Raw genomic sequence first — 71,376 nt, forward strand, 5'->3', positions numbered from 1 at the left:
GTTCTCGTTTCTTTTCTCTCACCTCAGTTTCCTTTCTTTTTCCTCGCACAAGTACCATTCGGTCAAGTATGTGTGCGTATTAATTATTATTCATTGCTCTTTTTTCTTTTTTTTTTTTTTGGTGTGATTAAGGTTTCAAGTGCTATAACGGGAAATTTTTTGCAGTGAGTCCCTGTTAATAATAGGATTTTATTCATAAAGGCCCTCAAGACACTTATTTCCCAGTCATATAAGGATAACTTGTAGCTTATAGTTTATTTTTTCTCATGTCATGGTCACGGGTAGCTAAGGTTTTGAAAATTGAATTATTTCTTATTCTGTATGGAATAGAATTAGGTATACAGAAGATGTGGCTGCTAAAGAGATAAGACGAGGAGGTTGAAGAGTCAGAGTATTCACACATCGCAGAACCATCCAGAAGAAAAAAGAACGTGGTTCCTTTTTTTCTTTTTTTTTTTGTCATATCTTTTATCTTGGGGGTGTGAAAGCAACGTTGGAAGCTGGTTTTTGATGACTAAAATAATAACTACAAAAAATCGAAAATACAACACTGTAACCTTGTTCGCGTGGTGGGCTAATACCTAGCAATTTGATGAGAGAACGGTAATAATTCGAACAATATCGAATCAACGCAGCGGAATAAAATAATCTCTCATCTTGTGTAAACCTAATAGGAATCGATATAGTAGAGTAAAATAAATACCAAGCACGCGAACACAAGACAATTTTTTTACGTGGAAAACCTCCTCGATGTGAGGAGATAAAAAACCACGGGACCGGAGTCCACCTGAAAATCTTCACTATCAATAAAATCATTCTTCTCTAGCAAATACTAGAGGTACATAGCAACAAACACCTCAAGAACATAATTCTTGGCAATACACATGAACTTCACAAGAGATCAAGGATAAATCTAACCAAAAACGCAGGTTTTGATCAATCCATGAAAAACCTGATGAATTGAGCTTCAAACGAAAATCAAACCATTTAGATTCGATAAAATTGCGCCACGAACATGCTGAAAAAATTTCAGCTCAATCGAACCACGAATCGATCTCTGACGCCAGCTTGATGTAAATCAGATATTGCCCCAAACCCCAGATTTCTGCTTTCTCTTTTTCTCTTGTTAATGTTTCCTTTTCTGCTGCTACCTCTTTATATAGATAATGAGAAACCCTATTTCCTCATATAACTTATTATATGGGCTCAAGCCTTTTTTGGGCTTGCAACTCATTGGGCCTCCTCCACATAGGAGTGAACCCAGCTAACAAATCTCCCCCTCACGACAATGTGGAGGGATTCACCATTCCTGCTATCAAACGGCAATGTTCAAGCTTCTCTCTTGGTAGAGTCTTCGTCATCATATCGGAGCTATTATGATCCGCATGAATTTTCTCAAGTTCCAACAACTTTTCATCTAGAATATCCCTTATCCAATGATATCTAACATCAATATGTTTCGATCTAGAATGAAAAGATGAATTCTTACCAAGATGAATTGTGCTTTGATTATCACAAAATAGCACATACCTCTTTTGCTTGAACTCAAGTTCTTCTAAGAACTTTTTCATCCATAGCATCTCTTTACTAGCTTCATCTTGCAATAAATTCAGCTTCGGTTGTAGAAAGTGCAACACACTTCTACAATCTTGACTTCTATGACACGGCTCCACCCGCAAAAGAAATCAAATAACCAGTAGATTTACGAGTATCAATATCTCCCGCCAAGTCGGAATCTGTGTATCCAACTAACTCAAGTTTCGATCCCGAAACTGAGTTTCAAATTTGAAGTTCCCGAAGATACCTCATAATCCACTTCACCGCATTCCAAAGTGCTCTCTACCTGGATTTGACAAATAGCGACTAACAATGCCAACTGCATGCGCCAAGTCTGGGCGTGTACATATCATCGCATACATTAAGCTTCCTAGAGCTGAAGCATATGGAACACTTTCCATATCTTTATTTTCTTTATCGGTCGTAGGACTTTGCATCATATTTAACTTAAAGTGAGCAGCAAGAGAAGTACTAACCACTTTAGCCTTGTCCATGTAAAATTTCTGAAGGATCTCTCGATATATTTCTCTTGCGACAAAAATAACTTCTTAGCATCTCTGTCTCGGGTAATTCTAATGCCAAGAATCTGCTTCGCCGAGCCCAAGTCTTTCATGGCAAAAGACTTGCTCAATCTGTTTCTTCAATAACTCAATTCTTGAAGCATTCCTGCCAATAATCACCATATCATCAACATAAAGCAAGAGAATAATAAAGTCACCATTAGAAAAATTTTGGACAAACACACAGTTATCCGAGGAAATCTTCTTATAGCCCAGTTCTATCATAACTGACACAAATTTCTTATACCACTATCTCAGTGCTTGTTTTAGGCCATAGAGACTTTTCTTCAATTTGCACACATAATCCTCTTTCCCTTTCACTTTGAAACCCTCAGGTTGTTCCATGTATATCTCTTCCTCCAAGTCACCATGTAGGAAGGCCGTTTTAACATCTATTTGCTCAATTTCTAAATCTAGGCTAGCTGCCAAGCCTAGTACCACACGGATTGAAGACATTTTCACTACAGGAAAAAATATATCATCAAAATCAATACCCTTTCTCTAACCGAATCCCTTAACAACCAATCTAGCTTTGTACCGTGGTTGTAAAGTATGTTTATCTTGCTTCAACCTATATACCCACTTGTTCTTCAAAGCTCTTTTACCTTTAGGTAACTTCACAAACTCAAAAGTATGATTATTATAAAGTGACTGCATCTCATCTTGCATAGCATCGAACCAATTGCTTTTGTACTCATCTTCTATTGCTTCTGCATAGCACTCTGGTTCACCTCCATCAGTCAATAATACATACTCATCTTCAGAATACCTGGTGGAAGGTCGTCGGCCTCTAATGGATCTCCGGACTGGAACATCCAGTGGAACATCTAATTGAGCCTCTGGTTCAGGAATAATATTATCTATCTCAACATGTTCGTTATTTGGAACATTGACTTCCTGCTGCTCTTCATCAACCTGTGTAGGAATATTTGTAAGAGGAACTAGATCTAAATCAACTAGATTATCACTAACTTGTGGTGCTGAAATCATCTTCGATTTCTCAATATCCTCTATTGTTTAATCTTCCATAAACACAACGTCTTTGCTTCTTACAATTTTCTTTTCAAGTGGATCATAAAATTTGTAGCCAAGCATATCTTGTCCATAACCAATATATATGCACTGTCGTGTTTTCACATCAAGTTTAGACCTCTCATCTTTGGGAACATGCACAAATACTTTGCACCCAAATACACGCAAATAATCATAAGAAACTTCTTTGCCTGTCCAAACTCTATTAGGAACATCAAACTCTAAAGGAACGCATGGAGTAAGATTTAATATATGCACAACTGTACTTAAAGCCTCACCCCAAAAGGATACAGGTAGCTTTGAGTGTGAAAGTAAGCATCTTACCCTTTCAACCAATGTTCTGTTCATTCTCTCAGCTAAGCCATTTAACTGAGGCGTCTTGGGAGGTATCTTTTGATGTCGAATACCTTGTTGTCTGCAGTATTCATCAAAAGGTCCAATATACTCTCCCCCGTTATCAGTTCTAATGCATTTTAATTTCTTTCCAGTCTGTCTCTCAACTAAAGCTTGAAATTGTTTAAAAGCATCTAACACTTGATTTTTAGTTTTCAAGGTATAAATCCAAATTTTCCTTGAAAAATCATCTATAAAAGTAACAAAATAAAGAGAGCCACCAAGTGATTTTGTTTTCATAGGACCGCAAACATCATAATGCACTAAATCCAAAAGTATACCCGACTTTCTTAAAGGAGGGGAGCTTTTAAATGCAACTCGTTCTGTTTTCTGCTAAACGGTGAGCACACTTCTTTAGCGCTGAACTTTTCAATCGAAAGGAGCTTCTTCTTGGCCAATATTGACAAACCCTTCTCACCGATGTGACCGAGCCTCTTATGCCATAACTCTGTTGCATCTTCGCTATATACTTTGCATTAATTTTGTCTCGTGGACAACTTTGCTCGCATAATGTATAACGAAGAATATTTTTCACCTCTAGCCACAACAAGAGAACCTTTGGTGAGCTTCCATTGACCATTCTTTGAAGGTGCTTTGCAATACCCCTCATCATCCAACTTGCCTGTAGAAATCAAATTCAAGCGGGTATCAGGTATATGTTTAACATTATTCAATACTAACCTTGTGCCATTGCTGGTTTCTAAGCACACATCACCGATGCCTACAACTTGAGCTAGTCCATTGTTTCCCATCTTCACAGATTCGAAGTCACCTGACCTGTATGATGTAAAGAATCCCTACGAGATGTAGCATGAACGGATGCACCACTATCAATTACCCAACTGGTCTCATGAGAAACAAAATGCACCACATCACCATCAAAAATAGTGAGAAAGTCTTCTTTAAGTGTAGCGACACGATTGTCATCACTGTCATTATCACTTATCTTCTCTTTACCTTTCTCCTTTTGTTTGTCCATTTTTAAGCGGCGACAAAACCTCGAATATGTCCCTTCTGATGACAATAATGGCACTCAACATTAGCAAATTTATTATATTTACCTCTACTTTTGTCTCGACTTTTATCTCTATTTCTCGGACCTCGAGACTCACTTCTCCCCCTTTTCTCAACAACCAAGGCATCATAATGTGAAGAGGACGATCCCTGTGTCTTCCTTCTCATCTCTTCATTCAAAATACTACTCTTGGCCAAATCCATGGTAATTGTACCATCCGGGGCAGAATTAGACAAAGATGTTCGGAACGTCTCCCATGAGTCTGGCAAAGTACCAAGCAACCATAGTGCTTGTATCTCATCATCAAACTTGATTCCCATCGCAGCCAACTGATTTATAATTCCTTGAAAAGAATTTAAATGATCAGTCAAACGAGTACCATCATGATATCTCAAAGCCATCATCTGTTTTATCAAAAATAACTTATTATTCCCAGTCTTTCAAGCATATAATTGTTCAAGCTTATCCCATAAACTGCGTGCATGTGTTTCCTCAATAATATGGTTCAAAACATTATCATCTATCCACTGCCCGATATAACCACACACTTGACGATGAAATATAGACCATTCAACATAAGTTTTATTCTCGGTTTCTCCTCGGCAAATACAGGCAAATAAAAATATTTCACATATAAAAGATCTTCCATCTTCCCTTTCCAAATATGATAATTTGAACCATTCAGTGTAACCATTCTACTCATATTCGTTTCCATTATTTAACACAAGGCAGAAAAATCAAGCAATAACTCGATGCTTTGATACCACTCTGATGGGAGAACGGTAATAATTTGAACAATATCGAATCAACGCAGCGGAATAAAAGAATCTCCCATCTTGTGTAAACCTAATAGGAATCGATATAGTAGAGTAAAATAAATACCAAGCACGCGAACACAAGACGATTTTTTTACGTGGAAAACCTCATCGATGTGAGGAGATAAAAAACCACGGGACCGGAGTCCACCTGAAAATCTTCACTATCAATAAAATCATTATTCTCTAGCAAATACTAGAGGTACATAGCAGTAAACACCTCAAGAACATAATTCTTGGCAATACACATGAACTTCACAAGAGATCAATGATAAATTTGACCAAAAACGCAAGTTTTGATCAATCCACGAAAAACCTGATGTATGTAGCTTCAAACGAAAATCAAACCGTTCAGATTCGATAAAATTACGCCACGAACATGCTGACGAAATTTTCAGCTCAATCGGACCATGAATCGAGCTCTGACGCTAGCTTGATGTAAATCGATATTGCCCCAAACCCCGCATTTTCGCTTTCTCTTTTCTCTTGTTCTTGTTTTCCTTTTATCTTTCTTCGCTACCTCTTTATATAGATAGTGAGAAACCATATTTCCTCATATAACTTATTATATGGGCTTAAGCCCTTTTTGGGCTTGCAACTCATTGGGCCTCCTCCATGTAGGAGTGAACCCAGCTAACACAATTGTGCGTTAATTTCTCTATGGTTGATTCCGATGCCGTGGAGAGACAAAGATGAATGGAAAAAAATTCCTAGTTCAAACGGAGTAATAAGATTTTGAACCGGGGAAGCGTTCGAAGAGGAGAGCAAGCAAGCGAAGGCAATGGTCAAGGTCTACCTACTCCTCTGAGCGACAAAGTGCTGGAACCCACTGAGCATGATCCGCCGATTGAATCTTTTAAGAGTGCGTTTGATATTTTTTTCTCAAAATTAATTTCTATTCAAAAAATAATTTTTTTTTAATTTATGTTCCAAAGAATAAATAAGTAGATTTATTTATATTTTTTATTTTTATTGCAAATTTATTCCCGAGTACTTTTTATTTCGGAGAAATTAACTAACGTTACAAAACGGATTTATATTCTTTTTATATTCTGAATAATAAAAAAAATAGAAAAATACAAAAATATAATAATGACCGAACATGCCATAAAATTCCGTATGTTCTTTGACTCGAAGCCACGCAGTCCGCTTGCACGGATCCTGACCGTACCAACCTTCACCATTTCAGGTAAGGTAAAAACACTGAAAAGGTCATGAAGTGAGTTTACTGACTTAGCTACACAATTTAACTGATTTATTAAAAGTAAAAGAACAATTCATTTTGTTATATAAGGAAGAGGCTGCCTAATTGCTTCAAAAGAAAAAAGAAATTGGTGAAAATTAGAATATTGTCCATTATATTGCTAAAGCCTATTAATAATATCCAGTTCAAATTTGGTAAGCAACTAACAATGACGGATACTATTCATGGTGAAACAACCATTTAATTCCACTTCTACGCTAAAGTTGTGGACATATTTAGTGCTTAAATATGTAGCACCCATTTTACAATATCATCAAATGAGCCTTTAGAGGCTAAGATCGATTATTAAGAGATGAGATAAATTTTATTGGAGATTACATGTGATCGACTTATTCAAAAGTTCAATGATAATTTGCCTCATCATCGATTTAATAGCTTTTGGAAAACATTATTCTTTAGTCGTTAGATGAGAACAATTTATGTATATTGCTATATTAATGAATAGTACATGTTTTATTAGATGATTAAGATAAAGATAATATTTATTGTAATCGATTAAAGATATGTACAATTTAGATATACAACCTTGAAAGAAATGGAAAATAAAAAGAATAAGGTATGAAATCACACCACACCATTTATCCAATGTGAGACTTATTCTAATAGTATACTCATATGTGTATCTTAACCAACGATGGTTTGGGACACCAGCAAGGGTTGTTGGACCAGCATGGGTGGATGGACGGACGATGCCGCCAACGCCATGGCATGCCTAGCCACCAGAATATCCCTCTGTTTTGGCTTTTATAGGGTCTGTTCGTTTCGCGGAAAATAGACCATTTCCGAAAATATTTTCCTTAAGTTATTTTCTAGGAAAATGACAATATTTTTGGTGTTCGGCTAAAACCTGAAAATGTTTAGAAAATATTTTCCGGTGTTCGGTAAGGAAGATATTTTCCGCTCCCCAGATTAGCGAGAGCGAGCATCAAGCTCGAGGCTCGCTAGATCAACGAGCTTGAAGTTCACCTCATTCGACGACTAGCCAAGAGAAGAAGATAGAAAACAAAGAAAAGAAAAAGGAAATTAAAAATAATTTGAATTAAAAAAGAAAAAAAGAAAAAAATAATTCGAATAAAAAAAGAAAAAAAGAAGAAGAAACGGGAGGAGGAAATGTAGATTTGTAGATGTGTGAAATAAGAGAGATCAAGTGAGGAAAATGTTTTGCATTTTCAAAAGTAAAAAACATTTTCCCATACTTTAGAAGACTTTTTTCATTTAATGGAAAACATTTTCTCCAATGAATTCATTTTTCGTGAAACGAACGCCGGAAAATCCGGAAAACGTTTTCTCAGAAAATATTTTCTATGAAACGAACGGGGCCTTAATTGTTAAAAAATTTATTCCATGTCGTTGATGTATTAGAAGAGCGAGTCTACGTGTCGGGCTGCCATGTAAGCATTTCCTTCATAAATTTAACGGAAGGAATCGTACGGTTCAGGATGCATCTGGATAAAAGAAAAGTTCAACGGCGTGATCGAATACATTTAAAAAGAGTTCAACAACTACGGCCTACTTTATTCTTTTATTTATTTGATTTTTCCATAACCATCAGCCATCACCATTGATGAATTTTAAATATTTTCTGGCATTGGTAGTCCTAGATTGCCTTCCTCGTGTTTAATTGTCGACCCTGCTTCATACACGGTCCAAGAACATCAAGAAGACTTTAATATTATAGACTCCAATCTTTTATCAATCACAATTCGAGATTAAAATGCGGAAGGTTTTTAGTATCACAAAATCAATAGACGTAAAAGGAAGGAAAAAAAGACATTATGATAACATTGTTAGTGACACTTGAATAATTGGGGGATGGTCCACAATAATAGGAAAGGGTCCTCATCAGCCGCGGCTGGAGGAAGGAGGAGAAGAAAAAAAGAAAAATTCAAAAAAATTCAAAATTAAAATTCAAAAATTCAAAAATGTTAAAATATTATTAAAAGTTGTCCACGTCAGCGTCGAGCAGGCTCCGTCAGTCGGCCGGTGTTCAGTCAGAAAAATCAAGCCAAAATTGGCCGAAAATGACTGAATTGGCACAACGTAAAAATGTTTAGGACTTAATTGGCACAAAAAAAGTTTAGGACTAAATTGGTACAAATGCAAAAGATTTAGGACTTTTTTTTAACACTTTTCCCATTATTAGTGCATACGTGGGTAAAGTACATCACAAGACTTAAATGTTAAAAGTTCCAAAATATACACTTAAATATCATTTTTTTGAAAATTGGGATACTTAAGTGCCAACTCCAACGAGGTTGTCAGAAATCCGACGTGATATTATTTTAATAACAAAACTAGCTTGTGTGACTTGTCAGAATATTTCCGCAATCCTTATCTAAAATGACATCGTCTTCAATATTCACTTAAGTACTAGTCGTGGTTAAAAAAGAAATCACTTAATTGTCAAATTATGGTGTAAGAAATCCCTTAAGTGCCACTCGTAATTAAAAGTGAATACTTATGTAGAAAGTATTACTTAAGTGCCAAAAACAATGTCGCTTAGCGTACTCTTGGTGTCTAAATGGATAATTTTTTTTTTTAAGTGTCAAAAATTTTCTCCAATTTTGGCACTTACTTAAGTGTACCTTTAAAAAGTTTTGACACTTAAATATTCATTCATGCCAAGTTTTGATACTTGAAATGTCCGGCACTCGTTCGTATGCATATGACTAAAAAATAAATAAAACTCCCTTCCTCGGGTTGTTTTTACTCCCAAGTGCCCAAAAACCATCCTTTTTCTTATTTTTCGCCATTTACGAAAGTAGGTAAAACTCCCAAAATAATAATATCCCGAAATAATTTCTTGTATTATAGCATTAAGGGGGCGATATATGGTATTTGACGTAACTTTTAGGGAGGAAAAAGAATCAGGAAATAAACAAAGCAGAAACAGATAGATGAAAATGGCCTCGTAAAGCTAATCGGCAGTAAAAGGAAAGGGGACGAAAGTTGGCGCACCCGGCAAGCAACTGGCGTGTTGACGAAAATCAAGTACATTGAAAAATTATATGCTTGTTTTGTTAGAGCGTTTTTAATTTGAGAACTATCGTCTTCCCCCGCACCCAAAAGATATTACATGCTTGTTTTGTTAGAGCCTTTTAATTTGAGAACACATATTATCATACTCAAAAGTTCTACAAACAAAAGATAATATATGCTTGTTTTGTTTGAGGGTTTTTTATTTGAGAACACATACTATCATACCCAAAAGTCAATATTAAAAGTGACTAGTGACTAACCATGGTTACCCAAACAAAATATGGTTCCTCGAGAGGATGAAAACACATAGGGTGAGAACACATAAGTCAAGATGGAAAGGTCTTTCCCCCCCAGGCGAGTCACCAATGGCTGACCAATACGTTGGTCAGCCATTGGTGACTCGCCTGGCGGGGGAAAGACCTTTCCATCTTGACTTATGTGTTCTCATCCTATGTGTTCTCTATCCCATGATTGCCTATATATATAGATCACCCCTCCACTCCCCTCTCCGCAAAAACTTCAACGGTGCAACCCAAAAATTCAAGCGTAGAACGATCACTTTCTCTCCGATCTCTCTCAAGCTCCTGAAGGTGTGCCCGTAGTTTCCCTCCTCATTTTTTGATAGTACTGCTTTTCTGGATATTTTCTATCAGGGTTTATTGCTTTGATTTTTGAGCTAGACAAGTCGTTTCCGCTATACATCAGTGGATGAATTCATTTATCCAGGTTTAGCTCCTAGGTGCCATCCCACCAGTCAGATACAAAGTCCATCGGTGCATCATCAGCCTTGAGGCAAGGCATGGCTGAAAATAACGATAGTGGGATCGGGCAGATTCCAATGCTCGATGGGTTTGAGAATTCATATGGAGGATTCACTGTGGAGGTGAAGGAGCGTATGGATGCTGATGTGTTTGCCCCCTTGTTCCGAGCTTCAACATCAAGCTGGAAACTACAGGTAAATGAAATTGTATTTCATCGGTCTTGTCAATTTAGTTATTTTTTTTTTCCGATTTGTAAGAATACCGCTCTGTTCTACTCCATTTCTTCTTATTGGGTATCATTTGGTTGCAGGGGAAGAAGGGTGTCTGGCTCAAATTGCCCCGGGAATATTCACATCTTGCTGACATTATAGTGAAGGTACATATTAGAGGTGTCAAAATAAATCCAAAACCAATTCTTTAACAATTTTTTATAGGCCAGATCGTAAATAAGTTGGCTAAAATATTAGAAATGGATTTAAATGGATCCAAAAAAAAAAAAAAAAAAAGAGAGAAAATTTTAAATAAGAATCTAAAGTACTATTATCTTCTCAAATAAGAACCCAAGTGAATATTGTGTCAAATAATGATTTAAAGTGGTCATGATTATTTTAAACAAATGCCTGAATGAGCTATGATTGTTTCAAGTAAATGTTTGACTTCATTGGTTGTCCACCGGTTAAATATTCCAATCGATCAAAGGGCATTTCTACCCATTATAATACTAATTTTAAATTATTTTTTACTCTTTTCTTTTCTTATATCTTTTTGTTTTTTCTCTTTCCGACGAGGGCCAACGGCCTTTCCTTAAGGTGAGGGTCACCTCGCCGGCCAACAACGAGAGCGGCCCTCACTAGATGCGATAAGAAGTTGACACATTAAATATTTATTTGAAAAAATAAATGTATTTCAGGTGAAATTTTCTCAAAAAATAAATATCTAAATATATGGGTCTGCTGGGAATACATCCATTTAAAACCCGTTTCCATTTTACGGTCCATTCCTCTTATAACCCTACAAACTAAACCCCGAAAGGTCAAAATCTCCTTCCTCCTCCCCCTTCTCTCTCTCGCGCTCTCTCTGTCTCTCTCTTCATAGCCAAATACCACCGTTAACATCCCAGCCCAAGGAAAATATGGACGACTCCTTGAACGCTCTTCTTGGATGCATCGACCCCGACCCCTCCGACTTCGGTTGCTCCTTCGCCCTCAACGGGATCCCATCGGCGACATCTTCGAGGCCTCTCCCGCCGGCGACATCGACCTCCTCGAGACTGGCGCCGACGTCAACGCCCGGGGCCGGTGGGCTTGAGCCTCATCAACGGCGTTCGCAGAGACCGGCCTCGTTCCAGGCCACGGGATTTAAATAAATGGGTGGATTTAGGTGGAAATAACCCGTCCACTTGCCGCTTCTGCATTTATATATATTTGTCCCTGGCTAACAAGTAGCTCTGTTCCCCGAGAGATTTACTTCAACTCGACAGGCCATAGTTGTTAAATCTCTTTCTAGCAGAAAGATTGGCAGATTTAGGTATGATAGACGGTTCTAATTTGGCAGGAAGGATTCAAGTACCATCATGCTGAACCAAGTCACTTTATTCTTGTCTGCTGGCTTCCCTTGACCCCTGATACCGTTGCTGTGAATGCTTCACGTAGGATCGGCGTCGGTGCTTTCGTCTTGAATAATAAAAGAGAGGTAACTTCCTGCCTTGCCATTGTCCCATTTCTTGCGCTCGCCCTTTTGAGATTATCTGATAGGAAGATGCAAAGAGATAGAAATGTATCATGTGATCTGTTCATTCGGTAGTTCTTAGAAATTCGGAGTCATAAAAGGATAGATGGGATCAGCAGTAATCTTGCCTGGGAAGAAAACCTCCGCATTCGATGTCCACTGGATTCGTATGCGTGTATGTTGCCATTTTGGATAAGCATAGATGTTGGATTTGTTCACTCTTTCCTTAACAGAACCAGCCTTTGGTGTCAATGCCTTGCTATAATCTTCTGGTTTTACTAGGTTAGCTCTATGACAAGCTGTTTAGTAATGTGACTTCCCATATTAGCGTTTGGACTACGATTACTCTTCTCATTTTGGCAACAATCACATCATTTTCTCTCGGTTTTCTTCTCTGAAGTGATTTAGCCTGTGGGTAACAGCCTTACTCTGTGAAGAGATACGATGCGGTGAAGTTTTATACTCAGTTTTGTTCGGCGTGTGCTTTTGCTCTGCTTTATCTTGTTTTCAGCGTGATTCTACTGCAACTAGACGCACAATGCTTTAAAGAATTTAAAAACATTTCCCCCTTTCTAGGTGCTTGTAGTCCAAGAGCGTAATGGAATGTTCCAAGATACGGGTGTGTGGAAACTCCCCACTGGAGTTCTGAATGAGGTGAGTAGGTTAAAGATATCGGGTGCTACATAAGAAGTATCAATGTGTATTGCAATGGTTTGACTGTGACTCTATCCTCGTAGGGTGACAGTATATGTCATGCAGTTGTCAAGGAAGTTAAGGAAGAGATGGGAGTAAGTGATGAGTTTTATGTCGTGTATAAAACTTAAGTCTCTAAGGCATTTCACTAGAGAATTCCAAGTAAAGCCTTATTCTTTTACGTTGTACAGGTAGACACTAAATTCGTGGAAGTCCTCTGTTTCAGGTAAAGAAAATCCTCAATCTTTAGTATGTTTTGGTCTTCATTTAGATTTCTGCGTTTAGCCTTCTGATGTTCGAATTTGCTTTCGCTTTTCTCACATTCTGTCTCCTATGTTCTATCACAGACAAAGCCATAAATCATTCTTCACCAAATCAGATCTGTTCTTCCTGTGTGTGCTTCAGGCAGAATCTGCTACAACTGAGGAACAGGATGTAGAGATCAAGGCAGCAAAGGTAAATTGCACACTTGCATATTTTCTTGATTTTGCTTGAAGTATGAGGACTTTTTACTAATTAAATCTTTGCTTGGGCTGTCTTGTACGATGCTGGGCATTGTGCTTTAATCTTGCATTCTTGCTCATGTGTGCTAAACAATGAATGTAGTAAAATTTAATGTATAATTTATTAAGCACATCAACGATGAGACTGCACTGGATATCTGTTCAGATCTACCCATTTAGTAGTGGTGTTCAAAGATTGGTTCTTTCCTTGGCGAAATTTATGAACTGAACTGGATATATTTTATTTTGATTATAGTGGATGCCAATTGAGGAGTACGCAGCACAACCTTTTGTCGTTGAAAACAAGCAATTCAATTTCATGGCGAATATATGCTTGGCAAAGGCTGATAATTGCTACCCGGGTTCTGCTGTTTTGGCCACAACTGCTGGGGTGGCAGAAGGACTTCCATCTACTGCAATAACCCCGAAATTGAGGATAACTTGGCAAGTTGTGTGTAATTCCTGGATTGTGATGCGGAATTTCTTCCTTGGACCCAGGCCTACTGGGCCGTGTTGATCCCAACTGCTGATCATGTGGGCCTCTATGTAGGTCCCACAAATTCAGAGGTTAGGGGCTCACTGTTTTTCTCATCTTCAATTCGTAGACTAAAATCTTGTGTTTTGCCTGTGTTGCCAATGTCTGGCCTTTTTCAGCCCTTGGAATAATGTAAAATGATGGTTGGTCTATAGCTCGCCATCAGATATTTGACTCTGGTAAGAATGTTCTCTTGATAGTTCGGCACTAAGAAATGTGACTCTGCTTTTGAGGGGGGTGTCTTATCTTTTTGTGTTTCAAGCACGCGCCTGGGGCACGTGTGCATGTCAAGCAAGTGCCCGCACGGAAGGAACGGGACTCGTTCTGATTCTGTAAGTGCACCGGTTGGGCCACCCAGCGTGGCAGCATCGGAAGCATTATTCACGGGAAAGGCTGGAGATGAGATTGCAGACAAGTTGTTTATGATGATGAGGAAGGAGAGATGGTACAAATGGCGGTGGTAACTAATGGTTTATTTTGCCTGAGCAAAGGGCACTTTCTTGCCTAATCTCTGGCACGGCCTGAATGAAATATCTTAGGTCCACTAGTGATAAATCATCTAGTTGCCTTCAGATCAATTATGACCATTATCTCATTCTTTGAATAGGTCTATGATCTTCTTATTGCACAATTAACGATGACGTTGACTAATTAATTCAGGAGTACCCTTTAGATATATTTACTGTCAGATGAGCCAATACTTGCCATGGCCTCACGTGGCAAGCCATAAGCGCACGGAAGCCAACTTTTCCCAGGATCAACTCCTGGACGGCGTTAAGCGCAGTTTGAACTTTGGAGTGTTGGGGGAGGGGAAAATGTGGGAGAGCGAGTAGGGTGTTTGGATTGGGATATGAAGAGGTTTCTCTTTACCCTAGTATTCAATTATAAGGCAATTTTAAGATAGAACGCGAAGCAAGTTAGTTCACTATTCAGAGGATATAGCACCTTGCAGCATCATGTTACTATAGCTAAATTTGGTCTTCAGGCCCCTCAAAAGCTCCTCTTGATTTCCTAATAAATTTTTAAAAAGAAACTATTAGGACAATTTTGAAGTGACACAATTTAAAGATTTTCGGTGAGCATAGTATCAAAGGAATAATTTAAATACTAAAAGTTAAACCGAAACAACAAAAGCAAAAGTCGCTCTTATTGCATATTTACTGAAAGCAGGGAAGTTTGGAAGTGCGTGCAAGTTACCCGAGCCGCCTCAATCTCTCCATCCTGTTTCGGGATGCAAGGCAAACACAGGCAACGGCATGCAGGTGAAGAGCAACTCGGATTTCATAAAGAATGACTTGTAGCTTCGCCTGTGCTCAAACAAAGGACGTTCAATCTGGTTTTTCCACAGGAAAAAGAAAAAATGAGGATGAAATAGTCTTGACAAGGCCAAAGCATCCATCAGTGAAACGCGAGGCCAAATTATAGCGGTGCAACATTGTTAAACCAGGCTTTTAAGAAAGATAACAGAATAATTGCATTAATTTTAAACTTTTGAGGGACATCATCTTTACCTGAATGCCAGGACGTCATTGAATTCAGTGTCTATCTGAATTGAAAAAAAAAAAAAAACAATCGCTCTATCTGGTATTCCCATGCGAAGGAACCGAGATACTAGCATGTTTGCTTTATTGAGACGGTGCCCAACATATGAAAAAAAATCACTTATTCCTGTTGCTTCTTTTATTCTCTGACAGCTATAGCAAAAACATCCTCGCCCAATACATAGTCAAATTATAAAATTCGTAAAACTATAATTACGGAAATTAAAGACCGTGAAAACATCTTATGCAACATTAATTATCGAAGGTACTCACCTCATCAATAGGTCCGGTCAGGATCTTCCAGATGCCCGTGCGTTCAAATTTCCTGCCTTTCTCAATAACCACAAGCACCTGGAAAGAGAAGAAAACGTCTCGACTTCGAAACTGCCAAGTCATACTGTAATCTTACCAGAAACTAGGCATCTGGAAAGAACGAACTTGCACTTATATGTTTTGGCTTATGAGTTATGAAGGTCTAAGTGAGGCCTCTGTCCATTCCTTCCTCTAATTTGAATGTCTAAGAGTAGCCGAAAGAAACAATCCAACGAATGACATTGAGGGTTCACAGTTATCTCTCCTTTTTCATTCAGACCAAAAGCAGCAATCGCCACCTTAAGCAAAGCAGCAATCGCCACCTTAAGCAAAGCACCTGCCTGTACCTAAAGCCTAAATCCCTCCTGCCCAGTTCTCACGAAAACAAAAATCATGAGAACACTTGATACATTATGAAATTGCTAGCTAATGCTGCATAGGAAGCATGTCCAGGGAATAGATCTATCATCAGGCAAGCTACCCGAATATGTTTTGTTCCATGACGAACCGTATGTGCCTTAACTTGACTTGACAAGGCCACTTTGATCCACACGCTTCTCCTCTTCTGTGACTCATGATAACTAACAAGGCATAAGACTCATAGATCAACAATGACATCTAAACGAAAACAATGAAGAGAGGATCAAATTTGTTACCAATTCTCTCCATTTGGAAATTGAAGCTCTGAGCTTATCGATGAAGTCCCAAGTATCCATAAGCTCCTGGATTTCAACTTCAACTCCATCATAGCCAGCATCTTCCCAGCTAAGTAATTCTTGATCCTCACTACTTGCAGTCTTATCTTGCTTGTCTACTGACTTGGCATGCTTATGATATCAAAATCGATATCCTAAGAGATAAAAACAGAATACACTGAGAATCGCAATTCACCGGCTAAAATTATAGCAGAAGACTAACCATAAGCACCAAATACAACGGTGAAGACTTGGACCAAACATTCACCGCAAGAGGTGGCATTGGCAATTCTGGAACAAAGTGATAAAGAGACCACGTATAATGGACCAAAAAGGACTATTCTCTTAACTTTACCAAGCGAAGTATTAATACATCTAAACTTTTTGGTAATCTAGGAGTCACTATTGTTTTGGCTTCTGTTTTTCCTTCCATCCCTGTTTCGATAGGATCATGTGTTCGGACGTAGTCCACAGTACAATAGGTTAGATCGTAAATGAATTGAATAAAATATTAGAAAAAGGTTATATGAGTCCAAAAAGACGAACTATCTAAAGATATGGGTCTAAATGGGTTGGGAGTACATCCTTTTCAAGCCCGTTTCCATCTTACAGCCCATTCCTATTACAAACCTCCTACCGAACCCTACGTTTGGTTGTCCAGATTTCTAATTGGAATAGGACTGGATATGATAGGATATAAAATACTGGGATTTTTTTATATCATGTCAATTGTTTGGTGAATTACAGTATTAAAGTCAAATATGTTCACGTCATATCATGTACATTTTTTTTTTTATATAAACGGTATATCATTTAAATGAACCTAAATGTTCATAAATGGAGATAGTGAAAATCTCTCGTAAAAACTATTCCTTAATTTATTTTATTTTATTTTTCCTTTTTAGTATTATTTTCTTTATTATTTCTTTTTTTCCCCTTTCATCATTTTTAATAAAATTTTATCAAATAGTAATCTGTACTAACATACCTAAAATACAAAAATACCTAAAATATATAATAAATATAAATATTTAATTTATAGATTGAATGTTTATTATAAGATAGAATTAAAGTTGAATATATAAATTAAAATAATATTAATTAAAAATAAATTTCTATTTTTTTTATTTTAAATTTCTTAAATTAGAATTCAAATAATATTTATATTAAAATATATTTTCAATTTTTTTTATTTAATAAGTTTGTTATTCGAGAAAAATAACTTTCTTATTATGAACATTAGAAATCCTATCCACTTTTATCCCACCTTCTCCATGAGATAATTTTATCTTGTTTATATCCACATTATATCCAACTTTATCTTATCCTGAGTAAGCACCAAACATAGGATAGAATAAATCATATAATTTTATCTTGATTGCCAAACATGGCCCAAAAGATCAAGACTCTTTCGCCTCCGCCTCTTCCCCCACCACTCTCTCTCTCTCTCTCTCTCTCTCTTCATAGCCAAATACCCCTGTTAACATCCGCTCGAGGAAAGAAGGAGCAACTCCTCGAACGCTCTTCTTGGATGCTCAACCACGACATGGACGGCATCAACCCCTACCCCGACGACTTTGGTTGCTCCGTCTCCCTCAACAGCATCTCTTCGGCTACATCTTCGAGGCCTCTCGCCCTGGCGACATCAACCGTCTCAAATACCTCCTCAAGACTAGCGCCAATGTCAGCGCTCGGGACCGGTCGGCTTGAGCCTCACCAACATTCAATATGTTTTTCCTTAACTAAGAATTAGCCTTGTTCCCTGAGAGATTTAGTTCAACTCGACGGTCCATGCTTGTTAAATCTCTTTCTAGCAGAAAGTTTGGTAGGTTTAGGTATGATAGACATTCCTAATTTGGCAGGAATGATTCAAGTACCATCATGCTGAACCAAGTCACTTGATCCTTGTATGCTGGCTTCCTGAGACCCCTAATACCGTTGTTGTGAATGCTTCACATAGGGTCGGCGTTGGTGCTTTCGTCTTGAATGATAAAAAGAGAGATAACTTTCTGCCTTGCCATTGTCCCATTTCTTGCACTCGCTCTTTTAAGATTATCTTATAGGAAGATGCAAAAAGATAGAAATGCAACATATGATCTATTCATTCGGTAGTTCTTAGAAGTTTGGAGTCATACTCTAGCACCGGACACTACGGTTGTGCATGGCAATGTTTCTATTTCGATGAATTACTTCTTTTCAGAAAGAGTTTTTTTCTATTTCTAATCCGGGAACGATTTCTGAATAAAATAAGGTATCTAGTAATTATACAAAATTTATATTCTTGAAATTAAAAAAAAAAATAGAAATGTGTTTGGTAAAAATTTATAAATTTTTATTTATTTATTTATTTTTCTTCTTACTCACGGACCGTCAATTGCCACCCGCCCCTTTGCACAACCCCGCACGACGGCCGCCCGTCGCCGCATGACCGCTGCACGACCACAGCACGACCGTCACATGACGGTCACACAACCGTCACACAACCACTGCACGACCGCCAACCATAGGTCGCTATCTTGCTAATGCAAAGCTATTGTTTTTGGACTCCAAAAGCTAATTTAGGGCAAAACTCCAAAAGCACAGGTCGCTATCTTGCAAATGCAAAGTTATTGTTTTTGGACTCTAAAAACTAATAGGAAAATGTCATAAATGGTCCTTGTACTTTTACTTAATGTGCAATCCCGTCATTGAACTTTCAATTTGATCAATTTGATCCCGAATTATTGATAAATGTCCGATTTACTCCCTGAACTTTGATTTACTCAATTTAGTCCCCGAACCATTTGATAAATGTCCGATTTAATCTTTCCGTTACTGTTTTTCCTTTTTTTTTTTTTTTTTTTTGCTTCTTCTCTCTTCCCTCCGCCGGCCATGGCGGAGCTAGTGGAGGGAAGCTAGTGTTCGGCAATGGTCGCCCTCACCAGCATCAAGCGAGGGGCTCCCTCGCAGATTTGGCGAGGGAGCACCCCGGCGTCGGGCGAGCCCTCGCCTACGTCCGACAAGGATGGCCCTCCCCAAATTTGGTGAGGACGCCCCTCACCCGACATTGGCGGGGCGGCCCTCGCGACACGGGGGAGGGGCTCCTCGCTCGACATAGGGGGGAGGGGCTCCCTCGCCGGATCTACGAGGGAGCCCCTCGCCCGACGCTAGCAAAGGCCGCCCTCACCTACATCCGGCAAGGATGGGCCTCGCCAAATCTGGCAAGGACGCTCCTTGCCTGACGTCGGCAGGGGTAGCCCTCGCCCAACACCGACGAGGGCAACCCTCGTCGGACATTGGCTTTCCTCGCCATGGCGGAGGAGGGGAAGAGAAGAAGCAAAAAAAAAAAAAAAAAAAGAGGAAAAAGGAAAAACAATATCGGAAGGACTAAATCGAACATTTATCAAATAATTCATGGACCAAATTGAGCAAATAGAAAGTTCATGGACTAAATCAGACATTTATCAATAGTTCATGAACCAAATTGAAAGTTCAAGGATGAGATTGCATATTAAATAAAAATACAGAGACCATTTATAACATTTTCCCAAACTAATTTAGGTTGTTATCTTGTAAATGCACAGCTATTGCTCTTCTGCAACACGCTTTCGTCTTTACTCATGTGGTCATCTTGACCTCGTTTTTACTCATTTGGTCATCCTGACCACCAGTGATTGTGTATAAATAGATTGCAACGATAGTTCAAAGTATCAAACGATCTCTCTCTCTCTCTCTCTCCCTCTCAAGCTCCTAAAAGTGTGCTCATAGTTTCCCTCCTTAGCTTTGAGGCAAGGCATGGTTGAGGATAACGATAGTGGGATTCAGCAGATTCAACTGCTTAATGGATTTGAGGATTTATATGGTGGAGTCATTCTGGAGATCAAGGAGGATATGGATGCTGATGTGTTTGGCCCCTTGCTCCGAGCTTCAACATCAAGCTGGAAACTACAGGTGATGAAACTTCTATTTTATCGATCTTGTCAATTTATTTATTTTTTCCAATTTGTGCCGGTCTGGCCACTCGGGAGGATCCTGGACCTTTCATTGGGGGTTTACCAGCCTAGTATGCTAAGATAAGGTAGTGACCTCCCTTCAGGTGGGATCCCAGCGTTAGAAGCACTGTGGCTAGAGAGCCTAGTGAGGCCTTTATCCCGTGTTCCTTCCCCTCATTTGCCTGTAAATGGCTTGTGGGAGGAAGGCACTTTGGAATGGCCTGTTCAGGGTGAAGCAATTTAAAGACCTGCTCAGGTCTAAGAATACCACTATTTTGCACTGTATTTCTTATCGGGTATCTTTTGGTTGCAGGGGAAGAAGGATGTCTGGCTCAAATTGCCCTGGGAGTATTCACATCTTGTCGACATTATAGTAAAGGTACATATTAGAGGTGTCAAAATAAATCTAAAACCCATTCTTTAACTATTTTTAATAGGCTAGATTGTAAATTTCTTTTTTTATTTTTGGGTCTGAGGTTAGATCGTAAATGAATTGGCTAAAATATTAGAAACGGGGTGAAATGGGTCCAAAAAAACAGGCCCTTTAGCAGGATTGGGAGTACGTCCATTTCAAACCCTTGACTACCTAACCCAAAAAGATCAAAATCCCCCTTCTCCTTCGGCCTTCTTAAAAACATCCTTGGAGTTGAACGCTCTTCTTGGATGCTCGACCCCGGCATGGACGGCATCGACCCCGACCCCTCCGACTTCGGTTGCTCCGTCGCCCTCAACATGATCCCATCGGCGACATCTTCGACGCCTCTCCCGCCGGCGACATCGACCGGCGCCAACGTGCGGTCGCAGAGTCCTCGGCCTCCCCCACTTCGCCGCCGCAGAGACCGGCCTCGTTCCAGGCGACGGGAGTTCAATAAATGGGTGGATTTAGGTCGAAATAACCCGTCCACTATATATGTCCCCGAGAGATTTAGTTCGCTTGTTAAATCCGTTTCTAGCAGAAATTTTTGCAGATTTAGGTATGATTGAAGGTTCTAATTTGGCAGGAAGGATTCAAGCGCCACCATGCCGAAGCAAGTCGCTTGATGCTTGTCTGCTGGCTTCCTGAGATCCCTCATACTGTTGCCATGGATGCTTCACGGATGGTCGGCGTTGCTGCTTTTGTGTTGAATGATAGAAGAGAGGTATCTGTTCACTCTGCTTTATCTTGTTTTCAGCGTGATTCTACTGCAACTAGACGCACAATGCTTTAAAGAATTTAAAAACTTTGTCCCCCTTTCTAGGTGCTTGTAGTCCAAGAGCGTAATGGAATGTTCCAAGATACGGGTGTGTGGAAACTCCCCACTGGAGTTCTGAATGAGGTGAGTATGTTAAAGATATCGGGTGCTGCATAAGAAGTATCGATGCATATTGCAATGGTTTGACTGTGACTCTATCCTCGTAGGGTGAGTATATATGTCATGCGGTTGTCAAGGAAGTTAAGGAAGAGATGGGAGTAAGTAATGAGTTTTATGTCGTGTATAAAACTTAATTCTCTAAGGCATTTCACTTGAGAATTCCAAGTAAAGCCTTATTCTTTTACGCTCTACAGGTAGACACTAAATTCGTGGAAGTCCTCTGTTTCAGGTAGAGAAAATCCTCAATCTTTAGTATGTTTTGGTCTTCATTTAGATTTCTGCTTTTAGCCTTCTGATGTTCAAATTTGCTTTCGCTTTTCTCACATTCTATCTCTTATGTTCTGTCACAGACAAAGCCACAAATCATTCTTCACGAAGTCAGATTTGTTCTTCCTTTGTGTGCTTCAGCCAGAATCTGCTGCAATTGAGTTACAGAATGTAGAGACCGAGGCAGCAAAGGTAAATTGCACACTTGCATATCTTCTTGATTTTAGAGACTTCGCTGGATATCTGTTGGTTCTTTCTTTGGCCAAATTTATGAACTGAACTGGATATATTTTATTTTGATTATAGTGGATGCCAATTGAGGAGTACGCAGCACAACCTTTCATCGTTGAAAACAAGCAATTCAATTTTATGGCGAACATATGCTTGGCAAAGGCTGATCATTGCTACCCGGGTTCTGCTGTTTTGGCCACAACTGCTGGGGTGGCAGAAGGACTTCCATCTAATGCAATAACCCCGAAATTGAGGAGAACTTGGCAAGTTGCGTGTAATTCCTGGATTGTGATGCGGAACTTCTTCCTTGGACCCAGGCCTACTGGGCCGTGTTGATCCCCACCGCCGATTTTGTGGGCCGCACATGTAGGCTAGGCAAGAATTTTCCGGTTGCGATGTCGCATGGTCTTTTGCTTCTTGTTTTTTGGAGATATAGGGGCTCATTGTTTTTCCCATCTTCAATTCGTAGACTGAAATCTTGTGTTTGCCTGTGTTGCCGATGTCTGGGCTTTTTCAGCCCTTGGAATGGTGTAAATGATGGTTTGTCTATAGTTTCCCAACAGATTTTTACTGTGCTAAGGCTGTTCTCTTGTGTTTGCCTGTGTTGCCGATGTCTGGGCTTTTAGTCTCCTTTTGTGTTTCAAGCTCGCGCCTGGGGCACGTGTGCATGTCGAGCAAGTGTGCCCGCCCGTGAGCACGGAAGGAACGGGACTCGTTTTGAGTTTGTAAGGGCACTGGTTGGGCCACCCAGCGCGGCAGTATCGGAAGCATTATTCATGGGGAAGGTTGGAGATGAGATTGGGGACGAGTTGTTTATGATGATGAGTAAGGAGAGATGGTTCAAATGGCGGTGGTAACTAATAGTTGTAGATATCTTAGGTCCACTAGTAATAAATCATCTAAGTTGCCTTCAGATCAATTATGACCATTATCTCATTCTTTGAATAGGTCTATGATCCTCTTATTGCACAATTAACGATGACCTTGACTAATTAATTCAGGAGTATCCTTTAGATATATTTATTTTTAGATGATCCAATATTTGCCATGGCCCACACACGTGGCAAACCATAAGTGCATGGAAGCCGACTTTTCCCAGGATCAACTCCTGGACGGCGTTAAGGACGGTTTGAACTTTGAAGCGTCGGGGGAGAGGAAAATGTGGGAGAGAAACAAGAGTGTTTGGATGGGGATATAAAAAGGTTTCTCTTTACCCTGGTATTCATTTATAAGGCAATTTTAAGATAGAACGCGAAGCAAGTTAGTTCCCTATTCAGAGGATATAGCACCTTGCAGCATCATGTTACTATTAGCTAAATTTGGTCTTCAGGCCTCAAAAGCTCCTCTTGATTTCCTAATAATTTTTTAAAAGAAACTATTAGGACAAAAGTTCCCCTTGATTTCCTAATAAATTTTAGCATGTTTGCTTTATTTAGACGGGTGCCCAACATGCAGATGAAAAAATCACTTATTCCCGTTGGTTTTCAGGAAAAGAAAAATTTTATTCTCTGACGCGAGCTAGCGGTGCAACAAAACCAGGCTTTTAAGAAATATAACAGAATAATTGCATTAATTTTAAACTTTTGAGGGACATCATCTTTACCTGAATGCTAGGACTTCATTGAATTCAGTGTCTATCTGAATTGAAAAAAAGAAGAAGAAAACAATACATCTGATGCAACATTAATTATCGGTGAAGAAAAAAATCACTTATTTTCTCATCCCTCATCAACAGGTACTCACCTCATCCAGTCAGGAGCTTCCAGATGCCCGTGCGTTCAAATTTCCTGCCTTTCTCAATAACCACAAGCACCTGGAAAGAGAAGAAAACGTCTCGACTTCGAAACTGCCAAGTCATGCTGTAATCTTACCAGAAACCAGGCATCTGGAAAGAACGAACTTGCACTCATATGTTTTGGCTTATGAGTTATGAAGGTCTAAGTAAGGCCTTTGTCCATTCCTTCCTCTAATTTGACTGTCTAAGAGTAGCCGAAAGAAACAATCCAACGAATGACATTGAGGGTTCACAGTTATCTCTCCTTTTTCATACAGACCAAAAGCAGCAATAGCCACCTTAAGCAAAGCACCTGCCTGTACCTAAATCCCTCCTGCCCAGTTCTCACAAAAACAAAAATCATGAGAACACTTGATACATTATGAAATTGCTAGCTAATGCTGCATAGGAAGCATGTCCAGGGAATAGATCTATCATAAGGCAAGCTACCCGAATATGTTTTGTTCCATGAAGAACCGTATGTGCCTTAACTACTGACTTGACAAGGCCACTTTGATCCACACGCCTCTCCTCTTCTGTGACTCATGATAACTAACAAGGCATAAGACACACATAGATCAACAAATGACATCTGAACGAAAACAATGAAGAGAGGATCAAATTTGTTACCAATTCTCTCCATTTGGAAATTGAAGCTCTGAGCTTATCGATGAAGTCACAAGTATCCATAGGCTCCTGGATTTCAACTTCAACTCCATCATAGCCAGCATCTTCCCAGCTAAGTAATTCTTGATCCTCACTACTTGCAGTCTTATCTTGCTTGTCTGCTGACTTGACATGCTTATGATATCAAAATTGATATTCTAAGAGATAAAAACAGAATACACTGAGAATCACAATTCACCAGCTAAAATTATAGCAAAAGACTAACCATAAGCACCAAATACAACGGTGAAGACTTGGACCAAACATTCACCGCAAGAGGTGGCATTGGCAATTCTGGAACAAAGTGATAAAGAGACCATGTATAATGGACCAAAAAGGACTATTCTCTTAACTTTACCAAGCGAAGTATTAATACATCTAAACTTTTTGGTAATCTAGGAGTCACTTCTGTTTTGGCTTCTGTTTTTCCTTCCCTCCCTACCCCGACATGGATGGCATCGACCCCTACCCCGACGACTTCGGTTGCTCCGTCTCCCTCAGCAGCATCTCTTCGGCTACATCTTCGAGGCCTCTCACCCCAGCGACATCAACCGTCTCAAGTACCTCCTCGAGACCGGCGCCAACGTCAAGGCCCGGGACCGGTGGGCTTGAGCCTCACCAACGTTCAATATGTTTTCCTTGGCTAAGAATTAGCTCTGTTCCCTGAGAGATTTAGTTCAACTCGATGGTCCATGCTTGTTAAATCTCTTTCTAGCAGAAAGTTTGGTAGGATTATGTATGATAGACGTTCCTAATTTGGCAGGAAGGATTCAAGTACCATCATGCCGAACCAAGTCACTTGATTCTTGTCTGCTGGCTTCTTGAGACCCCCGATACCGTTGCTGTGAATGCTTCACGTAGGGTCAGCGTTGGTGCTTTCGTCTTGAATGATAAAGAGAGGTAACTTTCTGCCTTGCCATTGTCCTATTTCTTGCACTCGCTCTTTTAAGATTATCTAATAAGAAGATGCAAAGAGATAGAAATGCAACATGTGATCTGTTCATTCGGTAGTTCTTAGAAGTTCGGAGTCATACTCTAGCACCAGCATTATGGGTGCACATGACAACATTTCTATTTCAAATAACTATTTCTTTTTAGAAAGAGTTTTTTTTTCTATTTCTACTCTGGGAACAATTTTGACTAAAATAAGGTGTTTAGTAATTATACAAAATTTATATTTTTGAAATAAAAAAAATAAAAATACGTTTGGTAAAAATTTATAATTTTTTGTATTTATTTGTTTTTTTCTTCTTACTCACGGATTGTCGACCATCGCCCACCGCCGAACAACTGCTGCACGATGGCTGCCCGCCACCGCATGATGCCGCACGACCGCCGCACGACCGCCGACCGTCACCACCGACCGCCAATGAGTGTGGGCGCGATCTTGCGCCGCCGGTTGGCGACGATAGCCAGCAGTCATGTATCGAGGCGGCGGTCGTGCGGCAGTTGGCGACAACAGGCTGCCTGTCCATGCGGTAGTTCTTGATTTTGCTTGAAGTATGAGGACTTTTTACCAATTAAATCTTTGCTTGGGCTGTCTTGTACGATGCTGGGCATTGTGCTTTAATCTTGCGTTCTTGCTCATGCGTGCTAAACAATGAATGGAGTAAAATTTAATGTATAATTTATTAAGCACATCAACGATGAGAGACTGCACTAGATATCTGTTTGGATCTACCCATTTAGTAGCGGTGTTCAAAGATCGGTTCTTTCTTTGGCCAAATTAATGACTTGAACTGGATATATTTTATTTTGATTAAAGTGGATGCCAATTGAGGAGTACGCATCACAACCTTTCGTTGTTGAAAACAAGCAATTCAATTTCATGGCAAATATATGCTTGGCAAAGACTCATCATTACTACCCGCGTTCTACTGTTTTGGCCACAACTGCTCGGGTGGCAGAAGGACTTCCGTCTACTGCAATAACACCCCGAAATTGAGGAGAACTTGACAAGTTGTGTGTAATTCCTAGATTGTGATGCGGAATTTCTTTCTTGGACCTAGAGGTGTCAAAATGAGTCTTAGACCCATTTATGGCCCATTTAAATCATAAATGGGTCATATATGGGTCACTTATTTTTGACAAAAAATAGTTAAATGGGTTTACTTTGATAGGTGAGTTTTAAGTGGGTCTTAAGAGAGAAACTCTCTTCTCTTTTTAACTTTACAAAAATAATTTTTATAAATACTGAAATTATAATTATTTTTTTATTTTAATTTTCTTTTCTTTTTTTCTTTTTTTTTCTTGTTCTTTTCTTTTCTTTCTTCCTTTTTTTTTTTCTTTCTTCTTCCTCTTGTTGTCGGCACGACAATGGTCGGCCGACGCCGGCGAGCCTCGAACTCGGTGATGTCGGGCCGGCTCGAGCTCGCCGGATCTAGCGAGGCGAGGCCTCGCGGCAATCGCGCAGGCTCGAACCTTGCCGTGCCCGGCGAGGCTTGAACCTCACCAATCCGGTGAGACTCGAACTCACCGGTGTCGGGCGGGTTCGAGCCTCACAGTCCGGCGAGGCGAGCTCGAGCCTCGCCCAACGCCGGTGAGCCTCGCAGATCGGTGAGGCGAGCTCGAGCTTGCCCTGACGCTGGCGAGGCTTGAGCTCGCCAAATCTAGTGAGGCGGAGGCCTCGCCGATGTCTAGCGAGGCTCGAGCCTCGCCACATCCGACAGAGGCGAGCTCGAGCTTGCCCGTTAGGGGCGAGACTCAAGCTCGTTGGATCTAGCAAGGCTCGAAGAACCAAAAAAGAAAAAAAGAAAATTATATTTTAAAAATTAATTTTAAAAAATAAAATAATTAATATTTGATTTTTTTAAAATAATTATTTTAAAAATTATAAAAATTGTCCATTAAATTTATGTTGTATAAAACTATTTTAGAAATTCAATTTTAAAAATAATATATATATATATATATATATATATATATATATATATAAGAAGTAAGCTTGGAAGTTTTTAGTAATATAATCTTTAAAAAAAAACATAAGAATAAGTTTTCCTAAATTTGGTTAAATATGAAAGTATTTTATTACTATGGTTGGAGTCGGTATTGGTCGGGTATGGGTCGAAAAATTTACATTAAGCTTAAATTGGTGTAAATGGGTTAATGGAGTGATTTTCAGTCGACCCATTAATGACCCGACCCAAATCCACCCAAAGCCCACCTGCTGATTTTGTGGACCCCATATGGAGGTCCGACAAACTTAGAGGTTAGGACTTTGCAATCATGAGTCACTTTTGTGTCATTTTGTAGTAGTTTTGTCGAATTCTGTTCACATAGTCTGGTTTCAAATTATGGTTTTTGGACGCAGAATCATTTCTAATATTGTGATTTCTAAAGGTTTAAATGCATCCTGTGTAAAAAATATTTTTTGTGGCTGTGCGTATGAAAAAGTCCCTGGTAGTTTTAATCCAGTATAGCTGGGATTTAGCATTCTAATGTATGAACAATCACTTCATTTCCATCACATAGCCATGTTTAGAATTGGCACTCCCCTTTTTGTCTGGTGTGGTGTTTTGGAAGGGCATTAAAGCACAAAATGAGTGGACACAGGACTGCATCAGTGAGCAAAATAATCTTGTAGGTTAGTTGCCTTTGAAATGACGATATGTTGACCATGCTCCTTGAAGAATAAGCCACACGGAGTGATGGAAATGGAGAGAAACTCCCTCAGAGGCAATTACCTTTCGTAATACACTGAGAAAGGACACAATGTCTTATACCCTGAATACACTCCGACCACTCACTAGGCGACAGTACGCCCACCATGCTGTTTGTTTCTTGTGCACTTTTTTGCAGCAGATGACCGAACCTTTCTTTTGTCTATCGTCCGGGTTATTGTCAAAAGTGGTCCTTCTTGCATTTTCCGTCTCCATTCTACCGTTGATTACGTTCGGACAACTTATCAAATTGAAATGGAAAGGGGAGGACTCCTGGATTGCGAAAAAGTTAGATGTATCCACGCTCCGCTCAGTAAAGTTAAGAGAAATAGTCCTTTTCGTTCCATCATAGTAGGTCTCCTCTGTGTCACTTTGCTCCGGAACTCTCTGATTATGCCACCTCTTACACTGGATGTTTGGTCCAAGTCTTCTCAGTTAAAAGTCAGTTCTGACACTTGGTCTTCTGCTATAAATTAAGCGGGTGATTTTAATATTCCGTATACACTGCTTTATCTCTTAAGATACGCTTTTGATATCATTAACATGTCCAGTGGTCTGTCATCAGCTTCGGATCTATAGAACAGTCGTACCGTTGGAGATTTGCTATCCGAAAGTCACGGGTTGTTATAGAGGAGAGTATAAGTGGCATAAAGAAATTCAATCTTCTAATGATTATTGCAGGACTTCTCCTACTTGGTTATTAAGCAGTAAATTCCATGAAATTATAGTCATTAAACGGAATGGCTCCTTGTGAATAGGAAATAATATTTACTGGATGGTATAAAACATATAGATGGATTCAAATTAAATTCCCACTCCCCTCTTCCTGCATGTCTCATGAGATTAATGTACTTATCAATAGTAATCCTTGTTCAAGTTATAAAGGAAACTGTTCGCTTCAGACTAGAGCTTGAACATCCTCTTGCGTTGGCCACCTGTAAATCAAATGATCTTTGTCAAACCAAATTCTCGTAAAGAGAATGAGAGAGAATGAGAGAGTGAGAGAGAGTAGACGTTGTAGTTAGTGCCCAAGTCTCTCATGGAGTTTGGTGAACACTGATGACAGAGGCTGGTTGACGAAAGCAAGTCAAAGTTTAAGTAGATACACATGATGTATGTGTATACCTCATTAATGGCTGTTGTGATTTCCTTGAAATCGACAGTGTAAATGATTGCTTCTGTCTCATAATCCCACAAAACGGAAAAAAGGAATTTAAAGCTTCGGTCCTTTTTAGTTTCTGCCGATTTTCTACATGGCTTTACGTTTTCGTCCCTGTTCTCCTTCTTCAGCTGCCTTTTCTTGCTCTTCGTTCGATCACGAGACATGACCATCAAGTACGGTGGGGTGGTTCTCATATGAGGGGATCGACAACTTTTGGGTCGGTAGTTATCAAAGAAAAACGCTATAACAAAGAAATAATTTATGTGTATTTCTATATTAATGAATAGTACATGTTTCATTAGATGATTAAGATAAAGATTATATCAATTATAATCAATTAAGATATGCAAGAATCACCGGGGGAATTGAGGATAAAAAAGGCGTCCTAATTATCATATCTTCTGATTATGTGGGACGCATTCTCGCGGCACATAGGGGAGAAGGACCAATCCCCAATCTACACCCCAACGAAGAAAAGCCCAAGACAGATGACGACGACCCACGAAATGGGCGAATCCTCTCTTTTTATCCGTCCCTGCCAACAGCAGTGTGTCCCCACTGCCCGGTGGCATCCTGCATCTTCTTCGGTTCCGTGTCCGTGGAGGTGTGCAGCCGAGGGAACGTTCGCCGCAAATCTTCGAAGACCACCAGATCACGCGACGTTCCTTCTCCCCAGATTTTTCAAATTCGCAGACCCAGAAGCCTTTATATAGTTTGCCGTTGCTGCCTCTATCTTTCACTTCGCTTTAGCCGTTGGAGCGATAGCAGTACATTGGAAACGACTTAATCTCCATCCGTTTGATGTTCGTGCTGAGGCTCAAAAGAAACGAGCTTTCAACCCACTCCTTCTCGCCACCAGTCGTCCGAGGCCACTTTTTGAGTGGTTTTACGACTTTCAAGCAAAAGGCTTTAGAGGGTACACGTGAATTGGTGCATTGGTTTTCTCCCGCTTTCATTATTTAATCCATCGTCTGTGTCTGTGACGACGGTAATGCCTACCCAAGTGCCCACCTTCAGTGTTTCTTCATTTGTTTGATTCATGGACATTCCCAATTTAGTTAGTTTTTCTGTTTGGTTCCTTTTCTTTTCAGAAAGTTCCTATTTTTCTTCGTTGCTGTCTTGATGCTCTTGAGCATTGCGTATCCATCGGATGAGTGATTGGTCAGGTTCTTGGCTGCACCTGGACATATATACAATGACAAAAATTACAGGAGGTTCAACGAGCATCCCCACCAAAGAAATTGTTTGCGAGGGGAGTTTTCACTTTTCTTTTAGTAAACCAGAGACCGCTGAAGTCTACCTCATCATTTTTTAGTAGTAGCGTTCTGGGTATTTTCTACCAGGGTTTATTTCTTTCCTTTTGAGCTAGACAAGTTGTTTCTGATCTCTATCAGTGGATGAATTGTCTATTCATTTGTCCAGGTGTAGCTCCTAGAGTGCCATCTCCCTAGTCAGGTACAAAGTCCAGCGGTGCATCATCAGTTGAGGCAAGGCATTTCACTTGAGAATTTCAAGTAAAGCCTTAGTAGTGGATGTGGCACTCTAGGCATGGCTCCCAGATCTGAAGCAGCCTTCAGGTTTGGCCATGACTGCTCGTCCACGACCGTGATGGGCAAGGTCGAGATCCCAACGGCCATGGACGGAGCTCACATATCAAGAAGAAAAGTAGAGGAAGTAGGCGTCCATGGCCGTCGGGCGATGGACGGAGCTCACATATCCCGACGGCCATGGACGCCTGAACGCGTTCGACCATGGATGGACCAGCGCCGATGATTTCGGCCATGAACAGGCCAAATTCGAGATCTAGAGAACACGAGACTAAGATCAGATTCGAGACCTAGAGAACGACGAGACGGAGAAAACAGGCTCGGCTTGAACGCAGTGGTGGTCGGCCTGTTCATGGTGCCGATGACTTCGCCGCTGGTGGCAACGGTGGAGGAGGCGGAGGTCGGCGGCTATGGATGGAGGAGGAAGAGAGGAGAGGTGAAGGAGAGAGAAGATTTTCTCGTGGTCGGCCTGTCCACGTCAATCGCTGACATGGGTACGTGAACACCATGTCAAAATATCATTACTTACTGGGTGTGAGTGAAAAAATATGTCATGTAGCATGTTGACGTGGCGGAACTAAATCACTGAATATTTTCTCGTGGCCCGACAATAATTTAATATTTTTTTAATCGAGCATCAAAGTGTGACTACCTTGTCACACACACGTTGAGATTCCAGCCGATGCCCTCCTTTTTGGCCCTGGGAGTTATTTGGCTGATGCCTAGACCGTATTAATTCAATATTTTTATTCGGGCATCCGGGTCGTCTACATTTGCCCTGCGATGATGGGCAACTCAACCATTGGTGCGTTCGCGTATGACTAAAAGTAAATAAAATTCCCTTCCTCCGATTGTTTTTACTCCATCCGAAAAGCACCCATTCCTATTTTCGCCATTTACGAAAATGGATAAAACTCCCTAAATAATAATATCCGGAAATAATTTCTATAATGTAGAATTAAAGCGGTAATGTATGATATTTGAGTTAATTTTTAGGGAGAGAAAAAAGAATAAGGAAATAAGCAAAGTAGAAACAGATAGATGAAAATGGCCTCGTAAAGCTAATCGGCAGTGAAAAGAAAGGGCATGAAAGCAGGTGCACCTGGAAAGCAATGGGCGTGTTGACGAAAAATAAGTGCATTGGGATATTGTGTGCTTGTTTTGTTAGAGCGTCTTTAATTTGACAACTATTTTCTTCTTCTACGACCAAAAGATATTATATGCTCATTTTGTTAAAGCTTTTCAATTTGACAACACTTACTATCCGACCCAAAAGTCATGAATGGAGGGTATCAAATAGTTAAATTACCGATGTTGTGCCTCCAGGTTGAGGGGATATCGCTGTCAGTTAAATTACTGATGTGTGCCTCCAGGTTGAGGAGAATAAAAGTGAATAGACATTGCTATCAGAGAATAACAGTGAATAGACATCGCTATCAAAAACATCCGTGGGATGTCAAGACCCGTGGGATGTCAAGACACATTCCCATTTCATCATCCACGGATGTTTTTGATAGCGATGTTTTTGATAGTGATGTGGGATGTCAAGACACATTCCCATTTCATCATGGGGGGTCTTGACATCCCACGGATGTTTTGATAGCGATGTCTATTCACTGTTATTCTCTTCAAACTGGGTATATATAGAGACCACTCTTCAATCCCTGTCTGCAGGAACTTCAAGCGTCGAAAGATCTCTTTCTCTTTGATCTCTCTCAAGCTCTCCTGAAGGTGCGCTCATTGTCTCCCTCATTTGTTTGATAGTACTGTTGTTCTGGGTGTTTTCTATCAGGGTCTATCACTTCGCTTTTGAGCTAGTCAAGTTGTTTCCGCTATACATCAGTGGATAATTCATTTGTCCAGGTTTAGCTCCTAGAGTGCCATCTCCCCAGTTAGATACGAAGTCCATCGGTGCAACATCAGCTTTGAGGCAAGGCATGGCTGGGAATAACAATAGTGGGATCCAGCAGATTCAACTGCTCAATTGGCATGAGGATTCAACTGGAGGAGTCACTGTGGTGATGAAGGAGCGTATGGATGCTGGGTGTCTTTGCCCGTTGGCTTCTGAGCTTCAATATCAACCTGGAAACAACAGGTACTGAACTTGTAGTTTGTCGGTCCTGTCGATTTTTTTGTCCTTCGATTTCTAAGAATACCGCTTTGTTCTACTGTATTTGTTCTTATTGGGTATCTTTTGGATGCAGGGGAAGAAGGTTGTGTGCATCAAATTGCTCGCTCAATGTTCAAATCTCGTTGGTATTATAGAGGAGGTACATTTATATCTTTCTTCTTGGCTAAGGATTAGCAGTGGCCACTGCGATATTTAGTTCAACTCATTGTCCATACTTGTTAAATCTCTTTCCAGCAGAAAGTTTGATAGGTTTAGGTATGAAGTAGACGGTTGATTGCAGTATTGTCTGGTAATTTGGCAGGAAGGATTTAGGTACCACCATTCTGAAGCGAGTTACTCAGTGTTTGTCCCCTGGCTTCCTTTGACCCCCAATCTTATTCCTGTGAATGCTTCCCATGGGGTGCGTTATTGCTTTCGTCTTGAATGATAAAGGAGAGGTAACTTTCTGGCTTGTCACTGTCTCATTTCTTGCGTTTGCCCTTTTAGGACTATCTAATAGGAAGATGCAGAGCGATGAAATGTAACATTCAATTTGCTCATTCAGTAATTCTTAGCAGTTCAAGGTCGGACTCTAGCACTGGACAATTCTCCCTGAGGCAATAAGTAAAACTAGAGATATGCAGTGTGTGAAATCCCCACTTGATAGGCATTGAAACCTTTAAAAGGATAGATAGGATCGCCAGTAATTTTGCTTGGGAAGAAATCATTAACATTCATGTTCAATGGATTCGTGTTTGTGTATGTTACCATCGTTGATAAGCAGAGATGTTGGATTTTTTAACCTTTTACCTAACAGAACCAGCCTTTGGTGCCAATGCCTTCCTATAATCTTTTGGTTTGACTAGGATATCTAAACGGCGAGCTGTTTAGTTATGTGATTAAGTACAATGAACCTTCTCATCTTTAGCATCGATCTATAATTTTCTGTCTGTTTTTCCTATCTTAAGTGATTCAATCCGTCAATCACAGCCTTACTTAAAGAATAGATAAAATGCAGCAAAATTTTATATTTGCTTTCCTTCGGTGCATGCTTTCACTCTGTTTTATCAGGTTTTCGATGTGATTTTAATACAACCACACACTCAACACTTCAAAGAACTTAAAACCTTCAACCCCTTCTCTTTCTAGGTGCTTGTTGTCCCAGAGAATAGTGGAAGGTTTAAAGGCATGGAAACTTCCTACTGGAGTTGTTATGAGGTGAGTACGTTCAAGATATCAAGTGCTGCATCAGAATTATCAATATGTATTGCAATTGTTTGACCGTGACTCTATCCCTGTAGGATGAAGATATATGCCATGCAGTTGCTAGAGTAGCGAAGGAAGAGACAGGAGTAAGTAATGAGTTTTATGTTGTGTTGAAAAGCTAATTCTCTAAAGCATTTTACTTGAGAATTCCAACTGAAGCCATATTTTTTTTTTCGTTCTATAGGTAGACACTAAATTCGTTGAAGTCCTCTATTTCAGGTAAAGAAAATCCTCTACTTCAGATTGCGGTGCATTAATATGTTTTGGTCTTCATTTAGAGCCTTTTTCCATGTTTAGCCTTCTGATGTTCAAATTTGCATTCTCTTTTTCTAAAATACTCTCTTATGTGCTATTGCAGGCAAGACCACAAATCATTCTTCCCAAAATCAGATTTGTCCTTCCTTTGTGTGCTTCAGCCACAATCATCTTCTATCGAGGAACAGAATCTAGAGGTCAGGGCGGCCCAGGTAAATTGCCCACTTGCAAATCTTATTGATTTTGGTAGAAGTAGGGCGACCTTTACTAATTAAATCTTTGCTTGGGCTGTCTTGCACAATACTGGCTGCATGCTTTAGTCTTGCATTCTTGCTCATTTGTGCTGAACAATGAGTCTAGCAAAATCTGATGTATAATTTTCTTAAGCCACAACGAGTCACTTCACTGAATGACTATTAAGATTCCACCCATTTACTAGGGGTGTTTAAAGGATGATCATTCATTAGATCTTTCTTTGGCCAAATCTATGAATCGAAGTAGACCATTTTATTTTTTGATTCTAGTGGATGCCAATTGAGGAGTACGCAGCACAACCTTTCATTGTCAAAGACAAGCAATTCAATTCTATGGCGAAGATTTGCTTGGCAAGGGCAAATTATGGCTACCCTGGTTTCACTCCTTTGGCAACAACGACTCGGGGTGGCAAAAGGTCTCACATCTACTGCAATAATTACCTTGGTGTTCAGGAGGACTTTGCAAGTTTTGCATAATTCCTAGGTTGTGGTGGGGAATTTCTTCCCTAGACCTAGGCCTACTGGATCACATTGATCCCCACTGTTGATTTCGTCACAGTTAGAATGGAGTCAGTCCAATGGACCTGGAACTGGGAAAAAGGTTCTCGGGTGTGATGTTGCATGAACTTTTGCTTCTTGTGTTGTGGATGCACTGAATAAATAGCACGAAACAGCTGCATCTTCTGTCCTGCTATAGTAGTTTATACAGAGTTCTGATAACATAGCCTGGTTTGGACTAGTATTGTCTTCGGGAGGCTATCCAGGGAAGCTGAGTCACTTTTCTTAGTCTAATTTCTAAAGGTTGCTTTCTAAGCAACCTGCGTAATTGATATATGGCCATGCGTATGAAAAATCACAGGAAGATTTAATCCATTCAAACTGTGATTTTGCATTCTGAAGTTCAAACAGTTACTGCACTTTCATGGCATACTGATGTTTAGAATTGGCGCTTCCCTTTTTGTTTGATGTTCTCCTTTGGAAGGGCAAAAAGCATGAAATGTAGAGAGACAGAACTGCATCTGTGAGCAAAATAATGTTGCAGCTTAGTCATCTTCATAGTGATTATAAATTGACCATGATCCGTTGAAGAATGAGCTGCAAGAAGTGATGGAAATGGAGAATACCATCCAAAGAGGCAATTACCTGGTGTAATACACTGAGAAAGGACTCAATTGTCTTTCATCACTCTGAATTCACTATGGCTACTTACAAACACACAGCAAAAATGCTGATGACTATACAATACAAGCACACCATCTGTTTAAATATTCATGGAACAACAACGATGGGGAAAAAAAGGAAAAAATAAAACTAAGGGACAGTACATAAGCCATTTTCTTTGTTTTGTGTGCACTTTTTTGTGGCAGATGGCCATATCTTGCTTTTATTTGTTGTTCTGGTTAGGGCCAACTGTCGTCCTTATTGTATTTCTGTCTCTATATACTATATCTGCTCTTTACCATAACCATTCAACTGTTGAATACATCTGAACATATGATCCTATTGAAATAGGGAGGGAAGGAAAAACAGAAGCCAAAACAGAAGTAACTCCTAGATTACCAAAAGTTTAGATGTATTGAGACTCCGCTCGGTAAAGTTCAAATAATTGTCCTTTTTGGTCCATCATACTTGGTCTCTTTTTGTCACTTTGTTCCAGTATTTGTCCTCTCATATTTTGCCACCTCTTATGCTGAATGTTTGGTCTAGTGTTCACAGTTACAGTCAGTGCTGATAGTTGGTCTTCTGCTGTAACTTAAGCTGGTGAATTGTGAATACTGAGTATATTCTGTTTTGTCTCTTAGGATGCCGATTTTGATATGATAAACATGTCAAGTCAGTAGACGAGCAAGATAGGACTGCAAATAGTGAGGATCAAGAAATCCTTGGTGGGAAGATGCTGGCTGTGATGGAGTTGAAGTTGAAATCCCAGAGCTTACGGATACTCAGAACTTCATCAATAAGCTCAGGGCTTCAATTTCCAAATGAGAGAATTGGTAATGAATTTGATTCTCTCTTCATTGTTTTCTTTAGATGTAACTTCTTGATCTATATGTCTTATGCCTTGATAGTTATCATTAGTCAGAAGAGGAGAGGCGTGTGGATTAAAGTGCCCATTGAGCATGCACACCTTGTCGAGTCACCAGTTACGGTAAATACAGTTCTTCGTGGAACGGAACATATTCTGGTAGCTTGGCTTATAATGGATCTATTCCTCGGACATGCTTCTTGTTCAGCAATAGCAAGCAATCTCATGATGTATCAAGCATTCTAATTATTTTTGTTTTCATGCGAACTGGGCAGGAAGAATTTAGGTACAGGCAGATGCTTTGTTTAAGGTGGCTGTTTCTTGCTTTTCGGTCTGAATGAAAAAGGATGGATAACTGTGAACCCTTAATCTCATTCATTAGATTCTTCCTTCTGGCTACTCTTAGGCAGTCAAATTAGAGGAAGGAACGGACAAAGGGCCCCTTCTTAGACCATCATAACTGATAATCCAAACCATGTCCATGCAAGTTCATTCTCAGATGCCTGGTTTCGGTGAAATTACATCAAGACTTGGCAGTTTCGTAGTCGAAACATTTTCTTCTCTTTCCAGGTGCTTGTGGTTACGGAGAAAAGGCGGGAAATTCAAAGGCACAGGCATCTGGAACCTCCTGACTGGACTTGTCAATGAGGTGAGTATATTTGATAATTAACGCTAGGTCAGGTGTTTTCGGCTTCTTTGATGTTGGTTAGTGGCTCTTGATGGTTTCACGGGGATTTTATAATTCGACCATGTACAGGGTGAGGATGTATTTGCTACAGCTATCAGATACGTAAAAGAAGAGAGAGGAATAATTGATCCATGCATACGTTGGGCATCGTTTTAATAAAGCAAACACGTGCTAATATCTCGATTCCTTTGCATGGGAATGTCAGCTAAAGCGATTGTCTTCATTTCATTTGGATAGACACTGAATTCGATGAAGTCCTGGCATCCAGAGAAGTGAAACAAGAGGCGGGAGTAAGTGACCATCTGCTGTAGAAAAGCGCACGCAGAACAGAGAAAATGGTTTTTGTACTGCCCCTTAGATTTTCTTTTTCTTTTTTCTTTTTCTTTTTTCTTTTTTGTCATTGTTGTTCCATATATATTTAAACAGATGGTGTGCTTGTATTGTATAGTCATCAGCATTTTGCTGTGTGTTTGTAAGTGGCCATAGTGAACTCGAGAGTGATGAAAGACATTGAGTCCTTTCTCAGTGTATGACACCAGGTAATTGCCTCTCTGGGAGGTCTTCTCCATTTCCATCACTTCTTGCAGCTTCTTCTTCAATGGATAGTCATTTTGAAGGTAGCTAAGCCATGAGAATATATTGCTCACAGTTGCAGTTCGTGTCTCTACTCATTTTGCGCTTTATTGCCCTTCCCAAGCAGAGCACCAAGCAAAAGGGAAGTGTGAATTCCAACATAGCTATACTATGAAAGTGCAGTAATTATTCAACTTTAGAATACAAAATCACAGTTTTGACGAATTAAAACTCCACCGAATACACGGCCACATAACATATCATTTAAATAGGTTTAAAAGACAACCTTAGAAATTATAATATTAAAAGTGATTCTGGTTCAGAAACAATTGCAGAAACAATATTAATCAAACGAGACTCTGTAAACAGGACTCTACAAAAACTACTATGGCAGCACTGAAAGTGAATCCGTTTCATGCTATTTACTCAGTGCATCCATAACAGGAAGCAAAAGTTCATGCAACATCCCACCAAAACATTCTCGCCTAGTCCTGGGTCCACTGGACTGAGTCCATTCTAACCATTACAGAAAACTTGCATTATTCTCCCAGATATTCATGGTAATAGCAGTAGATCTAACTTCTTTGCCACTCCCAAGTTGTGGCCAAAGGACCAAAACTGTGGTAGCCACAAACAGCCCCCGCCTGAGCAGATCATCATCATGTAATAGAATTGCTCGTTTTTGAAAATGAAAGATTGTGCTGCGTGCTCCTCAATGGGCATCCACTGGAAACCAAAATAAAGTTCATCTAGTTCAGTTCATAAATTTGGCCAAAGAAAGAACTAATGAATGATTAGCTTTTTTAATACCTCTATTAAATGGGTAGATCTGAACAGACATTGAAAGTCACTCGTTGTTGATGTTCTTAAGAAACTATACTTACGATTTTACTAGATCATTGTCTAGCATAAATGAGCAAGAATGCAAGATCAAAGCATGCAGTGCAGATTGTACAAGACAGCCCCGGCAAAGATTTAATGAGTTTAGAGTCATCATACTTCATACTAAAATCAAGAAGATTAGCAAAAGGTGCAATTTACCTGGGCTACCTTGATCTCTACATCCTGTTTCTTATGGTTCTGACTTTTGCTTAAGCTTGCAAAAGAAAGACCAACGCTGGTTTTCGGAAGTCTGCTTTGTGGCTTTGCCTGCGATCGAACATAAGAAATAGCATTGCAAACAGGAACATCAGAAGGCTAATTACAGAAAAAGGCTCTAAATGAAGACCAAAACGTATTAATGCACCACAGTCTGAGATAATAGGATTTTATTGTAAAGGCTAATTCGATGAAGTCCTGGCATCCAGAGAAGTAAAAGAAGAGACGGGTAAGTGATCATCTGCTATAGAAAAGCGCACGCAAAACAAAGAAAATGGCTTATGTACTGCCCATTGGTTTTCTTTTTTCTTTTTCTTTCTCTTTTTCTTCATTGTTGTTCCATACATATTTAAACAGAAGGTGTGCTTGTATTGTATTGTCATCACCATTTTGCTGTGTGTTTGTAAGTGGCCATAGTGAATTCAGAGTGATGAAAGACAATCGAGTCCTTTCTCAGTGTATTACACAAGATAATTGCCTCTCTGGGAGGTCTTCTTTATTTCCATCACTTCTTGCAGCATATTCTTCAATGTATAGTCATTTTGAAGGTAGCTAAGCCATGAGATTATTTTGCTAACAGTTACAGTTCTGTGTCTCTGCTCGTTTCGTGCTTTATTGCCCTTCCTAAGCAGAGCCCCAAGCAAAAAGGGAGGTGTGAATTCCAACATCACTATACGATGAAAGTGCAGTAATTATTCAACCTTAGAATGCAAAATCACAGTTTTGATGAATTAAACTCACTGAATACACGGCCACATAACATATCATTTAAAATTGGTTTAAAGACAACCTTTAGAAATTATAAAAGTAAAAGTGATTCTGGTTTCAGAAACAGCCTCGCAGAAACAATATTAATCCAAACCAGACTATGTAAACAGAACTTTACATGAAGTACCACAGCATCACAAAAAGTGAATCCATTTCATGCTGTTTACTCAGTGCATCCATAACAGGAGGTAAAAGTTTGTGAGACTGCCCAACATATGAAAAAATCACTTATTCCTGTTGCTTTTTTATTCTCTGACAGCTATAGCAAAAACATCCTCGCCCAATACATAGTCAAATTATAAAATTCGTAAAACTATAATTACGGAAATTAAAGACCGTGAAAACATCTTATGCAACATTAATTATCGAAGGTACTCACCTCATCAATAGGTCCGGTCAGGATCTTCCAGATGCCCGTGCGTTCAAATTTCCTGCCTTTCTCAATAACCACAAGCACCTGGAAAGAGAAGAAAACGTCTCGACTTCGAAACTGCCAAGTCATACTGTAATCTTACCAGAAACTAGGCATCTGGAAAGAACGAACTTGCACTTATATGTTTTGGCTTATGAGTTATGAAGGTCTAAGTGAGGCCTCTGTCCATTCCTTCCTCTAATTTGAATGTTCAAGAGTAGCCGAAAGAAACAATCCAACGAATGACATTGAGGGTTCACAGTTATCTCTCCTTTTTCATTCAGACCAAAAGCAGCAATCGCCACCTTAAGCAAAGCAGCAATCGCCACCTTAAGCAAAGCACCTGCCTGTACCTAAAGCCTAAATCCCTCCTGCCCAGTTCTCACGAAAACAAAAATCATGAGAACACTTGATACATTATGAAATTGCTAGCTAATGCTGCATAGGAAGCATGTCCAGGGAATAGATCTATCATCAGGCAAGCTACCCGAATATGTTTTGTTCCATGACGAACCGTATGTGCCTTAACTACTGACTTGACAAGGCCACTTTGATCCACACGCTTCTCCTCTTCTGTGACTCATGATAACTAACAAGGCATAAGACTCATAGATCAACAATGACATCTAAACGAAAACAATGAAGAGAGGATCAAATTTGTTACCAATTCTTCCATTTGGAAATTGAAGCTCTGAGCTTATCGATGAAGTCCCAAGTATCCATAAGCTCCTGGATTTCAACTTCAACTCCATCATAGCCAGCATCTTCCCAGCTAAGTAATTCTTGATCCTCACTACTTGCAGTCTTATCTTGCTTGTCTGCTGACTTGGCATGCTTATGATATCAAAATCGATATCCTAAGAGATAAAAACAGAATACACTGAGAATCGCAATTCACCGGCTAAAATTATAGCAGAAGACTAACCATAAGCACCAAATACAACGGTGAAGACTTGGACCAAACATTCACCGCAAGAGGTGGCATTGGCAATTCTGGAACAAAGTGATAAAGAGACCACGTATAATGGACCAAAAGGACTATTCTCTTAACTTTACCAAGCGAAGTATTAATACATCTAAACTTTTTGGTAATCTAGAGTCACTATTGTTTTGGCTTCTGTTTTTCCTTCCATCCTGTTTCGATAGGATCATGTGTTCGGACGTAGTCCACAGGTACAATAGGTTAGATCGTAAATGAATTGAATAAATATTAGAAAAAGGTTATATGAGTCCAAAAGACGAACTATCTAAAGATATGGGTCTAAATGGGTTGGGGAGTACATCCTTTTCAAGCCCGTTTCCATCTTACGCCCATTCCTATTACAAACCTCCTACCGAACCTCCTCGGTTTCTGCATTTTAATCCCAGTGGAATAGACTGGATATGATAGGATATAAAATACCTGGATTTTTTTTATATCATGTCAATTGTTTGGTGAATTACAAAGATTAAAGTCAAATATGTTCACGTCATATCATGTACATTTTTTTTTTTTTTATATAAACGGTATATCATTTAAATGAACCTAAATGTTCATAAATGGAGATAGTGAAAATCTCTCGTAAAAACTATTCCTTAATTTATTTTATTTTATTTTTCCTTTTAGTATTATTTTCTTTATTATTTCTTTTTCCCCTTTCATCATTTTTTAATAAAATTTTATCAAATAGTAATCTACTAACATACCTAAAATACAAAAATACCTAAAATATATAATAAATATAAATATTTAATTTATAGATTGAATGTTTATTATAAGATAGAATTAAAGTTGAATATATAAATTAAATAATATTAATTAAAAATAAATTTCTATTTTTTTTATTTTAAATTTCTTAAATTAGAATTCAAATAATATTTATATTAAAATATATTTTCAATTTTTTTTTATTTAATAAGTTTGTTATTCGAGAAAAATAACTTTCTTATTATGAACATTAGAAATCCTATCCACTTTATCCCACTTCTCCATGAGATAATTTTATCTTGTTTATATCCACATTATATCCAACTTTATCTTATCCCGAGTAAGCACCAAACATAGGATAGAATAAATCATATAATTTTATCTGATTGCCAAACATGGCCCAAAAAGATCAAGACTCTTTCGCCCGCCTCTTCCCCACCACCTCTCTCTCTCTCTTCATAGCCAAATACCCTCGTTAACATCCGCCGAGGAAAGAAGGAGCAACTCCTAACGCTTCTTCTTGGATGCTCAACCACGACATGGACGGCATCAACCCTACCCCGACGACTTCAAGGTTGCTCAGTCTCCCTCCTCAACAAAGATCTCTTCGGCTACATCTTCGAGGCTCGCCCGGCGACATCAACCGTCCAAATACCTCCTCAAGACTAGCGCCAATGTCGCCGGGGACCGGTCGGCTTGAGCCTCACCAACATTCAATATGTTTTTCCTTAACTAAGAATTAGCCTTGTTCCCTGAGAGATTTAGTTCAACTCGACGGTCCATGCTTGTTAAATCTCTTTCTAGCAGAAAGTTTGGTAGGTTTAGGTATGATAGACGTTCCTAATTTGGCGTGAATGATTCAAGTACCATCATGCTGAACCAAGTCACTTGATCCTTGTATGTTGGCTTCGAGACCCCTATACCGTTGTTGTGAATGCTTCACATAGGTCGGCGCGTTGGTGCTTTCGTCTTGAATGATAAAAAGAGAGATAACTTTCTTGCCATTGTCCCATTTCTTGCACTCGCTCTTTTAAGATTATCTTATAGGAAGATGCAAAGAGATAGAAATGCAACATGTGATCTATTCATTCGTAGTTCTTAGAAGTTTGAGTCATACTCTAGCACCGACACTACGGTTGTGCATGGCAAATGTTTCTATTCCGATGAATTACTTCTTTTCAGAAAGAGTTTTTTTCTATTTCTAATCCGGGAACGATTTCTGAATAAAATAAGGTATCTAGTAATTATAAAAATTTATATTCTTGAAATTAAAAAAAAAAATAGAAATGTGTTTGGTAAAAATTTATAAATTTTTGTATTTATTTATTTTTTCTTCTTACTCACGGATCGTCAACTGCCACCAGCCACCGCACAACCACGCACGACGGCCGCCCGTCGCGCATGACCTGCTGCACGATCACAAGATTTATCACCGTCATGACGCCGTCACACAAATCACACAACCACTGCACGACCGCCAACCATAGGTCGCTATCTTGCTAATGCAAAGCTATTGTTTTTGGACTCCAAAAAGCTAATTTAGGCAAAACTCCAAAAGCACAGTCGCTATCTTGCAAATGCAAAGTTATTGTTTTTGGACTCTAAAACTAATAGGAAAAATGTCATAAATGGTCCTTGTACTTTTACTTAATGTGCAATCCCGTCATTGAACTTTCAATTTGATCAATTTGATCCCGATTATTGATAAATGTCCGATCTACTCCCTGAACTTTCGATTTACTCAATTTAGTCCCGAACCATTTGATAAATGTCCGATTTAATCTTTCCGTTAATGTTTTCCTTTTTTTTTTTTTTTTTTGCTTCTTTCTCTTCCCTCCGCCGGCCATGGCGGAGCTAGTGAGGGAAGCTAGTGTTCGGCAATGGTCGCCCTCACCAAAGATCAAGCGAGGGGCTCCCTCGCAGATTTGGCGAGGAGCACCCGCGCCGGGCGAGCCCGCCACGTCCGACAAGGATGGCCCTCCCAAATTTGGTGAGGACGCCCTCACCCGACATTGGTGTGGGCGGCCTCGCCCGACACGGGAGGGGCTCCTCGCTCGACATAGGGGAGGGGGCCTCGCCGCATCTACGAGGGAGCCTCGCCCGACGCCGCAAAGGCCGCCCTCACCTACATCCCAAGGATGGGCCTCACAACTCGGCAAGGACGCTCCTTGCCCGTCGTCGGCAGGCCCTCGCCCAACACCGACGAGGGCAACCCTCGTCTGACTTGGCTTTCCGCTGCCATGGGAGGAGAGAGAAGAGAAGAAAAAAAAAAAAAAAGAGGAAAAAGGAAAACAATATCGGAAGGACTAAATCGAACATTTATTAAATAATTCATGGACCAAATTGAGCAAATAGAAAGTTCATGGACTAAATCAAACATTTATCAATAGTTCATGAACCAAATTGAAAGTTCAAGGATGAGATTGCATATTAAATAAAAATACAGAGACCATTTATAACATTTTCCCAAACTAATTTAGGTTGTTATCTTGCAAATGCACAGCTATTGCTCTTCTGCAACACGCTTCGTCTTTACTCATGTGGTCATCTTGACCTCGTTTTTTACTCATTTGGTCATCCCGACCACCAGTGATTGTGTATAAATAGATTGCAACGATAGTTCAAAGTATCAAACGATCTCTCTCTCTCTCTCTCTCTCTCTCTCTCTCCTCTCAAGCTCCTAAAAGTGTGCTCATAGTTTCCCTCCTTAGCTTTGAGGCAAGGCATGGCTGAAGATAAACGATAGTGGGATTTAGCAGATTCAACTACTTAATGGATTTGAGGATTTATATGGTGGAGTCATTCTGGAGATCAAGGAGGATATGGATGCTGATGTGTTTGGCCCCTTGCTCCGAGCTTCAACATCAAGCTGGAAACTACAAGTGATGAAACTTCTATTTTATCGGTCTTGTCAATTTATTTATTTTTTCCAATTTGTGCCGGTCCGGCCACCCGAGAGGATCCTGGACCTTTCATTGGGGATTTACCAACCTAGTATGCTAGGATAAGGTAGTGACCTCCCTTCAGGTGGGATCCAGCAAATAGGAAGCACTGTGGCTAGAGAGCCTAGTGAGGCCTTTATCCGTGTTCCTTCCCCTCATTTGCCCGTAAATGGCTTGTGGGAGGAAGGCACTTTGGAATGGCCTGTTCAGGTGAAGCAATTTAAAGACCTGCTCGGGTCTAAGAATACCACTATTTTGCACTGTATTTCTTATCTAGTATCTTTTGGTTGCAGGGGAAGAAGGATGTCTGGCTCAAATTGCCCTGGGAGTATTCACATCTTGTCGACATTATAGTAAAGGTACATATTAGAGGTGTCAAAATAAATCTAAAACCCATTCTTTAACTATTTTTAATAGGCTAGATTGTAAATTTCTTTTTTTATTTTTGGGTCTGAGGTTAGATCGTAAATGAATTGGCTAAAATATTAGAAACGGGGTGAAATGGGTCCAAAAACAGGCCCTTAGCAGGATTGGGAGTACGTCCATTTCAAACCCTTGACTACCCAACCCAAAAAGATCAAAATCCCCCTTCTCCTTCAGCCTTCTTAAAAACATCCTTGAAGTTGAACACTCTTCTTGGATGCTCGACCCCGGCATGGACGGCATCGACCCCGACCCCGACGACTTCGGTTGCTCCGTCGCCCTCAACATGATCCCATCGGCGACATCTTCGACGCCTCTCCCGCCGGCGACATCGACCGGCGCCAACGTGCGGTCGCAGAGTCCTCGGCCTCCCCACTTCGCCGCCGCAGAGACCGGCCTCGTTCCAGGCGACGGGAGTTCAATAAATGGGTGGATTTAGGTCGAAATAACCCGTCCACTATATATGTCCCGGAGAGATTTAGTTCGCTTGTTAAATCCGTTTCTAGCAGAAATTTTGGCAGATTTAGGTATGATTGAAGGTTCTAATTTGGCAGGAAGGATTCAAGCGCCACCATACCGAAGGAAGTGGCTTGATGCTTGTCTGCTGGCTTCCTGAGATCCCTCATACTGTTGCCGTGGATGCTTCACGGATGGTCGGCGTTGCTGCTTTTGTCCTGAATGATAGACGAGAGGTATCTGTTCACTCTGCTTTATCTTGTTTTTCAGCGTGATTCTACTGCAACTAGACGCACAATGCTTTAAAGAATTTAAAAACTTTGTCCCCTTTCTAGGTGCTTGTAGTCCAAGAGCGTAATGGAATGTTCCAAGATACGGGTGTGGAAACTCCCCACTGGAGTTCTGAATGAGGTGAGTATGTTAAAGATATCGGGTGCTGCATAAGAAGTATCGATGCATATTGCAATGGTTTGACTGTGACTCTATCCTCGTAGGGTGAGTATATATGTCATGCGGTTGTCAAGGAAGTTAAGGAAGAGATGGGAGTAAGTGATGAGTTTTATGTCGTGTATAAACTTAATTCTCTAAGGCATTTCACTTGAGAATTCCAAGTAAAGCCTATTCTTTTATGCTCTACAGGTAGACACTAAATTCGTGGAAGTCCTCTGTTTCAGGTAGAGAAAATCCTCAATCTTTAGTATGTTTTGATCTTCATTTAGATTTCTGATTTTAGCCTTCTGATGTTCAAATTTGCTTTCGCTTTTCTCACATTCTATCTCTTATGTTCTGTCACAGACAAAGCCACAGATCATTCTTCACGAAGTCAGATTTGTTCTTCCTTTGTGTGCTTCAGCCAGAATCTGCTGCAATTGAGTTACAGAATGTAGAGACTGAGGCAGCAAAGGTAAAATTGCACACTTGCATATCTTCTTGATTTTAGAGACTTCGCTGGATATCTGTTGGTTCTTTCTTTGGCCAAATTTATGAACTGAACTGGATATATTTTATTTTGATTATAGTGGATGCCAATTGAGGAGTACGCAGCACAACCTTTCATCGTTGAAAACAAGCAATTCAATTTTATGGCGAACATATGCTTGGCAAAGGCTGATCATTGCTACCCGGGTTCTGCTGTTTTGGCCACAACTGCTGGGGTGGCAGAAGGACTTCCATCTAATGCAATAACCCCTGAAATTGAGGAGAACTTGGCAAGTTGCGTGTAATTCCTGGATTGTGATGCGGAACTTCTTCCTGACCCAGGCCTACTGGGCCGTGTTGATCCCCACCGCCGATTTTGTGGGCCGCACATGTAGGCTAGGCAAGAATTTTCTGGTTATCATGTCACATGGTCTTTTGTTTCTTATGTTTTGGAGATATAGGGGCTCACTGTTTTTCTCATCTTCAATTCGTAGACTAAAATCTTGTGTTTGCCTGTGTTGCCAATGTCTGGCCTTTTTCAGCCCTTGGAATGGTGTAAATGATGGTTTGTCTATAGTTTCCCAACAGATTTTTACTGTGCTAAGGCTGTTCTCTTGTGTTTGCCTGTGTTGCCGATGTCTGGGCTTTTAGTCTCCTTTTGTGTTTCAAGCTCGCGCCTGGGGCACGTGTGCATGTCGAGCAAGTGTGCCCGCCCGTGAGCACGGAAGGAACGGGACTCGTTTTGAGTTTGTAAGGGCACTGGTTGGGCCACCCAGCGCGGCAGTATCGGAAGCATTATTCATGGGGAAAGGTTGGAGATGAGATTGGGGACGAGTTGTTTATGATGATGAGTAAGGAGAGATGGTTCAAATGGCGGTGGTAACTAATAGTTGTAGATATCTTAGGTCCACTAGTAATAAATCATCTAAGTTGCCTTCAGATCAATTATGACCATTATCTCATTCTTTGAATAGGTCTATGATCCTCTTATTGCACAATTAACGATGACCTTGACTAATTAATTCAGGAGTATCCTTTAGATATATTTATTTTTAGATGATCCAATATTTGCCATGGCCCACACACGTGGCAAACCATAAGTGCATGGAAGCCGACTTTTCCCAGGATCAACTCCTGGACGGCGTTAAGGACGGTTTGAACTTTGAAGCGTCGGGGGAGAGGAAAATGTGGGAGAGAAACAAGAGTGTTTGGATGGGGATATAAAAAGGTTTCTCTTTTACCCTGGTATTCATTTATAAGGCAATTTTAAGATAGAACGCGAAGCAAGTTAGTTCCCTATTCAGAGGATATAGCACCTTGCAGCATCATGTTACTATTAGCTAAATTTGGTCTTCAGGCCCCTTAAAAAGTTCCCCTTGATTTCCTAATAAATTTTAGCATGTTTGCTTTATTTAGACGGTGCCCAACATATGAAAAAAATCACTTATTCCGTTGGTTCTTTTATTCTCTGATAGCTATAGCAAAAACATCCTCGCCCAATACATCTGATGCAACATTAATTATCGAAGTTTCTCACCTCATCAACAGGTCCAGTCAGAGCTTCCAGATGCCCGTGCGTTCAAATTTCCTGCCTTTCTCAATAACCACAAGCACCTGGAAAGAGAAGAAAACGTCTCGACTTCGAAACTGCCAAGTCATGCTGTAATCTTACCAGAAACCAGGCATCTGGAAAGAACGAACTTGCACTCATATGTTTTGGCTTATGAGTTATGAAGGTCTAAGTAAGGCCTTTGTCCATTCCTTCCTCTAATTTGACTGTCTAAGAGTAGCCGAAAGAAACAATCCAACGAATGACATTGAGGGTTCATAGTTATCTCTCCTTTTTAATTCAGACCAAAAGCAGCAGTAGCCACCTAAGTAAAGCACCTGCCCGTACCTAAATCCCTCCTGCCCAGTTCTCACGAAAACAAAAATCATGAGAACACTTGATACATTATGAAATTGCTAGCTAATGCTGCATAGGAAGCATGTCCAGGGAATAGATCTATCATCAGGCAAGCTACCCGAATATGTTTTGTTCCATGAAGAACCGTATGTGCCTTAACTAGTGACTTGACAAGGCCACTTTGATCCAGACGCCTCTCCTCTTCTGTGACTCATGATAACTAACAAGGCATAAGATACACATAGATCAACAAATGACATCTAAACGAAAACAATGAAGAGAGGATGAAATTTGTTACCATTCTCTCCATTTGGAAATTGAAGCTCTGAGCTTATCGATGAAGTCACAAGTATCCATAGGCTCCTGGATTTCAACTTCAACTCCATCATAGCCAGCATCTTCCCAGCTAAGTAATTCTTGATCCTCACTACTTGCAGTCTTATCTTGCTTGTCTGCTGACTTGACATGCTTATGATATCAAAATTGATATTCTAAGAGATAAAAACAGAATACACTGAGAATCACAATTCACCAGCTAAAATTATAGCAAAAGACTAACCATAAGCACCAAATACAACGGTGAAGACTTGACCAAACATTCACCGCAAGAGGTGGCATTGGCAATTCTGGAACAAAGTGATAAAGAGACCATGTATAATGGACCAAAAAGGACTATTCTCTTAACTTTACCAAGCGAAGTATTAATACATCTAAACTTTTTGGTAATCTAGGAGTCACTTCTGTTTTGGCTTCTGTTTTTCCTTCCCTCCCTACCCCGACATGGATGGCATCGACCCTACCCCGACGACTTCGGTTGCTCCGTCTCCCTCAACAGCATCTCTTCGGCTACATCTTCGAGGCCTCTCACCCCAGCGACATCAACCGTCTCAAGTACCTCCTCGAGACCGGCGCCAATGTCAGCGCCCGGGATCGGTCGGCTTGAGCCTCACCAACGTTCAATATGTTTTTCCTTGGCTAAGAATTAGCTTTGTTCCTTGAGAGATTTATGCCATGCTTGTTAAATCTCTTTCTAGCTGAAAGTTTGGTAGATTTAGGTATGATAGACTTTCCTAATTTGGCAGGAAGGATTCAAGTACCATCAGGAAGGATTCAAGTACCATCATGCTGAACCAAGTCACTTGATTCTTATCTGCTGGCTTCCTGAGATCCCTGATACCGTTGCTGTGAATGCTTCACGTAGGGTCGGCGTTGGTGCTTTCGTCTTGAATGATAGAAGAGAGGTAATTGTCCCATTTCTTGCACTCGCTCTTTTAAGAATCTGATATGAAGATGCAAAGAGATAGAAATGTGACATGTGATCTGTTCATTCGGTAGTTCTTAGAAGTTCAGAGTCATACTCTAGCACTACATTATGGGCGCACATGACAACATTTCTATTTCAATAACTATTTTTTTAGAAAGAGTTTTTTTTTCTATTTCTACTCCGGGGAACAATTTTGACTAAAATAAGGTGTTTAGTAATTATACAAAATTTATATTTTTGAAATAAAAAAATAAAAATACGTTTGGTAAAATTTATAATTTTTTGTATTTATTTGTTTTTTCTTCTTACTCACGGATTGTCGACCATCGCCCACCGCCGAACAACTGCTGCACGATGGCTGCCCGCCACCGCATGATCGCGCACGACCGCCAAGACGACCGCGACCGTCACCACCGACCGCCAATGAGCCGTGGGCGGTGATCTTGCGCGCCGGTTGGCGACGATAGTTGGCAGTCATGTATCAGTAGGCGGCGGTCGTGCGGCAGTTGGCGACAACAGGCTGCCTGTCCATGCGGTAGTTCTTGATTTTGCTTGAAGTATGAGGACTTTTTACCAATTAAATCTTTGCTTGGGCTGTCTTGTACGATGCTGGGCATTGTGCTTTAATCTTGCGTTCTTGCTCATGCGTGCTAAACAATGAATGGAGTAAAATTTAATGTATAATTTATTAAGCACATCAACGATGAGACTGCACTAGATATCTGTTTGGATCTACCCATTTAGTAGCGGTGTTCAAAGATCGGTTCTTTCTTTGGCCAAATTAATGACTTGAACTGGATATATTTTATTTTGATTAAAGTGGATGCCAATTGAGGAGTACGCATCACAACCTTTCGTTGTTGAAAACAAGCAATTCAATTTCATGGCAAATATATGCTTGGCAAAGACTCATCATTACTACCCGCGTTCTACTGTTTTGGCCACAACTGCTCGGGTGGCAGAAGGACTTCCGTCTACTGCAATAACACCCCGAAATTGAGGAGAACTTGACAAGTTGTGTGTAATTCCTAGATTGTGATGCGGAATTTCTTTCTTGGACCTAGAGGTGTCAAATGAGTCTTAGACCCATTTATGGCCCATTTAAATCATAAATGGGTCATATATGGGTCACTTATTTTTGACAAAAATAGTTAAATGGGTTTTTACTTTGATAGGTGAGTTTTAGTGGGTCTTAAGAGAGAAACTCTCTTCTCTTTTTTAACTTTACAAAAATAATTTTTATAAATACTGAAATTATAATTATTTTTTTTATTTTAATTTTTTCTTTTTTTTTTTTTTTTTCTTGTTCTTTTCTTTCTTTCTTCCTTTTTTTTTTTCTTTCTTCTTCCTCTTGTTGTCGGCACAAGAATGGCCGGCGACCGGCCGCGAGCCTCGAACTCGGTGATGTCGGGCGCCCGAGCTCGCGGATCTAGCGAGGCAGGCCCGCCGACACCGGCGAGGCTCGAACCTTGCCGATGCCCGGCGAGGCTTGAACCTCACCAATCCGGGGTGAGACTCGAACTCACCGGTGTCGCGAGGTTCGAGCCTCACCAGATCCGGGCGAGGTGCGAGCTCGAGCTCGCCCAACGCCGGTGAGCCTCGCCGCATCCGGTGAGGGGCGAGTCGAGCTTGCCCGACGCCGGGCGAGGCTTGAGCTCGCCAAATCTAGTGAGGCGGAGGCCTCGCCGATGTCTAGCGAGGCTCGAGCCCGCCACATCCGACGAGGGGGCGAGCTCGAGCTTGCCCGACGCCGGCGAGACTCAAGCTCGTTGGATCTAGCAAGGCTCGAAGAACCAAAAAAAGAAAAAAGAAAATTATATTTTAAAAATTAATTTTAAAAAATAAAATAATTAATATTTGATTTTTTAAAATAATTATTTTAAAAATTATAAAAATTGTCCATTAAATTTATGTTGTATAAAACTATTTTAGAAATTCAATTTTAAAAATAATATATATATATATATATATATATATATATATATATATAAGAAGTAAGCTTGGAAGTTTTTTAGTAATATAATCTTTAAAAAAAAAACATAAGAATAAGTTTTCCTAAATTTGGTTAAATATGAAAGTATTTTATTACTATGGGGTCGGGATTGGTCAAGATGGGTCGAAAAATTTACATTGCTTAAATGGCTAATTATAACGGTTCACAATTTGAGTCGACCCATTAATGACCCGACCCAAATCCGACCCAACCCACCGCTGATTTTGTGGACCCCATATGGAGGTCCGACAAACTTAGAGGTTAGGACTTTGCAATCATGAGTCACTTTTGTGTCATTTTGTAGTAGTTTTTGTCGAATTCTGTTCACATGTTCTGGTTTCAAATGATGGTTTTTGGACGCAGAATGATGTCTGTTATTGTGATTTCTAAACGTTTAAATGCAACCTGTGTAAACAATATTTTATGTGGCTGTGCGTATGAAAAAGTCCCTGGTAGTTCTAATTCATTAGAGCTGGGATTTCGCATTCTAATGTATGAACAATTACTTCACTTCCATCACATAGCCATGCTTAGAATTGGCACTTCCCTTTTTGTCTGGTGTGGTGCCTTAAAAGGGCATTTAAGCACGAAATGAGGAGACCCATAACTGCATCAGTGAGCAAAATAATCTTATAGGTTAGTTGCCTTTGAAATGACGATATGTTGACCATGCTCCATTGAAGAATAAGCCGCAAGGAGTGATGGAAATGGAGAGGACCTCCTCAGAGGCAATTACCTGGCGTAATACCCTGAGAAAGGACACCATGTCTTTCATCACCCTGGATACACTCTGACCACTCACTAGGCGACAGTACGCCCACCACCATTTTCTTTGTTTCGCGTGCACTTTCTAGCAGCAGATGACCGTACCTTTCGTCTGTCGTCCGGGTTATTGCCAAAAGTGGTCCTTCTTGCATTTTCCGTCTCCATTCTACCGTTGATTACGTTCGGACAACTTATCAAATTGAAATGGAAAGGAGGACTCCTGGATTGCGAAAAAGTTAGATGTATCCACGCTCCGCTCAGTAAAGTTAAGAGAAATAGTCCTTTTCGTTCCATCATAGTAGGTCTCCTCTGTGTCACTTTGCTCCGGAACTCTCTGATTATGCCACCTCTTACACTGGATGTTTGGTCCAAGTCTTCTCAGTTAAAAGTCAGTTCTGACACTTGGTCTTCTGCTATAAATTAAGCGGGTGATTTTAATATTCCGTATACACTGCTTTATCTCTTAAGATACGCTTTTGATATCATTAACATGTCCAGTGGTCTGTCATCAGCTTCGGATCTATAGAACAGTCGTACCGTTGGAGATTTGCTATCCGAAAGTCACGGGTTGTTATAGAGGAGAGTATAAGTGGCATAAAGAAATTCAATCTTCTAATGATTATTGCAGGACTTCTCCTACTTGGTTATTAAGCAGTAAATTCCATGAAATTATAGTCATTAAACGGAATGGCTCCTTGTGAATAGGAAATAATATTTACTGGATGGTATAAAAACATATAGATGGATTCAAATTAAATTCCCACTCCCTCTTCCTGCATGTCTCATGAGATTAATGTACTTATCAATAGTAATCCTTGTTCAAGTTATAAAGGAAACTGTTCGCTTCAGACTAGAGCTTGAACATCCTCTTGCGTTGGCCACCTGTAAATCAAATGATCTTTGTCAAACCAAATTCTCGTAAAGAGAATGAGAGAGAATGAGAGAGTGAGAGAGAGTAGACGTTGTAGTTAGTGCCCAAGTCTCTCATGGAGTTTGGTGAACACTGATGACAGAGGCTGGTTGACGAAAGCAAGTCAAAGTTTAAGTAGATACACATGATGTATGTGTATACCTCATTAATGGCTGTTGTGATTTCCTTGAAATCGACAGTGTAAATGATTGCTTCTGTCTCATAATCCCACAAAACGGAAAAAGGAATTTAAAGCTTCGGTCCTTTTTAGTTTCTGCCGATTTTTCTACATGGCTTTACGTTTTCGTCCCTGTTCTCCTTCTTCAGCTGCCTTTTCTTGCTCTTCGTTCGATCACGAGACATGACCATCAAGTACGGTGGGGTGGTTCTCATATGAGGGGATCGACAACTTTTGGGTCGGTAGTTATCAAAAGAAAAACGCTATAACAAAGAAATAATTTATGTGTATTTCTATATTAATGAATAGTACATGTTTCATTAGATGATTAAGATAAAGATTATATCAATTATAATCAATTAAGATATGCAAGAATCACCGGGGGAATTGAGGATAAAAAGGCGTCCTAATTATCATATCTTCTGATTATGTGGGACGCATTCTCGCGGCACATAGGGGAGAAGGACCAATCCCCAATCTACACCCCAACGAAGAAAAGCCCAAGACAGATGACGACGACCCACGAAATGGGCGAATCCTCTCTTTTTATCCGTCCCTGCCAACAGCAGTGTGTCCCCACTGCCCGGTGGCATCCCTGCATCTTCTTCGGTTCCGTGTCCGTGGAGGTGTGCAGCCGAGGGGAACGTTCGCCGCAAATCTTCGAAGACCACCAGATCACGCGACGTTCCTTCTCCCCAGATTTTTCAAATTCGCAGACCCAGAAGCCTTTATATAGTTTTGCCGTTGCTGCCTCTATCTTTCACTTCGCTTTAGCCGTTGGAGCGATAGCAGTACATTGGAAACGACTTAATCTCCATCCGTTTGATGTTCGTGCTGAGGCTCAAAAGAAACGAGCTTTTCAACCCACTCCTTCTCGCCACCAGTCGTCCGAGGCCACTTTTTGAGTGGTTTTACGACTTTCAAGCAAAAGGCTTTAGAGGGTACACGTGAATTGGTGCATTGGTTTTCTCCCGCTTTCATTATTTAATCCATCGTCTGTGTCTGTGACGACGGTAATGCCTACCCAAGTGCCCACCTTCAGTGTTTCTTCATTTGTTTGATTCATGGACATTCCCAATTTAGTTAGTTTTTCTGTTTGGTTCCTTTTCTTTTCAGAAAGTTCCTATTTTCTTCGTTGCTGTCTTGATGCTCTTGAGCATTGCGTATCCATCGGATGAGTGATTGGTCAGGTTCTTGGCTGCACCTGGACATATATACAATGACAAAAATTACAGGGAGGTTCAACGAGCATCCCCACCAAAGAAATTGTTTGCGAGGGGAGTTTTCACTTTTCTTTTAGTAAACCAGAGACCGCTGAAGTCTACCTCATCATTTTTTAGTAGTAGCGTTCTGGGTATTTTCTACCAGGGTTTATTTCTTTCCTTTGAGCTAGACAAGTTGTTTCTGATCTCTATCAGTGGATGAATTGTCTATTCATTTGTCCAGGTGTAGCTCCTAGAGTGCCATCTCCCTAGTCAGGTACAAAGTCCAGCGGTGCATCATCAGTTGAGGCAAGGCATTTCACTTGAGAATTTCAAGTAAAGCCTTAGTAGTGGATGTGGCACTCTAGGCATGGCTCCCAGATCTGAAGCAGCCTTCAGGTTTGGCCATGACTGCTCATCTATGGCTATAATGGGCAAGGTTGAGATCCCGACGGCCAAGGACGGAGCTCACATATCAAGAAGAAAAGTGGAGGAAGTAGGCATACATGGCTGTCGGGCCATGGATGGAGCTCACATAGCCCGACGGCCATGGACGCCTGAACGCGTTCGACCATGGATGGACCAGCGCCGATGATTTCGGCCATGAACAGGCCAAATTCGAGATCTAGAGAACACGAGACTAAGATCAGATTCGAGACCTAGAGAACGACGAGACGGAGAAAACAGGCTCGGCTTGAACGTTTCAGTGGTGGTCGGCCTGTTCATGGTGCCGATGACTTCGCCGCTGGTGGCAACGGTGGAGGAGGCGGAGGTCGGCGGCTATGGATGGAGGAGGAAGAGAGGAGAGGTGAAGGGAGAGAGAAGATTTTCTCGTGGTCGGCCTGTCCACGTCAATCGCTGACATGGGTACGTGAACACCATGTCAAATATCATTACTTACTGGGTGTGAGTGAAAAATATGTCATGTAGCATGTTGACGTGGCGGAACTAAATCACTGAATATTTTCTCGTGGCCCGACAATAATTTAATATTTTTTAATCGAGCATCAAAGTGTGACTACCTTGTCACACACACGTTGAGATTCCAGCCGATGCCCTCCTTTTTGGCCCTGGGAGTTATTTGGCTGATGCCTAGACCGTATTAATTCAATATTTTTTATTCGGGCATCCCGGGTCGTCTACATTTGCCCTGCGATGATGGGCAACTCAACCATTGGTGCGTTCGCGTATGACTAAAAAGTAAATAAAATTCCCTTCCTCCGATTGTTTTTACTCCATCCGAAAAGCACCCATTCCCTATTTTTCGCCATTTACGAAAATGGATAAAACTCCCTAAATAATAATATCCGGAAATAATTTCTATAATGTAGAATTAAAGCGGTAATGTATGATATTTGAGTTAATTTTTAGGGAGAGAAAGAATAAGGAATTAAGCAAAGTAGAAACAGATAGATGAAAATGGCCTCGTAAAGCTAATCGGCAGTGAAAAGAAAGGGCATGAAAGCAGGTGCACCTGAAAGCAATGGGCGTGTTGACGAAAAATAAGTGCATTGGGATATTGTGTGCTTGTTTTGTTAGAGCGTCTTTAATTTGACAACTATTTTCTTCTTCTACGACCAAAAGATATTATATGCTCATTTTGTTAAAGCTTTCAATTTGACAACACTTACTATCCGACCCAAAAGTCATGAATGGAGGGTATCAAATAGTTAAATTACCGATGTTGTGCCTCCAGGTTGAGGGGATATCGCTGTCAGTTAAATTACTGATGTGTGCCTCCAGGTTGAGGAGAATAAAAGTGAATAGACATTGCTATCAGAGAATAACAGTGAATAGACATCGCTATCAAAAACATCCGTGGGATGTCAAGACCCGTGGGATGTCAAGACACATTCCCATTTCATCATCCACGGATGTTTTTGATAGCGATGTTTTTGATAGCGATGTGGGATGTCAAGACACATTCCCATTTCATCATGGGGGTCTTGACATCCCACGGATGTTTTTGATAGCGATGTCTATTCACTGTTATTCTCTTCAAACTGGGTATATATAGAGACCACTCTTCAATCCCCTGTCTGCAGGAACTTCAAGCGTCGAAAGATCTCTTTCTCTCTTTGATCTCTCTCAAGCTCTCCTGAAGGTGCGCTCATTGTCTCCCTCATTTGTTTGATAGTACTGTTGTTCTGGGTGTTTTCTATCAGGGTCTATCACTTCGCTTTTGAGCTAGTCAAGTTGTTTCCGCTATACATCAGTGGATAATTCATTTGTCCAGGTTTAGCTCCTAGAGTGCCATCTCCCCAGTTAGATACGAAGTCCATCGGTGCAACATCAGCTTTGAGGCAAGGCATGGCTGGGAATAACAATAGTGGGATCCAGCAGATTCAACTGCTCAATTGGCATGAGGATTCAACTGGAGGAGTCACTGTGGTGATGAAGGAGCGTATGGATGCTGGTGTCTTTGCCCGTTGGCTTCGAGCTTCAATATCAACCTGGAAACAACAGGTACTGAACTTGTAGTTTGTCGGTCCTGTCGATTTTTTTGTCCTTCGATTTCTAAGAATACCGCTTTGTTCTACTGTATTTGTTCTTATTGGGTATCTTTTGGATGCAGGGGAAGAAGGTTGTGTGCATCAAATTGCTCGCTCAATGTTCAAATCTCGTTGGTATTATAGAGGAGGTACATTTATATCTTTCTTCTTGGCTAAGGATTAGCAGTGGCCACTGCGATATTTAGTTCAACTCCATTGTCCATACTTGTTAAATCTCTTTCCAGCAGAAAGTTTGATAGGTTTAGGTATGAAGTAGACGGTTGATTGCAGTATTGTCTGGTAATTTGGCAGGAAGGATTTAGGTACCACCATTCTGAAGCGAGTTACTCAGTGTTTGTCCCCTGGCTTCCTTTGACCCCCAATCTTATTCCTGTGAATGCTTCCCATGGGGTGCGCGTTATTGCTTTCGTCTTGAATGATAAAGGAGAGGTAACTTTCTGGCTTGTCACTGTCTCATTTCTTGCGTTTGCCCTTTTAGGACTATCTAATAGGAAGATGCAGAGCGATGAAATGTAACATTCAATTTGCTCATTCAGTAATTCTTAGCAGTTCAAGGTCGGACTCTAGCACTGGACAATTCTCCCTGAGGCAATAAGTAAAACTAGAGATATGCAGTGTGTGAAATCCCCCACTTGATAGGCATTGAAACCTTTAAAAGGATAGATAGGATCGCCAGTAATTTTGCTTGGGAAGAAATCATTAACATTCATGTTCAATGGATTCGTGTTTGTGTATGTTACCATCGTTGATAAGCAGAGATGTTGGATTTTTAACCTTTTACCTAACAGAACCAGCCTTTGGTGCCAATGCCTTCCTATAATCTTTTGGTTTGACTAGGATATCTAAACGGCGAGCTGTTTAGTTATGTGAGTTAAGTACAATGAACCTTCTCATCTTTAGCATCGATCTATAATTTTCTGTCTGTTTTTCCTATCTTAAGTGATTCAATCCGTCAATCACAGCCTTACTTAAAGAATAGATAAAATGCAGCAAAATTTTATATTTGCTTTCCTTCGGTGCATGCTTTCACTCTGTTTTATCAGGTTTTCGATGTGATTTTAATACAACCACACACTCAACACTTCAAAGAACTTAAAACCTTCAACCCCTTCTCTTTCTAGGTGCTTGTTGTCCCAGAGAATAGTGGAAGGTTTAAAGGTACGCGGAAACTTCCTACTGGAGTTGTTAATGAGGTGAGTACGTTCAAGATATCAAGTGCTGCATCAGAATTATCAATATGTATTGCAATTGTTTGACCGTGACTCTATCCCTGTAGGATGAAGATATATGCCATGCAGTTGCTAGAGTAGCGAAAAGGAAGAGACAGGAGTAAGTAATGAGTTTTATGTTGTGTTGAAAAGCTAATTCTCTAAAGCATTTTACTTGAGAATTCCAACTGAAGCCATATTTTTTTTTTTTTTCGTTCTATAGGTAGACACTAAATTCGTTGAAGTCCTCTATTTCAGGTAAAGAAAATCCTCTACTTCAGATTGCGGTGCATTAATATGTTTTGGTCTTCATTTAGAGCCTTTTTCCATGTTTAGCCTTCTGATGTTCAAATTTGCATTCTCTTTTCTAAAATACTCTCTTATGTGCTATTGCAGGCAAGACCACAAATCATTCTTCCCAAAATCAGATTTGTCCTTCCTTTGTGTGCTTCAGCCACAATCATCTTCTATCGAGGAACAGAATCTAGAGGTCAGGGCGGCCCAGGTAAATTGCCCACTTGCAAATCTTATTGATTTTGGTAGAAGTAGGGCGACCTTTTACTAATTAAATCTTTGCTTGGGCTGTCTTGCACAATACTGGCTGCATGCTTTAGTCTTGCATTCTTGCTCATTTGTGCTGAACAATGAGTCTAGCAAAATCTGATGTATAATTTTTCTTAAGCCACAACGAGTCACTTCACTGAATGACTATTAAGATTCCACCCATTTACTAGGGGTGTTTAAAGGATGATCATTCATTAGATCTTTCTTTGGCCAAATCTATGAATCGAAGTAGACCATTTTTATTTTTTGATTCTAGTGGATGCCAATTGAGGAGTACGCAGCACAACCTTTCATTGTCAAAGACAAGCAATTCAATTCTATGGCGAAGATTTGCTTGGCAAGGGCAAATTATGGCTACCCTGGTTTCACTCCTTTGGCAACAACGACTCGGGGTGGCAAAAGGTCTCACATCTACTGCAATAATTACCTTGGTGTTCAGGAGGACTTTGCAAGTTTCACATAATTCCTAGGTTGTGGTGGGGAATTTCTTCCCTAGACCTAGGCCTACTGGATCACATTGATCCCCACTGTTGATTTCGTCACAGTTAGAATGGAGTCAGTCCAATGGACCTGGAACTAGGTTAAAAAATTCCGGGGTGTGATGTTCCATGTACTTTTGCTTCTTGTGTTGTGGATGTGCTGAATAAATAGTAGGAAACGGCTGCATCTTCTGTCCTGCTATAGTAGTTTATACAGAGTTCTGATAACATAGTCTGGTTTAGATTAGTATTGTTTTCGGGAGGCTATCTGGGGAAGCGGAATCACTTTTCTTATTCTAATTTCCGAAGTTGTTTCTGAGCAACCTGTGTAATCGCTATGTGACCACACATATGAAAAATCGCTGAAAGATTTAATCCATTCAAACTGTGATTTTGCATTCTGAAGTACAGAGAGTTACTATACTTTCATGGCATAGCGATGTTTAGAATTGGCGCTTCCCTTTTTGTTTGGTGTTCTCCTTTGGAAGGGCAAAAAGCATGAAATGAGTAGAGAGACAGAACTGCATCAGTGAGCAAAATAATGCTGCAGCTAAGTCATCTTCATAATGATTATAAATTGACCGTGATCCATTGAAGAATGAGCTGCAAGAAGTGATGGATGTGGAGAAGACCTCCCATAGAGGCAATTACCTGGTGTAATACACTGATAAAGGACTCAATTGTCTTTCATCACTCTGAATTCACTATGGCTACTTACAAACACACAGCAAAAATGCTGATGACTATACAATACAAGCACACCATCTGTTTAAATATTCATGGAACAACAACGATGGGGAAAAAAAGGAAAAATAAAACTAAGGGACAGTACATAAACCATTTTCTTTGTTTTGTGTGCATTTTTTGTTGCAGATGACCATATCTTGCTTTTATTTGTTGTTCTGGTTAGTGCCAAACATCGTCCTTATTGTATTTCTGTCTCTATATACTTACTACATCTACTCTGACCATTCAACTGTTGAATACGTCCAAACATATGATCCTTTTGAAATAGGGAGGGAAGGAAAAACAGAAGCCAAAACTGAAGTAACTCCTAGATTACCAAAAAGTTTAGATGTATTGAGACTCCGCTTGGTAAAGTTAAGAGTAATTGTCCGTTTTCGTCCATCATACTTGGTCTCTTTTTGTCACTTTGTTCCAGTATTTGTCCTCTCATATTTTGCCACCTCTTATGCTGAATGTTTGGTCCAAGTGTTCACAGTTACAGTCAGTGCTGATAGTTGGTCTTCTGCTGTAACTTAAGCTGGTGAATTGTGAATACTGAGTATATTCTGTTTTGTCTCTTAGGATGCCGATTTTGATATGATAAACATGTCAAGTCAGTAGACGAGCAAGATAGGACTGCAAATAGTGAGGATCAAGAAATCCTTGGTCGGGAAGATGCTGGCTGTGATGGAGTTGAAGTTGAAATCCCAGAGCTTACGGATACTCAGAACTTCATCAATAAGCTCAGGGCTTCAATTTCCAAATGGAGAGAATTGGTAATGAATTTGATTCTCTCTTCATTGTTTTCTTTTAGATGTAACTTCTTGATCTATATGTCTTATGCCTTGATAGTTATCATTAGTCAGAGAAGAGGAGAGGCGTGTGGATTAAAGTGCCCATTGAGCATGCACACCTTGTCGAGTCACCAGTTACGGTAAATACAGTTCTTCGTGGAACGGAACATATTCTGGTAGCTTGGCTTATAATGGATCTATTCCTCGGACATGCTTCTTGTTCAGCAATAGCAAGCAATCTCATGATGTATCAAGCATTCTAATTATTTTTGTTTTCATGCGAACTGGGCAGGAAGAATTTAGGTACAGGCAGATGCTTTGTTTAAGGTGGCTGTTTCTTGCTTTCGGTCTGAATGAAAAAGGATGGATAACTGTGAACCCTTAATCTCATTCATTAGATTCTTCCTTCTGGCTACTCTTAGGCAGTCAAATTAGAGGAAGGAACGGACAAAGGGCCCTTCTTAGACCATCATAACTGATAATCCAAACCATGTCCATGCAAGTTCATTCTCAGATGCCTGGTTTCCGGTGAAATTACATCAAGACTTGGCAGTTTCGTAGTCGAAACATTTTCTTCTCTTTCCAGGTGCTTGTGGTTACGGAGAAAGGCGGGAAATTCAAAGGCACAGGCATCTGGAACCTCCTGACTGGACTTGTCAATGAGGTGAGTATATTTGATAATTAACGCTAGGTCAGGTGTTTTCGGCTTCTTTGATGTTGGTTATGATGGTTTCACGGATTTTATAATTCGACCATGTACAGGGTGAGGATGTATTTGCTACAGCTATCAGAGAAGTGAAAGAAAAGAGAGGAATAAGCGATCCTTGCATCCGATGGGCATTGTTTTAATAAAGCCAACCCACTAATATCTTGATTTCTTTGCATGGGAATGCCAGCTAAAGCGATTGTTTTCATTTCGTTCAGATAGACACTGAATTCGATTAAGTCCTGGCATCCAGAGAAGGAAAAGAAGAGACGGGAGTAAGTGAGCATCTGCTGTAGAAAAGCGCACGCAGAACAGAGAAAATGGTTTTTGTACTGCCCCTTAGATTTTCTTTTTCTTTTTCTTTTTCTTTTTCTTTTTTGTCATTGTAGTTCCATATATATTTAAACAGATGGTGTGCTTGTATTGCATAGTCATCAGCATTTTGCTGTTTGTTTGTAAGTGGCCATAGTGAACTCAAGAGTGTTGAAAGACATTGAGTCCTTTCTCAGTGTATTACAACAGGTGGTTGCCTTTCTGGGAGATCTTCTCCATTTCCATCACTTCTTGCAGCTTCTTCTTCAATGCATAGTCATTTTGAAGGTAGCTAGGCAATGAGATTATTTTGCTCACAGTTGCAGTTCCGTGTCTCTACTCATTTTGCGCTTTATTGCCCTTCCCAAGCAGAGCACCAAGCAAAAAGGGAAGTGTGAATTCCAACATAGCTATACTATGAAAGTGCAGTAATTATTCAACTTTAGAATACAAAATCACAGTTTTGACGAATTAAAACTCCACCGAATACACGGCCACATAACATATCATTTAAATAGGTTTAAAAGACAACCTTAGAAATTATAATATTAAAAGTGATTCTGGTTCCAGAAACAATTGCAGAAACAATATTAATCCAAACGAGACTCTGTAAACAGGACTCTACAAAAACTACTATGGCAGCACTGAAAGTGAATCCGTTTCATGCTATTTACTCAGTGCATCCATAACAGGAAGCAAAAGTTCATGCAACATCCCAACCAAAACATTCTCGCCTAGTCCTGGGTCCACTGGACTGAGTCCATTCTAACCATTACAGAAAACTTGCATTATTCTCCAGATATTCATGGTAATAGCAGTAGATCTAACTTCTTTTGCCACTCCCAGAAGTTGTGGCCAAAGGACCAAAACTGTGGTAGCCACAAACAGCCCCCGCCTGAGCAGATCATCATCATGTAATAGAATTGCTTTTTCGAAAATTTAAGATTGTTCTGCGTGCTCCTCCATAGGCATCCACTAGAAACCAAAACAAAATTCATCTATTTCAGTTCATAAATTTGGCCAAAGAAAGAACTAATGAATGATTAGCTTTTAATACCTCTATTAAATGGGTAGATCCGAACAGATATTGAAAGTCACTCGTTGTTGATGTTCGTAAGAAACTATACTTACGATTTTACTAGATCATTGTCTAGCATAAATGAGCAAGAATGCAAGATCAAAGCATGCAGTGCAGATTGTACAAGACAGCCCCGGCAAAGATTTAATGAGTTTAGAGTCATCATACTTCAACTAAAATCAAGAAGATTAGCAAAAGGTGCAATTTACCTGGGCTACCTTGATCTCTACATCCTGTTTCTTATGGTTCTGGCTTGAGCTTAAGCTTGCAAAAGGATGACCAATGCTGATTTTCTGAAGTCTGCTTTGTGGCTTTGCCTGTGATCAAACATAACAGCTAGTATTGCAAACATGAGCATCAGAAGGCTGATTACAGAAAAAGGCTCTAAATGACGACCAAAACGTATTAATGCACCACAGTCTGAGATAATAGGATTTTATTAATAAAGGCTAATTCGATGAAGTCCTGGCATCCAGAGAAGTAAAAGAAGAGACGGGAGTAAGTGATCATCTGCTATAGAAAAGCGCACGCAAAACAAAGAAAATGGCTTATGTACTGCCCATTGGTTTTTCTTTTTTCTTTTTTCTTTTTTCTCTTTTTCTTCATTGTTGTTCCATACATATTTAAACAGAAGGTGTGCTTGTATTGTATTGTCATCACCATTTTGCTGTGTGTTTGTAAGTGGCCATAGTGAATTCAGAGTGATGAAAGACAATCGAGTCCTTTCTCAGTGTATTACACAAGATAATTGCCTCTCTGGGAGGTCTTCTTTATTTCCATCACTTCTTGCAGCTTCTTCTTCAATGGATAGTCATTTTGAAGGTAGCTAAGCCATGAGAATATATTGCTCACAGTTGCAGTTCTGTGTCTCTGCTCACTTCGTGCTTTATTGCCCTTCCTAAGCAGAGCACCAAGCAAAAGGGGAAGTGCCAATTCCATACGATGAAAGTGCAGTAATTATTCAACCTTGAAATGCAAAATTAGAGTTTTGATGAATTGAAACTCCACTGAATACACGGCCACATAACATATCATTTAAATTGGTTTAAAAGACAACCTTTAGAAATTATAAAAGTAAAAGTGATTCTGGTTTCAGAAACAGCCTCGCAGAAACAATATTAATCCAAACCAGACTATGTAAACAGAACTTTACATGAAGTACCACAGCATCACAAAAAGTGAATCCATTTCATGCTGTTTACTCAGTGCATCCATAACAGGAGGTAAAAGTTTGTGCAACTTTCCAACCAAAACATTCTCGCCGAGTCCTGGGTCCACTGGACTGAGTGCATCCTAACCATTACAGAAAACTTGCATTATTCTCCAGATATTCAGGGTCGTAGCAGTAGATGTAACTTCTTTTGCCAATCCCAGTAGTTGTGGGCAAAGGACCGAAAACACGGTAGCCATAAATAGGCCCCGCTGAGCAAATCTTCGTCATGCAGTAGAATTGCCTGTTTTTAAAAATTTAAGATTGTGCTGCATGCTCCCCCATGGGCATCCACTAGAAACCAAAATAAAATTGATCTAGTTCAGTTCATAAATTTGGCCAAAGAAAGAATTAATGAATAATTAGCTTTACCACTCCTATTAAATGGGTAGATCTGAACAGACATTCAGTGAAGTCATCCATTGTTGATGTGCTTAAGAAATTATACATCAGATATTACTAGATTCATTGTTTAGCACAAATGAGAAAGAATGCAAGATTAAAGCACACAGCGCAGATTGTACAAGACAGCCCCAGCAAAGATTTGATGAGTTAAAAACCATCTTACTTATACCAAGATCAAGAAGATTTGCAAGGTGTGCAATTTATCTGGGTTGCCTTGATCTCTACATCCTGTTTCTCGATGGGATATGGTTCTGACTTAAGCTTAAGCTTGCAAAGGAAGACCAACTTGGATTTTTTGAAGTCTGCTTTTTGGCCAAGCCTGTGATCGAACAAAAGAGATAATATCACAAAAATTGGACATCAGAAGGCTGAACTCAGGAAAAGGCTCTAAATGAAGGCCAAAACATGTAAATGCACCATAATCTGAGATGGAGGATTTTGTTTACCCAAAACAGAGGACTTCAACAAATTCAGTGTCCACTTATAGAAAACAGAAGAATAAGGCTTCGGTTGGAATCCTAAAGTGATCGCCTCAGAAACTTAGCACTTTGAAACGACATGAAGCTCATCACTTACTCCTGTCTTTTCCTTGCTGCTATCTTTTCCTTTACTTCTCTGACAACTGCGTGACAATATCCTCACCCTATGGGATAGAGTCCCAGTCAAACCATTGCAATACATATTGATACTTCTGCCGTATCACTTGACATGATAAACATACTCACCATGTTAACAACTCCATTGGCATCACCTTACGCTTGGACATTCCACTGCTCACTTTGACAACAAGCAGCTAGACGGGGAAGGTTTTGAATTGTTTGAAGTGTTGAGTGTCTGGTTATATTAGAATCATGTGGAAAACCAGATAAATCAGCATGAACGCGTTCCCGAAGGAAAGTTAGTTTAAAACTTCAATGTATAGTAATGCTGTTATCCACGGATTGAATCACGTAAGAGAGGAAAACCAATAGAAACTACTCGAGATGCCAATATGGCGGGAGGTCATATAGGCTTGTCAGATAGGTAACCCAGTCAAACCAAAAAATTATAGCAAGGCATTGGCACCAAAGACAGGTTCTGTTAGGAAAAAGAAAAAAAAAATGTACCATTTCTACTTTTCAACAATAGTAACACACTCCATGATTCTATCTGTTCTTCTAAAGGATGTAATGCCTATTGAGTAGGTTGATTTCATCACTGCCAATCTCTAGTCGTACTTACTGCAGCAGAGAGAAGTTTCCAGTGCTAGAGGCTGAGTCTGAACTTCTAAAAACTACTGAATGAGCAAATCAAATATTTCATTTCAATCTCTCTGCATCTTCCTATTAGATCATCTTAAAAGTGCTAATGCAAGAAATGAGATAATGACGAGAGAAAATTACCTCTTTTTTGCTGTTCACAACGAGTCCAGCAACTCACAAACCCATGGGAAGACAGAAAAAGAATTGGGGATCTCAGGAAGGCAGCAGACGAGCATCAAGTAATTTGGTTTAGCACAATATAACCAAAATCCTTCCTGCCAAATTACCAAGAAATATTGCAATGAACCGTCTATATCATAGCTAAACCTTATCAAATTTCTGCTAGAAATAGATTTAACAAGTATGGACCGTCGAGTTGAACAGGATCTCAGATGGGCCAATACTAATCCTCAGCCAAGAAAAGCCATATATATGTATCTTCACCATAATTCCCACGAGATGTAAATATTGAATGGGCAATCTAATCCACACTATCTTCTTACCCTGCAAAGGAAAGACCCAGTAAGAACAGTTACAGTAGAAAAAAGTGGTATTCTTACAAATCGGAAAAAAAACAAATTACAGGACCGATGAATTACAAGTTAAGTACCCGCACTGTCCAGCTTGTTATTGAAGCACCGAGCACAGGACAAAGTCATCAGCTTCCATATGCCTCTCCAACTCCACAATGACCCCTCCATACGGATCATGAATCCCATCGAGCAGTCGAATCTGCTAGATCCCACTATCGTTATTTCCGGCCATGCCTTGCATCAAAGCTGATGATGCACTGATGGACTTAGTATTTTATGGGGAAATGGCACTCTAGAAGCCAAAACCTGGACGGATGAAGCCACAAATTATCCGCTTGAAAATAATTCGCGATTCGATGGCTTCTCAGGAAAGGTGGTGAAGAAAGGAGAAGGCCAAATGAAGCTAATTTTACGACAACAATAAGGAAACTAATGTAGCAAGTTGCTTTCGAAATCAAATTACAATCATTCATTTGCGGTCATGAAATAGGGGCGTGGGAATCTTTTGAGACTTGCTCACTGAGGAGGAGGAGGAGAAGAAGAAGTAGAAGAGATCACCCAAAACGAAACAGCGACTACATAAGACGGAAAGAAAACTCGGCGAGTAAGCGAAAGAAAGGGAAAATACCGAGACTAGAGAGGGCTGCCTTGGTCGAGTCGATCTGATGCATATTCATCTCTCCTCCAATGTGGAAGATCATATGGACATAAACTGTCAAAACGACCCCCGTTGGATTCGCAGTTTCATGTTGAAAAATCTGCTGATACGAAGACGACTGAAATGAAACGTGCATGCCTGCATGGAGAGGGTCCGAAACAAGGGGGTCTCGTTTTCTAAATTAAAATAATGGGGGTCGTTTTTATTATTCTATTTGTCTCCTCTTCTTCTTCTTCTTTAAAATAAAACAATAAATTAAACTGATCGAAGCAATCAATTCGGGAATGAAAGTGAATTATGATCATCTACATTTTATAATTCCTTTTTTTTTCTTTTGGGCAACAGAACGGAATTGCAAATTATCATTTGCTAATGTTGCGTAATAACTTGTTTAATCTAAAATCAGCATATCGCTCATTCCTCAGTCATCCCTGAAGAGAGATGAGCGCGAAGGCAACTGACAAAACCCATAATACGTTGTGGTAAGTCAATCGAGCAACTTCACGATGTTAATTGCAATAGGGCAAACGATTTGGAGAACAAGATCGATAATTTCACATAATATGAAGTTTTGCTAGCCTTCACAATTAGGAGGGCCATTTGGTTTCCATATTCCAGAAACACCCTACTTTGCATTGTTAGAGAAATTAATTTCCATTGCCCCCACGACATTCGTTGGTCTTCTCGCAACCGTGATTGTAATCGTTGGATGGAGGAGGCAAGCACTTGGCGCCCTTGCAATACGCACTGCCCCTTCGTATGGCTCCGTAACCAATCGTCCCATCCTCGACAACTGTATCGTCCGCCGCGAACGAGCACACCACAAGGGCCATGATGCAAAGAGCCAACGCCGTCTTGGAGATCGCCATTGTTGATATCTGTGTTGGTCCTTGACCGGAATTAGGGATCTGCGAGGGATGATTATATACTGATTAGTGATTTCGGGTTGTCAATTATGAGTTTGCACTGATGGTCTAGGGACAATGTTCTTTTTTTTTTCTTTTCTTTTCTTTTTGGCACTGGTGAGTGGGTGAAGAAATGAGGAGGCGAAATGAAGCTAATTTTACGACAATAAATGAGGAAACTAATTTAGCGAAAGTCTTATCGGATTGAAGCGACAGCCCTTTTTAAAACTCCAAACCGAATCAAATTGCTTTCGAAATCAAATTACAGTCATGCGTGGTCATGAAATAGAGGCGTGGGAATTTTTCATGAAACCGATAGGAACAAGAGGTCACCCATAATGAAACAGCGACTGCATGAGACGAAAAAAAAGAAGCTAAACGAGAAAGCGAAAATACCCAGCAACCAAAAATGAGAGGGAATGCGGCAGAGACAACCGAGGGAGAGCGGTGCTTTTGCTCGAGAATATCTCGTGCACATTTTATAGGCAAAGCGCTACAAGGGAGAGATGAAAAATAGAGACCATCCTTCCCAGGAAGTTTAAAGATAGAATCTCTATTTTTAAATTGTGATGTATGGAATACATGAGAAATAGAGTGATCAATATTTTAAAAATAGAGACTCTATTTTTGGTATGGAATATATGACAAATAGATTGATCTATTTTTTGTATGGAGTATATGACAAATAGAGTGATCTATTTTTGAATTCTTGGGAGAGATGGTCTCTATATCTAAATTCTTTTCTAAACTCTTTATAGGCAAAGCACCACAAGCAAATCAATTTCTCTAACAATGCAAAATAGGGTGTTTGAGACTCTATCTTTAAATTCTTGGGAGAGATGGTCTCTATTTTAAAATTATTTTTAAAATTATTTTTAGGCAAAGCGCCACAAGCGAATCAATTTTCTAACGATGTAAAATAGGGAGTTTCTAGATCATGGAAACCAAAAGGCCCTTCTAATTATAATGACTAGCAGAATTTGATATGTGAAATTATCAATCTTTTTCTCCAAATCATTTGCCCTATTGCAATTAACATCAGGATGGTTTTGTCGGTTGTATTGGCATACATCCTTCTCAAAGGATGACTGAGGAACAAGCAATGTGTTGATTTCTGATTGCACTAGTTATTACGCAACATTAATGAGCGGAAATTTGTAATTCCGTTTCATTGCAGAGAGAGAGAGAGAGAGATGATCATAACTCACTGTCGAATGAAGTTAATTGCTTCAATTAGTTTAATTTGATTAATCGATAACTATTACCTCCAATTTTCCACATGATTCTAATACAACCAGGCACTCGTCGCTTCAGAGAATTCAAAACCTTCATCCTGTCTAGGTGCTTGTTGTCAAAGTGAGTAGTGGAATGTCCAAGTGTAAGGTGCTCCCCAATGGAGTTGTTAACACGGTGAGTATGTTTATGATGTCAAGTGCTACGGCAGAAGTATCAATATTTACTGCAATGGTTTGACTGTGACGCTATCCCCGTAGGGTGAGGACATATGTCAAGCAGCTATCAAAGAAGTAAAGGGAAAAACAGGAGTAAGTGATCAGTTCTATGTCGTTTCGAAAAGCTAATTCTCTGAGGCATTCACTTGAGAATTCCAACTAAAGCCTAATTCTTTTATGTTCTACAGGTGGACACTGAATTCGGCGATATGTTTGGTCTTCATTTAAAGCCTTTTTCTGTAATTAGCCTTCTGATGTTCCGAAAACCAGCGTTGGTCTTTCTTTTGCAAGCTTAAGCACAAGTCAGAACCACATCCTCCCAAGAAACAGGATGTAGAGATCAAGGTAGCCCGGGTAAATTGCACCCCTTGCAAAACTTCTAGATTTTGGTCGAAGTAGGATGACTTTGAACTAATTAAATCTTTCCTCAGGTTGTCTTGTACCATCTGCGCCGTGTGCTTTGATCTTGCATTCTTGCTCATTTGTGCTAAACAATGAATCTAGTAAAATCTGATGTATAATTTCTTAAGCACATCAACGATGAGTGACTTCACTGAATGTCTATTCAGATCCACCCATTTACTAGGGGTGTTAAAAGTCAATCATTTGTTAGTTCTTTCTTTGGCCAAATCTATGAACTGAACTAGATGAATTTTACTTTGGTTCTAGTGGATGCCCATGGAGAAGTATGCAGCACAATCTTTCCTTTTCGAAAATGAGCAATTCTATAACAAGACGAAGATTTGCTTGGTGGCTGCCATGGTTTTGGTACTTGCCCACAACTACTGGGAGTGGCCAGAGAAGATATATCCACTGCTATGACCCTGAATATCTGAAGAATGATGCAAGTTTTGTGCAACGGTTAGAATGGACTCAGTCCACCGGGAGTGGGGGAGAATTTTTTGGTTGGGATGTTGCATGAACTTTTGCGACTTGTCATGGATGCACTGACTAAATAGCATGAAGCGGATTCACTTTCTGTGCTGCTGCAGTAGTTTATGTAAAGTTCTGTTCACAGAGTCTGGTTTGGATTAATATTGTTTCTGCGAGGCTGTTTCTGAAACCAGAATCATTTTTACTATTATAATTTCTAAGGTTGTCTTTCAAACCTGTTTAAATGATTTGCTGTGGCCACGCATACGGTGGAACATATTACGGTAACTTTGGCTTATGATAGATCTATTTTGAGGACATGCTTCTTGTCCAGCAATAGCAAGCACTTTCATGCTGTACCGATAATATTCATGATTTTTCTTTTCATGCGAACTTGGCTGGAAGGATTTAGGTACCACCATGCAGAACTGGATTACTTGATGCTCAAGCCCTGGCTCCCCAAAACCAATGATACTCCTCCTGCAGATGCTTCGCATGAGGTGGCTGTAACTGCTTTTGTTCTGAATGAAAAGAGAGATAACTCTGCACTCTCAATGTCATTCCCTGGACTCCTTTTGGCTACACTTAGACAGTAAATGTTTTGTGAGTTCCCA

General features: G+C 40.1%; 4 protein-coding genes and 2 pseudogenes across 4 annotated transcripts; all 6 read left to right on the forward strand.

The window, feature by feature from the left end:
• Positions 1–10,439: 10,439 nt before the first annotated feature.
• LOC104430529 (nudix hydrolase 2) lies at positions 10,440–14,067 on the forward strand. The gene is made up of 8 exons (XM_018867149.2): positions 10,440–10,570; positions 10,687–10,752; positions 11,931–12,068; positions 12,681–12,758; positions 12,842–12,892; positions 12,989–13,023; positions 13,145–13,253; positions 13,557–14,067. Exons 1-8 carry the CDS (start codon positions 10,454–10,456, stop codon positions 13,815–13,817), a joined length of 855 nt encoding a protein of 284 aa, XP_018722694.2. The 5' UTR covers positions 10,440–10,453; the 3' UTR covers positions 13,818–14,067.
• Positions 14,068–20,157: 6,090 nt separating this feature from the next.
• Positions 20,158–22,778, forward strand: LOC104430855 (nudix hydrolase 7-like). Its single transcript, XM_039299600.1, has 10 exons — positions 20,158–20,313; positions 20,668–20,733; positions 20,792–20,799; positions 20,954–21,240; positions 21,360–21,493; positions 21,593–21,670; positions 21,754–21,804; positions 21,901–21,935; positions 22,057–22,165; positions 22,280–22,778. The coding sequence occupies exons 1-10, from the start codon at positions 20,158–20,160 to the stop codon at positions 22,538–22,540; spliced, it is 1,185 nt and encodes a 394-aa protein (XP_039155534.1). The 3' UTR covers positions 22,541–22,778.
• Positions 22,779–31,373: 8,595 nt separating this feature from the next.
• Positions 31,374–36,784, forward strand: LOC120286980 (nudix hydrolase 10-like). Its single transcript, XM_039299601.1, has 9 exons — positions 31,374–31,506; positions 32,876–33,107; positions 33,217–33,268; positions 33,445–33,543; positions 34,272–34,340; positions 34,424–34,474; positions 34,573–34,607; positions 34,747–34,855; positions 36,700–36,784. The coding sequence occupies exons 1-9, from the start codon at positions 31,374–31,376 to the stop codon at positions 36,736–36,738; spliced, it is 819 nt and encodes a 272-aa protein (XP_039155535.1). The 3' UTR covers positions 36,739–36,784.
• A 7,337-nt stretch (positions 36,785–44,121) lies between these two features.
• Positions 44,122–52,845, forward strand: LOC120286982 (annotated as a pseudogene).
• A 4,252-nt stretch (positions 52,846–57,097) lies between these two features.
• LOC104416333 lies at positions 57,098–60,630 on the forward strand (annotated as a pseudogene).
• On the forward strand, positions 60,486–62,239 carry LOC108954351 (nudix hydrolase 7-like). The gene is made up of 6 exons (XM_039299602.1): positions 60,486–60,513; positions 61,033–61,124; positions 61,211–61,372; positions 61,459–61,530; positions 61,977–62,054; positions 62,153–62,239. The coding sequence occupies exons 1-6, from the start codon at positions 60,486–60,488 to the stop codon at positions 62,237–62,239; spliced, it is 519 nt and encodes a 172-aa protein (XP_039155536.1).
• The last annotated feature ends 9,137 nt before the right edge of the window (positions 62,240–71,376 follow it).

The sequence above is a fragment of the Eucalyptus grandis genome, chromosome 8, assembly GCF_016545825.1.
Source record: "Eucalyptus grandis isolate ANBG69807.140 chromosome 8, ASM1654582v1, whole genome shotgun sequence".
Classification (NCBI taxonomy): Eukaryota; Viridiplantae; Streptophyta; class Magnoliopsida; order Myrtales; family Myrtaceae; genus Eucalyptus; species Eucalyptus grandis.

What these genes read in the sequence shown, in the direction of transcription:
- LOC104430529 (XM_018867149.2), top strand. Translation starts at nt 10,454, where the DNA reads ATGCTCGATGGGTTTGAGAATTCATATGGAGGATTCACTGTGGAGGTG. An exon ending in GTGGAAGTCCTCTGTTTCAG is followed by an intron (nt 13,024 to 13,144) that starts GTAAAGAAAATC and finishes GTTCTATCACAG; the next exon opens with ACAAAGCCATAAATCATTCT. An exon ending in TAGAGATCAAGGCAGCAAAG is followed by an intron (nt 13,254 to 13,556) that starts GTAAATTGCACA and finishes TTTTGATTATAG; the next exon opens with TGGATGCCAATTGAGGAGTA.
- LOC104430855 (XM_039299600.1), top strand. Translation starts at nt 20,158, where the DNA reads ATGGTTGAGGATAACGATAGTGGGATTCAGCAGATTCAACTGCTTAAT. An exon ending in CATCAAGCTGGAAACTACAG is followed by an intron (nt 20,314 to 20,667) that starts GTGATGAAACTT and finishes TTTTGGTTGCAG; the next exon opens with GGGAAGAAGGATGTCTGGCT. An exon ending in GTGGAAGTCCTCTGTTTCAG is followed by an intron (nt 21,936 to 22,056) that starts GTAGAGAAAATC and finishes GTTCTGTCACAG; the next exon opens with ACAAAGCCACAAATCATTCT.
- LOC120286980 (XM_039299601.1), top strand. Translation starts at nt 31,374, where the DNA reads ATGACTTCGCCGCTGGTGGCAACGGTGGAGGAGGCGGAGGTCGGCGGC. An exon ending in CACGTCAATCGCTGACATGG is followed by an intron (nt 31,507 to 32,875) that starts GTACGTGAACAC and finishes TCATTTGTCCAG; the next exon opens with GTTTAGCTCCTAGAGTGCCA. An exon ending in CTGTGAATGCTTCCCATGGG is followed by an intron (nt 33,544 to 34,271) that starts GTGCGTTATTGC and finishes TTCTCTTTCTAG; the next exon opens with GTGCTTGTTGTCCCAGAGAA.
- LOC108954351 (XM_039299602.1), top strand. Translation starts at nt 60,486, where the DNA reads ATGGATGTGGAGAAGACCTCCCATAGAG. An exon ending in TTTCCAAATGGAGAGAATTG is followed by an intron (nt 61,373 to 61,458) that starts GTAATGAATTTG and finishes AGTTATCATTAG; the next exon opens with TCAGAGAAGAGGAGAGGCGT. An exon ending in TGACTGGACTTGTCAATGAG is followed by an intron (nt 62,055 to 62,152) that starts GTGAGTATATTT and finishes GACCATGTACAG; the next exon opens with GGTGAGGATGTATTTGCTAC.